The sequence below is a fragment of the Gordionus sp. m RMFG-2023 genome, chromosome 5 (assembly GCF_954871325.1).
Source record: "Gordionus sp. m RMFG-2023 chromosome 5, tfGorSpeb1-WG-v2, whole genome shotgun sequence".
NCBI classification, from domain to species: Eukaryota; Metazoa; Nematomorpha; class Gordioida; order Chordodea; family Parachordodidae; genus Gordionus; species Gordionus sp. m RMFG-2023.
Window position 1 is genome coordinate 19,638,719 of NC_088779.1, and position 60,948 is coordinate 19,699,666.

The 60,948-nt window shown below is 27.2% G+C and overlaps 2 protein-coding genes and 1 long non-coding RNA gene across 4 annotated transcripts in view; 2 read left to right on the forward strand and 1 right to left on the reverse strand.

Moving 5' to 3' along the window:
* LOC135929301 (homeobox protein 3-like) overlaps positions 1 to 9,772 on the forward strand; it is a 10,395-nt gene extending 623 nt beyond the window's left edge. The window contains exons 1-2 of the mRNA XM_065465824.1: positions 1 to 760; positions 8,255 to 9,772. The exon at positions 1 to 760 is cut by the window's left edge and continues 623 nt beyond it. Of these exons, the coding sequence (XP_065321896.1) occupies positions 1 to 760; positions 8,255 to 9,639 (2,145 nt within the window). The 3' untranslated portion in view covers positions 9,640 to 9,772. The remainder of the gene's footprint in view (positions 761 to 8,254) is intronic.
* Positions 9,773 to 22,611: 12,839 nt separating this feature from the next.
* LOC135929987 (uncharacterized) lies at positions 22,612 to 42,179 on the reverse strand. Of its 2 annotated transcripts, XR_010572693.1 has the most exons (5): positions 41,973 to 42,179; positions 33,762 to 33,796; positions 32,249 to 32,363; positions 29,520 to 29,615; positions 22,612 to 22,893 (listed from the first exon to the last, which is right to left on the reverse strand). It is a non-coding gene; the product is annotated as an uncharacterized LOC135929987 (long non-coding RNA). The 2 variants fall into 2 exon arrangements; XR_010572694.1 differs by lacking the exon at positions 33,762 to 33,796.
* Positions 42,180 to 42,353: 174 nt separating this feature from the next.
* LOC135929741 (V-type proton ATPase subunit F 1-like) lies at positions 42,354 to 43,067 on the forward strand. Its single transcript, XM_065466443.1, has 5 exons — positions 42,354 to 42,473; positions 42,514 to 42,595; positions 42,638 to 42,720; positions 42,762 to 42,884; positions 42,928 to 43,067. The coding sequence occupies exons 1-5, from the start codon at positions 42,420 to 42,422 to the stop codon at positions 42,949 to 42,951; spliced, it is 366 nt and encodes a 121-aa protein (XP_065322515.1). The 5' UTR covers positions 42,354 to 42,419; the 3' UTR covers positions 42,952 to 43,067.
* Positions 43,068 to 60,948: the final 17,881 nt, after the last annotated feature.

The following is a 60,948-nucleotide window of genomic DNA, read 5'->3' on the forward strand; positions in this document are numbered from 1 at the left end:
AACGAGATTCCATACATTCCCAACCCCGAATGTCAAATTAATAATAATAATTCTGTTAATGGCCCATCGAGTCTACATCATTTTGACTCATTAAATTCTCTTCTTTACCGTTATCCTGACCTTAATCACAATTCTAATAAAAAAAGTAACTCTGAGGAAGGTGAAATTAATATCGATGTTAACCATCCTACAACTTTTGATGTTTACAAAATTTCCAACGAACTTAATGACGATGCTGTGGATAATGATCGATTGAATAAACCTCTGGGCAATTCGGGACTTCACTCTGAGAACAAAATCTATGATTTCGATCACAAATCCTCTATCCCGGATATTATGCCCTACAATTTTTACAAAAAGAGAAAAGTGAAGATTGAATGGGGAAATGATGAATGTTTTGCGAAGACTGATGATTTAAATCAAAACACTATTTTGAATAACGAACCAGAGTATAGAAAATATTTCGAATCCGTCGCGAATAGCAAATATTCGACATTTGGCAGATTTAAAAAGTCGAGAAACAAAAATATTGAAAACCCCGAAACCCAATGCCACTATAATAGCCACCATGACAAAAATCCAATGTATATCGATGAAGAGAAAACTGAAGTTAAAAAAGACTACACTCAACCTCAATTATATTGCAATCAAAACCCATCGCCTACAAACACTGGGTGTTACAAATGGATGCAAATTAAAAGGAATAATGGGAATTTAAATAACAATTCTTCTTTCAAGCCGTTTGCCGCCCCTGATTTAAGTATATATAATCTCACTTTTTTTTAAAAAAAGTTGTATAAAATAATTATTTAAGACTAGGATGCTTTAAATATCGATTAGTTTAGATGAGTCACACTAAATGAAATAATTCTAAAAAAATTTACTATACTTCTATATAAGTTTAATAATTTTAATAACTTTGGTTCAAACAGTTACAAAAATCAATTATTGCTTCTAATCTAACTTATTTTAAATTTTATAAATTTCATTTTTTAACCTATCACAATCAATAGCATCACTGGGTGGAGGGCACAAGGGCTCAAGCCTCCTTAAGAATTTGAAAAGCCCCTGAGAATTTTTAAAAACTTAAAAAAGTCATTTTTAAAATGCTAGCCAAAAAATACGGTCATTTTCAAAAATAGCAGGGAAAAAAATCAGAAATATAAGAAAAATAATTTTCGAGCCCCCTGAGATTATAAAGGCTAATGACGACACTGATTACAATTATCTATATATAATATACTCTGAAGAAATATTATCGGATATGATATAAGGCGAATTGTGCCAAAAATATGATAAATTATTATCTATGGGTTTCCCTACATCGTTCACAATAAAGATAATTTGAATTTTTGATTTTTAAAGATTTTTTATTTATTTTCATTCCTATACTTTTAAAAACCTTAAAAAAAATTATCATGTGAGTTCACCTCAATAAAATAACTTTACTTAAGGTCTATTTTTTTCTTCCCATTTCCCTGTATCACCTAATCACGTCAAAAATAGAGCTGATATATAATATACAGCTGTTATTATAATGTGTAGTACTATAATTATTTTATTATATAATGGTAAAATTTACTCCACTAAAAAAATTTTGAACATTTCTCTCAAAATATATTTTTCAAAGCGTTATTATAATGTGTTTAATTCAAATATTATTATAATATTCGAAAATAATATATATTCACTTAATATACATTTTGTATAGGTGGATTATGAATGAGATTTAAATATATTGAAAAAAAAATTCTTTTATCGATTGATAGATTTATATAAACTTATATTTTGTTGAGTTTAGGGTTGATTTCTTAAAATTCTACTGATATTTACATAGCTTCAAAAAATCTCTATATACTACAAAATTGATCTAAATAGTTAGAACTCTATAATAATTTAGCGACCATTTTAATTTAGATTTATAGTAAAAAAAATAAGGGTGAATTCTTATATTCTTTCATAATCACATTCTCTTTGCAAATACCATTATTTTTTTTAAAGATTATTATTTTAAAATCTCCAATATACAAAAACGATTCCAGATACTTATATATAATATCCCTTATAATCGGATTATAATATTGTTATAAAAAATTTTTTAAATGTCAAAAATTGGGAAAAAAACTTTTTTTGTTATTATAGGTTATTAGAAACTCTTCTAAATAATTTATTATCTAGAAATGCATTTTATCTTGTGTAAAAAGCCGTTACGAATTTCAGAATTAATGGGACCCCCCCCCCCCCATATAAATTAGTAATACATAAAAGTTGTTAAGGAAAATTGTATGAAATTTATAACTCTTAACTGTAAGTCAGCTCTGTTGTTGACCGGGCCAAAAAAGTTTTCGGGTTAGGCCGGATAACTTGTGTAAAATATATTTATGGGTTGGGTATGAATTTCGCAGGTTTTTTTAAAAGCTCAGTTATGCAAATATCCTTTTCCTTCATAAAAAAATGATTGCGGTCTGGAAAATTTATACAAAATTATTTTATGGGCTGAGCCAAAACGAGAAGATGGGGCCGGCCCGCCAAATCGACCTCTACTCTACTCATACTGGAATGCATTTCTGGTCTATCACATTTTTCAAATTTATAAATCACCTTCAGTAAATGATTTAAAATTGATATTCCGTCTCCATTGATTCCATATCCTAATACGACATGTGTAACTATAAAATGGAATATTCCGCTGCATATATACTTTTTCTTTTTAGTATATTTCAATATATATTATAGACATTATACCTAAGGCTTTAGACATGGTGGTGATGAGTAAGTATTATTAATTTATAACTCTTTTACCCCGTAAGGTTGAAATGTAATGCGTATTTTATATTTAAAAAAACCTTAAATAATGAAAATATTTTACATTATTTCAAAACCACCCCAAACTTTGTGTCTAAGTCTATAATGCAATAAATTATAATCAAAAGATATCAAACATTTTCACCTGTCTTTTTCAAAATCTTACGTAAATATCTCTATCCTTATTTATAATTATAATATTGTTATAGGTTTTTTCAGTCTCGACCAATTTTTTTTATGAAATATGAAATATTTGTTGGATATTTAAAATTATCAATATATTTTTTTTGTATTTGAATACATCTTCGCTATTTTTTCCCTAAATAAATATTCGATGGTTTATTGTGCATGTGTTAACTTAAAAATATTAATCGAAATTACAATTAAATTTTAATTCATGAATTGACCATTTTAAATGCTAATACAAGGGGAAAATTGAATAATCATTAAGAAATGTTTCTAAAATTGATTTAAGAAGATATAATATTTACCTATAAATATATCGTCGCTTGAGTATTGGATCAAATTAACTGACATTTAATGTTGTTAAATGGTTAAATTTTTAAAAACGGTTAACCTAAGATTTTATTAAAAAATATTACGAGAGCCTAGGGATTTTTCTTATAGGTGGTAGAAAGGTTTGGACTTCTATTAACGAAATCTAGAGGCCTGCATAATATTTTTTGGCTAAAATATTGCGTTCGCCGTTTTTAAAACGAGCCGTTTAACAACACTACTGACAATTGAGATAAGGGATTTGATTAAGACTACTTATGATTATTCTTGTGTATATAAAAATAAAGGAAAAATATTGCGTCGAATCTACCGATGTTGGAAAATATAAATTGGGAATTTTATAAAATTTTAAATTAACAATTAAATATTATTTTATTTCAATAATAAAAATGATCTCCGCTACTAGTTACTTTATAACCCGAAATATTTATATCGGAGGCATCTGCAGCAGAATTAATATCGAAGCTCTGCCTGTGAAAGACCTAGCTTCTTGGTGTTGATCTTAAAAGGATATTATTTAATAATAGCCAGTTCAAATAACACATTATGAGCATCATATGCATCTCATATTCTAGATCTTCCTATTAAATCATTGGAATATAACCAAAATGATAAATCACTAAAATTTTTACCGATTTCAGTACCTAAAATAACCAAATTCTATAAACTCGGGCTAGATCATAAACTATATCTTAATTCGAGCAGAGCTGAACTCAAAAATTTATAACCCTTAAATTAATCATAAGCATTCAAATTTTTTAAAATAACGACTATAATTCAAATTTTTTTAAAAAAAGAATTTTTATAAAATAAAGTGAAGCTTAAAAATTAAGATATAACATAGCCAAAGATCTACAATAAGTGGACATAAAGACATCCAATAAAAGTTTATGATGGAACCAGCCTAATAGTGCTTTACCCACTCCTCCTATAGAAAAATCGGATGGCCTATGCTTAATTAAGATACAAAATTTTATAGTAGTGTATAGATAGAATCATAGGTAGGACTTTGGTATGGAAGGAGTGCCCCACCCCCATAAATTTTATAGGTACATCTATTGCAGGTCTTTGACTGGGTTATATTTAAAAAATATTAATTTTTCTTTTTTTATTTATTAATAAAATGTTTTTATTTTTCTTTTAAATTTATTAATTATTTATTGTGACATTTGTATTTGGTGGAGGGGAGAAGGGGTGACGTAGGTGAAGCTTAAAATGATATTTACTAAAACAGACAAATTTCTGAGAAGGGAACGTTCCCACCTCCCCTCTTTGTCTATGATATAATGGATTGTAAGTTTCCTAGAAATGACTTCAGAATTATCATATAAGGATTCGGAATCTCTCAAAAAGTTTATCTATGAGATAGATTTTTAAATATTAAAAATCGATTTTACCAAGAATGTATTTTAGCGTATAAGTTGTTAAAAGCTATTTTTTAAATGTATCTAGATAAAGATACAAGGCTGAAAAATGTGTGAAATATCATTTTTCCAAGATGACATATTTTTTTTATAAACATACAAGCCCATACTAACAGGAGGAGAATCTGCCTCCCACCGAAAAGTTTTGTTTCTCGTGGAGAACAAATTTATTTTTAAAATAATTATTTTCAGCTACTCGCCCTAAGTTTCAACAGTAAAGTTATCTTTTAAAAAAATCCAAATTTATCATTTTTAACGAAATTAGCCTTAACTACTTATAGTCAAATAAATAAATGACTAAAATTGGCAAAAATAAATTTTCGTTTAATTAAAGATTTGAAATATAATTCATTTTGAACAAGACCCATTAAGGTAAAATTGCATTAATTTCGTATATGCCAAACCAGAAAAAAAATCTAAGAATTGTTTAATTATTTTTAAAAAAATGTTATGTTTAGGCCATATCTTGTTAAAACACAAAATTTGGTTCATTTTAGTTATTTAAAAATTTTAATTAAAAATTCTTTATTAGTATAAATAGGTAAAAAAAAATATATATAAATTTATAAAAAAAGATCTTCTTTTATTATATAGATATTGTGGTAAATGTTATTATTTTTTAAAACTATATTTTATCATTGGAATGGACTTATTTACTCAGAGAAGTCCTGTTTTTGAAATAGCCTATAAGGCATTTTTTTTGGATATTATGATTAGTTTACCTGATAAAAATATTTACACCATGGAGTTTTCATATTCATAGACATTTTTGGGTATACTTTAAATTATCCCATCTAAACAGCTAATATTTCATTCAATATTTAGGATAGACTATTATTTTTTTCAATTATATTATATACTAGTTTTCATATAAAAAAATAACAAACGATAAATAAAAAAATACTACCGTTTTTTAATTAACTAAATTGTTGGGACGCGACAAATAATCTTTTATTTCAGAGGCTATCTGCTCTGCAGAAGAAAAAACAAATATGATTCAGGTGCTTAGGAGCCAAAAGGAAAGTAAAGAAAAGCGAGATTTACTAATTTTCAAAAAGGCACATCACGCGGCACATTTGAAAAGCAGAAATACTCTATATGGATTATGATTGCAATGATATTCCTATGGCTAATTCCCGAAAATCCCTAAATACAGAATAGTTAACATTAGTTCCTCTAAAAATTTCGTTAACTGGTACTATAAGAATATGATGTTGTGAATAACTGGTAATCTGCAAATGTTTTTAGAAGAAAAAGATCCTCAATGAATCGAGAATTTTAATTTCCCACAAAACCAAAATAGTAAACATCTTTCTGCTTCGTTCCACTTGCGACAACTAAGCAATTAGTCTATCGTCGTTGGTTTGTGTATTCGATAGAAAGAAGAAATTTGTTTTGTTGTAAACTCTTTTCAAATTCGAAACAAAAATTTTCAAACGAAGGCTGCAATGACTAGAAATCAAATCGCGTAAATGATCATGAATCCTTTTAAAAATATGTTGTTAGTATGCGGATCAAGCTAGAAAATCACATTGGCAAAAAGCAAACCATGGATGTAGAACACATGCCACAATTATAAAAATTCTTTAGCTTTGTCCAACGAATAAATATTCTCTTTTCTGCTCCAACTCAGCGATGGCAATTTTAGAGTGAATAATTTTACATTAAAACCGTTATCTGAGACGCGATTAGAGTGTAGGTGGAAAAGTGTAAAGGCGATCAGATATCAAGCTTGTGATATTTGTGATCACTAATAAATGAATATCCAACATATCTAATGATTCCAAATACAGAAGCAATTTCATTAAAGTCTCTTTTTAAGAAAAATGACTGGATTATTATGTTACTCGATCGAACGAGGATTTCGGACAAAAGTATTTAGGATCACTTTTCAAGTATAATTTTTGGTTTTGATTCGATATACCTGCAATTGGTAAATACGTTTAAAGGAAATAAAAAACTTGCAATTGATTAAATATTTTATAACCGATCATAGTTTTTTGAAAAGCGATATAAATACGCTCTGAATTAAAAATTTTAATAAATATATTGTGCAAAGTGACCATAGCCCTTTAAAAATTTTGAGCTATATTTACACTAATAGGATATTTTTCATCGAAAAATTTATTAAATTGGTTATTATTACCACTAAATTTATATTTTTGTCATCCAATGCATAAAATAAAACTTGTCTTAAATTGAAAAGAAATAAACTTAGGCAGATATTAATAAATTCAATATAAAAAATAGGATTAAATTTATACAGTAAAATTTATCTATTAAATTAAATACTGCTAAGATCTAGATAAGATACAGATACAATATTATTTTAACAACTCTGATAACTTATACACTTTTAATTTCAGATATCTCTTTCAAAAAAATTAAAAATTTGCCAAGGAGGAGGAACGGCTTCGTTACGCCCCCTCCCCCGGCTACGCCTATAAAATTGTTATTTTTTGATTGAACTGATTGACAAAACAAAGTTAACAAAATATAAGGTTGATGAAAATACGATAGTATTTTTTTCAAAAAAGCATTCGATATAAATATTTGAGGAACCCATCTTTTCTTTATATTACACCCTTATACCCTGAAGAATTAATTATTTTTTATTATTTTTCTTTAAAAAAAATTTATATTATGGTATTATAAATATTGTAAAATTTATATATATAATATACATATAATTTTCGTGTTCAACTGTTTATAATAATTTGTTTTCAAATTAATTTATTCCAAGATTTATATGTAGCTTCTTTAAAAATAAAATAAAATATCTTTTCATTGTCAAAAATGATAGAATTTTTTTTTATAATAAAAAAAATAAATAAAAAACAGGTATATTTAATTTTTTATTTTTTTAAAAAAGTTTTTTTAAAATATATTTTGACGAATTGAATAAATTAGCATATATAATTTATTCGCTGGTATGGTATTAGAGCAATTCAAAGTTTTCATAAATCGTTAAAAAAATAGTTTTATAGGAGCATGTTTTTATAAAAAACGAAACTATCAGAAGAATATAAATAAATGTCAAATTTTTTTACAACTGTATTTCAAAAAAAACCACTATTGGTATTAATTATAAAGCCACAGTATAAAATTGCCAATTTATTATTTTTTCCTTATTAAATATTTTCCAAGATAGGGAAAGTTATCAATATTTTTATTAGTAATATAATAAGGGAATGTGTTAATATATAGTAAAATTGATTATTCATTATAGTATTATATATATTTTGATTTTTTAAATAATAGCCAACACACTTTCATATTTGATTATAATACCCTTTTTTCATATTCAATCAAAATTATATAATAATTATGACATTTCCTTTATTTTTATTTTTCCTCTTGGCAGTTATGTTATATTTTTTTATAAATGATTAATAAAATCATGAGGTCAGTTTTAATTAGACATAATCGGATGTAAATTTTGAAATATTTTTGATTGCTAAATTATATTTATTAAATTTTTATTTTTAATGTATACACAATTAATTAAGGTTCGAAACAAACTTTCCCAAAAACTGGAAATAGCTTTCACAATATAGACAATAATTTTAATCAGCAAAGACATATTATCATGGAGGGTTCTGATATTTTTTCTAAAATGAGAGAAGAAGACCATTACTTGCCAGATTCATTTATCGGGGAAATTAAAAATCCTGATCAAAACCTAAAACGAGTTTATACAAGTCATCATGCCACTATTCCGCAGAAAGATTTCAACAATATAGAGCAAAAATACACTAATTCGCAGACCGATAAACAATTCGAAAGCAATCTTGTATCAATTACACCCAGAACCATTAACTCTAATTGCCAAGGAAATGACATTAACTTGGTTAATAATGTTAACACTGGTCGGACAAACTTTACCAACAAGCAGTTGACGGAACTGGAAAAAGAATTTCATTTTAATAATTACCTCACTAGATCTCGCAGGTTAGAAATTGCGGCTTCCTTAGATTTGAACGAGAATCAAGTAAAAATTTGGTTTCAAAACAGGAGAATGAAACAGAAAAAGCGTATTAAGGAGGGAACCATACTCGTAACGTCTAAACCTTCTATGACTAACACCTACCTCAATCAACATCATATCTATAATTATAATAATTGTTCCAATAATTGCAGTACAAACAACACCACTTGCCTATTAACTGAACCATCAAAAACGCTGAACATCGATATCGTGTCGTCACACTCAATTCTGAATTCTCGTGACTATAATAATGGCACCCATCATATTAACACTCATTTGTCACAATTGTCAAAATTTTCAGAAATATTGGAGCCCAATTATATAAACGAAGATCATGTCAAGAAATGGGATAATGAAAATTATAGAAAGAATGACCTGAATCTCATTTACACGAATTATGAAATATCGTCTCCAAACAATAATAATTCAATTGAATTCAACAAAAATGTTTCCCAACCAAAAGGATTTAACATGGGCCAAATGTTAACTGGAAACATAACCAGCTCTACTCCACCTTATTACATACAACGGATCATGACTAAAAAATCAAATACGGATGAAATTTCGGGTTTGGTATACCCTACTAATTCGTATTTAACCCCAATGAAGGATGTTTCTGATGTTAGTTTCGAGGAAAATTATAAATACACACAATCCCTGCCTTATATTGATAACAATCACTCTTCGGTCAATGTCATTCTGACTAAGTCTTTCGATACTAATTCTAATGGTAGTGAATTGACAGAATGCTTGGTAAATCATTCATCAAATTTTGAAAATGTAGGATTAATCAATAATGATAAGATATCAACTGCCAGGGATTTTCAAATTTTTTCACTCTACGAAAATAATTCTGCATCAACATTCTATTCACCTCCATCTATATCATCATCAGAGTGTCATTGAATTTCAATTATGATAGTGGATATTTTTAATTTTTTTTATAAAATAAAAATCCCTATTTCAATTTTAATTAAATTATAAATTTTATCAATGGTGTATATTATCCGTTAAGGAAAATAATATCTATTATACATGAATATCAAACAATACTCTCATAAAAAAAATTATTTTATGTCTATTTAAATTCAAAAATATATTTATTATAATATTTTATTTTTAAAAATTTTAAATAAAAAGCGTTTTAAATTAAATTGTCGAAAAAGGTGTAAAATGTAGTATAAAAAAATTTATTTTTCATAGTTATTACTTTTTAAATATGGGATACCATTTTAAACATAAAAGATTTTTTTTTATAGGTCATGTCATGAATAAAGTAGGATAGGTATTATTTTAATATAATTAAACTTAATAACGAATTTCTTCCTTGGTTTAGTGTAGTCTTTTTAATTAACCGCATCCACTTTACCCGACTTGTTTAGATAATTTATTTGCAAATATCCAGCCTGGCTCTTAGTACAATTAATAACGAAATTCGAATAAATGATTTTTATTATTCCAATCAAGCCTAGATTGATTTTTACTATTAAATCCTCCAAATACGTTAGGCCGGTTGAAACCACCTGGATAATTAATTTATCAAATCTTAAGTTTAGTCAAATTTGATTAATTGATAATTTTAACGAGAAAATAATTTATATCAATAACAAGGTGAGAGAAGCTAAAAAAAAAGAGGGGGGGGGGGTTTCAAGAAATGTTCCAAATGCAGAAATTTATGGGGTTTCAACATGAAACTTAATAAGTAAGAAATAATAAAGCGATAATCAAAAAAATCCGATACATATTTTGGAGATATCCATTAGTTTCTATGGAGTAGAGATAATTAATGAGCAAAAACTTATATATTAAAAAAAAGAGCACAATGTATAAGACCAGATGATATTCTTATAAAAGACTTTAGTCGGTCAATATATACCCCTGAGTTACTGTTGCAAAATATCTCCTAAAGACGCAATATTCATCTCAATGAAGCTGTCATTCTTTAAAAGTTAGGGGAGACCAAAGTCATATGAGTAATTTTTATGTTTGCGATAAGAAGAATTGTCCTAAGACTTAGACTAAAAATAATATATAGCTATAAAATAAAAGATTCTAGGAGCTTGATCTTTTAAAGTTTATGAGTTAGTCCTAAATAGTGAGATAGATTATTCGATTTACCCCATCAGTGGTAAGTTAGTATATACTCCCAATCAAACGCTTCTAGATAAACTAGAAATTTTGGCTTATTTTAATATGTAATATAGCCAATATAGAATATCTCATAAAAAATTTGAAATTTTTATTTTGAAGAAATACTCAAATAATTCGAAGAAAAAGGATAAAGTAACGGTCTTTTGCCTATATCGCTTGATTGCATAGCTCCCAATTCTAGTTAAATATATGGGAAATACTAGAAAGATATACCATCTGACCAAATTTGAGTTATTTCGTTAAAATAGTTAAAGGAGTTATAGCGTGTTTTGTAACCCTTACCTGAGTTCCCTACCTAAAATCAACACCCTCTCAATGAATTAATTTCATAAAACACACCATCTGGTTAATTCAATTTTTGGTTGCACATGAAATAAAAAAAATTCATTTACAAAAATATTCGATTTTTAATTTACTTCCCAGGTTTTTTATTTTTTAATATATCGCCGATCTAAAATTAGAGGGATCCACTTGCAAAATTGTTGAAACTGGGATAAAAATTTTAGATTCAAATATAAGAATATAGATTAATATAAGTAAAAAAAACTGAGAGGTAATTCATAATATATTCCAAATGATAGCCTAAAATTCAAAAATTTTTTGTGAGGATCTTATTTGATAAAATCAAAATGTAAGTGGAGCAAAATAAACCAATTTTTGTTCCAAATGCTCCATTTAAATTTCATTCATGATAATTTATTAAATTAAATCAATATAAACAGGGAATCATCAAATGATAAATATAGACATAAATCTTTATGTAATTCTAATTTATTCATGTAAATAATTAGCTGAATAAAAAAATACGCCAATATTTAATCGTTAATTTTTCCCATGCATATTTTATCGTAATTTTATCTATAAAACTTAAAGTGCACAATAGGTGATAATAAAATATGATAATATCATACTATATATATATATCAAAAATTACGAAAATAGCCCAAAATTGATAGTGTTATATCTGTATATTTATTGAATTAATTAAAATTCACTCAAAAATTTTAAAATATCAATTAGAGCATTTCAATTTTCGACAGACGATATGATATGTATAAAATAAAGTAGATTTTACTTCCCAATGCTTTTAACTTACTAATGATTTTAAATACCTCTAGAAAAAATTAATCCAAAGATATTTAAATTTTATTTTATCAAAGCTAATCAAGCAATGATATAAATATGATATTAAAAATCAGTTTGCCAATCAGAAAAACCATTGATGAACTAATAATCTATTCTTCATATCCTACTCGAAACCATTTCTTTATGTTGTTGTCACCCATGATGTCTTATTACCATTACTTAAACAGAACATATCTTCATCCAATTATCTTTGGCTTTACGTTCAATATGTCTAAACAATTCCAGCTTGCTCTTCTCATAACATCCTAATCGCTTTTATTCCAAGTTTTTTATGCGCTTCTCAATGTTCATCTTTTTCTTTCAGAGATATTTCATAGATCCAATCTATTTTATTTTTCTCATCCACGTTCTTTCCACTTTGGTTTAATGCGGCACCTTTGTTTGTCATGTTTTACCACCTTACATAGCACAAATTTTAACATAGCAGTCAACGAATATTTTTAATCTTTAAAATTATTAATGACACTTCTCTGAACTCTTTCCACGAAAACGTCGAGCCAACCTTCCCATCTGTGCTTATTATGGTTATCACTAAAGTATATAAACTTCCCCACCTTGTCCAAATTCTCATTTTCAATATTCAATTCAACCTTATCTAAGTCATCTCACGCACTTTTGTAAATATATGTCATTTATGTGTGCACTAGTTCTTCTTTTTACCGAATGCCTCCTTTATAAACACATTTCCGATAATAACATTTTTTTACCACATACACCAGAGGGGCAAATATCGGTTTCTTCCAGCTTATTTATCCTTCTCTAATCATTATCTTAATTATTTCTACATTCATTTCAAGTTTTATTACTTATAAGTCGTCTCCATTAGAAATTTTATTCCTCAATTCCGTTTTAATGTTTACCATCAATAGAAGATCATCAGTGTGAAAGAGTTCCATGGAAATTTTTGGCATATCTTTCTAGCTACTACCTCTTATGACAATTACTATCGGAACTCAAGAAGGATCGGTGTCGTCATGAGAATAAATAAATTGGAGGTAATACCCCTAGATTTAGTTGCTTGCGAAAAATATTCCAATTCTTTACACTCTTATGATCCTATCTATTACCTACTGAAAGATATATGGTGGCAATGAACCCCTCCCCCAGTCATATAGATACTGTTACTATAAAATATACATAATATTAATCAGTCATCCTAACCGAAGTTTGCACACCTCATACATTGCTAATATACGTCAATATCAGAGCTTGACTTTCTTAAAATCCACTATCATAAGCCCACTGCAAGTTTACGAATTCTTTGATATATTTTATGTTATTTTGACACAAAATTTTGTTTGTAATATCTTTCTCAATGAAGCCGAACTGCTTATCGTCGATTTTCATTTTATCCCTTATCTACTTCTTCTCGAAGACGTTTATTGCCAGCGTCTACATGACAGGACTGGAACCAAACTACCCTCAAAAACCTATATCTAAAAAAAAAATTTGCCACCTTCGGCGCCAATATTCTAACATGAGTAATTACATTTTTTTCTTCATTTATTTTAAAAAGAAACTTAAATTATCAATATTCTACTATCCGCTATCGAAAAGTAAATATAAAAGATTATTATTCAAACATGAATAATTAAAAGACCCCTCATTTACAATAAATTCATTATTATATATATTGTTTGGCATGAATATGAGTTTGCTGATAGAATGTCTAACCCTTTTAAATTACAAAAGCAGAAAATTATCTAGAAATTAGTTTTATTTGAAAAATAAATATGATTATATGTAATATATAAATTTGGTTGATGTTTAGCAATATCATTTACAGCAATATATTTTGACCTATTTCATCTAAAAATGTAATAGATAACCTGACTATAAATGTATCCTCCCAGCCTACCGTAAATGTCTGCCCCTACCCCCTTCCTTTAATCGAAGCAAACCGCACCTAATCCTCTCCCTTTATGAAGACGCTCTTCATTTCCTGTTTCTAAGGCATAATAACTCTATATAACCTGCAATTTGAAAGATCGTATTTCCCTTTGTATAATGGGATCATATATTCACATTATCCTTTTATATCGCAACTTTAATAACAATCCAATTACAAAGAGCTGTAACAATATACCTCAAGATCTTAAAAACCTTAAATATTTCTATCACCACGTTGGACCTGTTGCTTTATTGTTCCCACCTACTCCAAGCTTTCTTCCCTTTTTCTTTGCCCAAAATATAGCTAGGTCCTTCTACCTTTTCGCAATTTAACACCTATTTATTTACTTTATTCAATAATTTTTCAATGTACATTTTCCAATATTTTTAACGTTGGAATCGATCATCACCTTTCCAAAAAATTTTAAACCTTTTACATTTCGTATTTTACAACTTTTTGCAAAATTTTATATTTTTACTTTTTTATTGTTGTTTGAGACTGTTGTTAGAATTTCGATTTGTTGCCTTATATATATCTATTCCACCATCTTCCATAACTTTATTACATCATTTGTAACACCTGTTTTCCATCGCCTTGCTTCATTGCCTTCAAGCAGCTTTTCTACTTAGCTCTCCATTCATTTCTGCTACTTAGAAAACATCAGTGACTCGTGAGGCAAATTTGTTTCTTTCTCCATCAGTTTTCAAACTTATAGACATGACAAAAAGATTTTTTAAAACTAAACGATGTTAATCGACAACTTTCTTCACCTTGTTAACAATTTTTGCTATGCTTATATCATATCACATCACGAAAAAATCCATCTTAATAAATCCTTATTTATCATGTTACACACATCCATTTCCATCGGTAACCAAAGTCGTATATAGATACCAAAATTTCCCCCATCCGCTCATAATCTTTAATTCATTGCAGTATGTTGATTCAGATCACTGCTCAAATTAATTTTTTTATAACTAACTTGTAACTTTATTTACAACAAAGCATGAGGTCGAAGGCATAGTTATCAAATTTAGACAAAAATTGGGTTAATTGTTAAGTAATTAATTTATATTATAATATAAAGGGGTTATCTTGTTCTACATCACTAACTGTCATTTATACTATCATAATTATTTTCGTTTCAATATTATTTATAGATAAAAATATAGAGGTAAAATGAACTGCAGGTAATTTGCTTTATTTTGCGATAAAAAAAAATTCTGAATCATGAGATAAATAACAATTATGTAAGCCATCAATCTGCTAAATAAAAATCTTTAAAATTTCTACCTATCATAATATAGGACCTGGCTCTAAATTTGTTAGAGGTAAAAAATTTGCCTACCCCATGTAAGTTATCCTCAGGGAAGATCAAATAATTAACAAAAATGTAGAAAAATAAAGTTAACTATTATTTGTAAAAAACGAATATGAACCGAACCTGACCTGTTAAATGATTTTCTATCCGAACTTAAACGAAACCGCTATAGTGCCTTGAACCGTTTCGAGCCTCATGATTTTGTGCTTATAAAATTATGTGAAAGTTATTATTAGTATGTATACTGATAACATTCTAATTTAATTTTTATAACCATTAGTATATCACACTTTTACAACATTTAAATTTTAAGCTTAGGTCGTGTCCTGGGTCGACTTAATTTTAATACTTAATTGCTTAGTCTAGGATAAATAGCTTTTGAACTGGAACACTCTATTTTTAATTTGTTTTAAGTATTTGGTGGCATTGTTATTTTCGTATTTTTTTTCTCGTTTTTTTTGTTTTTTCTTTTTTTTTATGCTTAGAAATTAATCGAATAAAATATATTAAATAAATATCAAAATGTATTACTGATTAACAACTATAAAGGGAAACCGGGAGCAAATCTTGAGCATTACATAAAAAGAAACCCCTCTAGAACTCAATAAATTTCACAAAATATCACAAATAAAATATATAAATCGAATGTAGGTTTATATGCAAAAGTGTTCAAACCCTTTTTTCTAGGTTCAAACCAAACTTATACTTTTTTCGAACTCAACCTGAACCTTGAACCTTTATTTATCCGAACCTGAACCTGAACCGAACCGATATTCGTTTCGGTTCAGATCCCTGATCAAGGTAGTAGAAATCATTGGTACAAAGCGGATCATTCATATGCATAAATGAAGCTGGGGGGGGGAGCAAAGAAAAATCCCCTTCTGAAATTTGCCAATTCTCGTAAATATCATATAAAGCTAATCCCCCACCCCCACCTTTCTCTCCTTCAAAAATTTAACAAGGAAATACATTTTTATTTAAAAAAATGAAAAACCAAAATTATTTATATAAAAATCTAATATAGCCATAGGCCGACTGTTAACCTAAAGACCTCCAATAAAATTTATGCGGGGTAACCCCACTTAATAGTGCCTCCACCCTTCCCGCCCTCTCCAAAATCCTGGATACACCTATGCATATTAATTTGTACCATTTCTACTCAAATATACAAATCTCATGTGACGTCATACATAAATACTAATTGTATAAATCTGATTATATATTTTTTTAAATTTAGCTAATATAAAACATTTAGGAAAATATGTCTATAAATATAAAATATTATTTTTGGACATCCTATTATACTCAAATATATTACGCTCCATTACTCAAGATATCATTTATATTTGGCGAGATCGATATTGAAAAACAATTTTTGTGCATCAATTTTAATGCGTTTTATAGTAGATTGTAATTCATGCAAACAATTCCCTATTAATGTCTTGTAATTAGCTTCCTGTTTCATATATTATGGATATATTTTTTTTAAAAACTATGGTTATGTTTAGTATATAGAGTTAAAATTAAAAATTTATAATAAAAAAAAATTCATACAAAATTATTGATTATCTTTTAATTATAATGATCAAATTTTTTTATCAAGTTTCTATCCTTTCATTTATGATTGAAAATACAAAATATTATATTAACGCTAGCGTCTACATGACACCTTCACAGGATGCAAACCCCCCTCAAAAACCTATACCTAGCCGAATGATATATTGACCTACCCCCTAAAAATATTTTCGCCGCCTTCTGCGCCGATATACCTACATTTTGAATTACGCTATTTTAATTATAATGGCACTCCCTTCATATATTTTTAAATTATCAATATCTATACCAACTATAAAAAAAAGTAAATGTAAAAGTTATTCTTTAGAACATGAATAATTAAGTACCCTCTTATCTACAATGAATGCAATGCATTATTATAGTATATTGTTTGCAATGAATATGAGCTTGCTGATAGAATGTATAATCCTATAAAATTACATTTGAAAAGATAGCAGAAAATTATCCATAAATAAGTTTTATTTGAAAAATAATGACTATGATTGTATACATTGATAAATTTGGTCATTGTTTAGCAATATCATTGTATTATTATAATAGATCTATAATAAAAATATTAAATAAAATTTTACAGCAATATATTTTGCCCTATTTTATTTATAAATTTAATATATAAAAAACCCCAATAAATTTAGCTTACCTCTAGCCTACCCCCCTTAAATGCCTATCCCTACCCCCCTTCAAAAAATGGGAAGCAAACTGTTCCTACCAACCCCGCTCAGGTAAATGCTGACTATCGCTAATAAACTAAATTTGGTGATTTTCAAAATGAGTTAAGGAAAAGAAACAATGCATTAAAATCAGTGGCGTAGCCAGGATTTTATCATGGGGGGGGGGGGGGGTTAAAAATTTTTCTAAACCTCCTTTTTTGAACACTTAATTGCTTATATTTTTGGATTTGTTAAAATTGTTTTATATTTTCATATAACAAAATTTTAGGCTATTTTATTATATATTTTACATTCCTTTATTTAATCATATATATATTTTTATTAATTAAAATATTTCAAAATATTTTATATAATACATATTTTAATATTAAAAATTATAATGTATAAAGACTCTATTTTAAAAAAAGTAATTTTTTATAATTATATAAAATATGTGTAATTCTTATGCAAATAATGGTATTTAAAAAAATATGATGATATTATCTTATAAATAATACTTTTTTTACAAAAAAAAAGTTGATTATATATTAAAACTAATAAAATCTTATTGCTATTTTTTGATTTGAATTTAAAAAGAGAGATCTACTTTTCTCAGAGATTTTGCTAATTTATCTAGAATCAAATTTTTACCTAAAATAATCTCCTAAACGTTTTTCACCGGTTGTGTTTCCTAAATAGGTTTTTAACCTTTTTAAAGTTGAAAAAGACCTTTCATTAATGCAGGTACTAATTGGCAAGGTCGTTAAAATTAATAATGTTTTGATATTAGGCAGGGAATCTAAAATGCAATTACACATGGAAAGGGCCTACAGAGCATTTTTTGGTCTCAAAGAATACCCTATTCTGTCAAGATTTTTATACCAAAATTTGACATCACAAAGTAACTTATCATATGAACCTACTAAATCATCAGCATAAAACTCTGAGATTTTTTTAATATCCTCTCGTGTTTCAAGTGTAATCAACAGTTTAGACTCAACCGGCAAAAGAAAATAAAAGCTTTGAAAATATAATTATGACTAATAAATCTTTCTTTTAATTGAAATAAAAATGTATCAATAAGGGGAATAAAAATGTTTATTTTATAAAAATCCTCAATCGTGGGTGCATCAATATTTGATCGATTGGATTGTCTAGAGACTACTCTAGGTTTAAAAATTTCAATTGCAAAGATATTAGCAATCTCCTTTACTTTTTCATATATTTCATAAAATTTTTCATCATCATTCTCTCTGATATTTGTTGATATTTCAACAATATCTTTGCTCTATTGATAATCTCCCTTAAATCCAAATCAATTTTTTGTAGCATTTTGCTAAAATCATATGTATAATTAAATAAAAAATAAACATATTGAATTGAAATTAAAAACTGTGGCTTAATAATAGCCTGCAAAAGATTTTCGGCATCTGCTGAATCTTTTTCCTTGCTTGATATATAAAATTCTAGTGCTGCAAAGACAACATCGTATATTTCAATAAAGAGTTTCACCAACTCTTGTCTTTCGATGAATCTGGTCGTACAAAATCTTTAGTTTTTTTTTTGATTTTTTAAGTCAATATCATGATACGTTTGAATAAATAACTTCCTTTTTTTGTGTGGTGTGAAATAACTGCAAACCAATAAATATAAAAATAATCAAATGTGTATATCTATTATTAATTATAATAAATTTAAAACATACAAATCAAGCGTTTATTAAGAATTTATTAAATTAAAATTAAAAAATTTTAAAAAATAAATTAAAAAAATAAAATTAATTTTTCATGGGGGGGGGGGGGGGGGTTGAACCCCCCCCCTTCATGCCTACGCCACTGATTAAAATTATATAACAAATTAAAATAAAATGTGATGACCAAACGATGTATTTATAATAATATATGTCATTATAAAGAATCGTTATAAATTTTATGATTTGTGACGAATCTTCTTGCTTGATCACTTTATAGATATGGAGTATGCTTTTTAATTATAATGACATTAATAAATCTTCTGTGCAGCTAAGTCATCAATCGCCAATCTCTTATAGTTTTTCCGTGAACGATGAACTATACTATATTCAGGTACATATGTCAGCGTCATCTGGCATTTTTTCAACTACAAATCATTTCTTGAGAACGCTTTATTAAATTTAAAAATCCGATTTTACCAGAAATGCATTCCAGTATATTTAGAATACCTACCCTGAATTTCAGACATGCCATGGACCTTGATTTTTAATATTAGTTTTTCCATAGATTTTTTATATAAATTATAAATGTCTCAAAGGTTAAGCATATGAGCCTACTAAATCATAAGCATAAAACTCTGAGATTTTCTTTAGACTCAATCGGCAAAAGAAAATAAAAGATTTTTAAAATCAAGTTATGACAAATAAATCTTTCCTTTATTGGAATAAAAATGTATTAAGGGGAATAAAAATGTTTATTTTATAAAAATCCTTAATCGTAGAGATGCATCAATATTTGAGCGATTGGATTCTCTATAAACTACTCTAGGTTTAAACATTTCAATCCCAACCATATTAGCAATCTCCTTTACTTTCTCATATATTTTATGAAATTTTTTATCCATATTCTCTATGATATTTGTAAATATTTCAACAATATCCTTTGCTCTATTTATAACCTCCCTTAAATCCAAATCAATTTTTTGTAGCATTTTGCTAAAATCATATGTATAATTAAATAAAAAATAAACACATTGAATTGTTATTAAAAATTCTGGCTTAATAATAGCCTGTAAAAGATTCTCAACATCTGCTTAATCTATTTATTTATTTTTAATTTTCAACTCCCCCCCCCCTCCCCCTCATGCCTACGCTACTGGGATAATAGCATATTTGTCCACAATTCATAAGATAGGTATTCTCAACATAATGGAATATATTCTGGTAAAATTAGATTTTTAAAAAACGACTCAAAAATTGATTTAAAGTTGAAAACATAACACATTGCCGCTAAAATATTAACTGAAAGTAAATATCTTTAAATTTTATAAAGATATATGCGTCAATCAGAGCCTTATAAGTTCAAATTTCAAAATTATATATTGTAGTTTCTGAATCTCATATTTTTTAATTATAATGAGAATGCATAAAATGTTTTAATAAAAATTTACCTTATTAAAAAGATAAAAAGAGGTTTAATAAAGTATGGCTCTTATTTCATCGATCAGAGTGCAACTGAATCTCTAAAAAAAATTCATTAAATAAGCATTCATAAGAAATATTGATCTCTCAGAATTATTACTTAACGTTCAAATAACAAACTGAATTTCTAAAATGATATGCTCAAACCCAAAAAATTTTTACATTTTCATTTGTACAAAACAAGCATGCCCTTCTAATACATTTGCATGTCCAAAAATAGGCTAAGCCCTAAAAAGAATAAAACATCTGCAATTTTATATTTCTTTTGAGGAAATTCAAAGATATAAATCAGGAGAAAATCAAAATTTTTCTATATTTTAAGGAGGGACCCTGATTAAACGCACATTACATCCCCGTTCAGTTCCAGTTCCGGGTTCCGTTCCACGTTTAGGAATGTTCCAAAACGTGTTCTAAGAAAACATATAACTTTTTTTCAAAAAATATTTTCAATTAATTTTTTTCGTTTTGGGGAGGGGGGTTGTCCCATATGTTTTATATTATAGTACTAATTTTATAACAGATAAAATATATATAAATTAAATGAACAATATTTAAAATTTAATTCTTTTCATTATATTCAAAAATATAATAGTAAAATATTATTAAAGACATTATAACACTATTTGAACTAATATATATTTTAAAAAGTATAAAAAACTAGAAAGAAATAATTGTCAAAAAAAGCTTATAAAAAACTAGAAAGTGTTAATTTTTTAAAAAAAACTTATAATCTCGAGATATATTTAATTTTAGCTACATCCTTGGCTCTGCAATATATCCTTATCCCCTCCCCTGTTTATTAATATTTCAATTTATAATATATATTTCTTAACATATATTTATTATTCTCTTAAAAAAGTTCTTCCATATAAGTATTGATATATTTTAAATATATATTTTTTAAGCGTTTTGAATATTTGAAATTGAAATATTATTAAATTTGCTTTATTGATATGGCTAACCTTTGTCAAATTTCTCCCAATTATTGATCTTTTAACCCATGTGATTAAAGATGAAATCTTTGTTCTCGGGTCACTAATAATAGGATCTATAGGCATCCAAACATTTTTGGAACACAATCTGATTAATCTATATTTAAAAGAAAATATTCTTAAGCATTTGACTTTCTAATATTCCCAAAATACAATTCTACGTCAGATCATTAGGCGCATATTTAAGAGAGATCGGGACTATACGACAGGTGTTTTGCGCTTTTATGATAAAGTTTTAATTTTGTTTTGGTGGTTGTATCATTGAGTAGTCATATCATTGGGTAGCCACATCATTAGACTACAAAATAAAAAAAACGGGGTTTTCTACCTATTATACTATAAACTATCTAAGGTTAAGTAAAAGTAGATCTTTTTACTATTCACCTACGACAATCCTAGGTGAGATGGGGAGACCATTTGGGTAAACTAGTAAATAAAGATTCAAAACAAATTTTCAATATTTGTTGTCGGATAGTTGGAAAAGCTTCTTGGGGTTCTATGGTTATGGTTAGTTTACAGATTTGGGAGTATAGATTTTTAAAGAAAGATAGGTGGTAGATATGATTGGTATGAAAATCTGATCATCGGAAATTTCTGAATATTTCGCAATTTTCTTCTATTTAGTTCAAAATATTAAAGGTTTGGTTTGAAGGAGCCAGCGGATCAATACAATAATAGTCTCATACAAGATATTAGCCCCTCTTCCATGATTGAGTAATCCGATCGGGTACCTTCTTCAAAAAAAAATCAAGATGTTCTATTATTGAAGATATGCAATGATTTCAAGGTTCCTTAGATAATAGAGTTACATGGATACTTCTAATGAATCTGCTATTGCATGATCGGTGTAGTCTATGTTTTTTGCTTTGTGTCTACAACTAAGTTTCAGCCTGAGCAAGTATGGGGATGTGTGATAGCATAGTTGTCGAATCCTATGGCATACGTTAATTGTTGGAGAGTTGTATTTGCAGATTGACTTATGAAATGCATGAGGTCCAGTGCATTGATCGAGGAAGTGAATAGGATGCTGTCGGTAGATTGCAAACTGGATAAGAGCGTTTTGACGCAGCGACATACTACAGGCAGATCCCAATCCTTCTGTCTATTGATTGTGGACTACTGAAAATCAGTTTTGATTGAACCGAGTTTTCCACAACTGTATGGCCTTAATAAAGGAAGGGTTTTACATGAGATGCGTGGGGATTAGTTAATCTGTTTAGATGAAAGGCTGATGAAGGATGTTATAACTAGGTCGATATTATCTTAAATTTTATTATAATTTTTTTTTAAATAATCTTAAAACATAATAATATACGTAATAAAAAGTATTATATATAGAAACTGGAATTTAAAAAAAGAAAAATGAATATTTAAAATTTTACATATTTCTAGTTCTGATAACGTTCCATTATTTTTCCTAAGCTCCGTTCCCTGAATGTGGGAACTTCCGTTCAAATATCTGATTTTAATTTTAACCATCTTCTATAGATTTAGATTGTTTAAAAAGTCAAATGAAAAAAGCCTCCCCCCTTTGAATGATCATGAATAAGCTTGATTTTTATTCATTTAGTACCTATAATGTTACAAGAAAAATTATTTTACCTTTATAGAAAAGACATTATATTGAAAGAATAATTCATAATGGGTTTAGACTGTATATATAATAAGATTTGGTTAGTCTAAAAAAAAAATTTCTCCCATGAAGTAATGGAAATTAGCGCTTATTTCAAACTACTTCTAAAGTTTTGCAATACATCTTCTTATTCGGTCCAGTCCCAAGTTGAATTATTTTCTAGTGGAGTAAAGAAAATTGCACTATCAATTTTAAACTGTCCCACATAGTTTTGATATTGTTCTCTACAAATTTTACCAGGTCCAAAACCAAGTTGTCTAAAATCTTCGCATTTTCCCTTTGTGGAGAAGATGGGCACGATTTTTCTTAAACGATTCCCAAAGAGTTTGTAATACTGTTCTATTACCAAAGCTTTTTATCCAGTCAAAAATGTTTAAAAATGTTTAACATTTTAAAAGCACTTTAGCGCCAACTTCCGTTGAAAAATGTTAATGCAACTAAAATTAACCATATTACATATTATTTTTTGGATATAATCTAAAACGTCAATCGAATTTATACAAATAATTTTTAAACAAAGATGATAACATATTACTAATAAAAATTATTAATCTTTCTTAATATATTTTTATAATATTAAATTAAGAACCATTCATATAATAAAACATTTTTTCGATAAACCTATAATCATTTTTGGTGATAAATTCATAGACATTATACTTAAGACCAAAAACATCAAAAAATTTAATTCGGAAACTTTTAAAACTTTATTGACGGGAAAATAAAAATGTGTATAAAACATTTTTTTTTTAAAGTTTTGTAAAAATAATTACATAACAGCTTACTATTTCTTTAATAAATTTTTTTTTAAACTCATTCCTTTTTTAGAGAATATTTGTATTATATGTACACATCATTCTCATTATTATTTCAGGGATCCGGAAAAAGAGCATTTTTGCAATCTTATTCTATTCCGGGGAAAAAATAGGTTTTATTCTCTTCCAGTTCCATATTTCGAAACGTTCCGGAACGCGTTTCTATATTTATACTTTATTATATATTAATACCAATTAATTAAAACATTTTCTAAAAAAATTACTTTTTTATATTTATGTTGTGGTGTTAATATAAATTTGATTGTCAAAAAACACCTTCTAAGTCTCAAATTAACTAGATAACAATATATTCATTGAAATTTAAAGATTTTATTATACTATTCAAATATTAATTAATAATAATAAAACATTTATTATAATTAGTTCAATTATGATTTAAAAAATTTTATTTTATAATCTTAATTCCTACAATCATATAATAATACTATTATGTGATGAAGTAAATTGGAATTAAGAAAACAAGAATATAATATTTATAAATGAGCCCTCATATATAATTATGTAATAAATTTAATTTTTAATATTCTATTTAGGAACGTTCTCAAAAGTGTCCGGAGTCCCTAAATTATACAATATTTGGCTATTTTTTACCTGAGATATATAAATAAAATTACATTAGAGATCTGCAGGCCTAAATTATTTTAAAAATTCAGGCCCGGCCAGATGGTTTAAATTTTGAAATAAAATTGATATATTTTTAAATTTTTTCCAGAAACAAAGCACCAATATTTTTTTTTATTTGTTTATAAAATGATTAAAAACTCGATTACTTCAATGTAAAAATGTATGTTAGGGGCAATGTGTTTTTTCGGGCAATGTGTTATTTTTTTAACTTTAAATTATTTTTTGAGGCCACTTTGCAAATTTAAAATCGGATTCTACTGAAAATGTATTTCATCATGTTTGGAATACCCACCTTTAAATTTAAATAATTTGCCAAGAACCTCTAAACTTAATATAATTTAAAATATTCGTTTTCCATAAATTTTTCATATAAATTATAAATTACTCAAAACTTAACAGTAAATCTATCTATGATTCATAAGACAGGTATTCGAAGCATGTTGGAATACATTTCCGGTAAAATCCAATTTTAGAATTTAAAAAAAAAGTGCTCAAGAAATGATTTAAAGTTGAAAAAATGACACATTGCCGGAAAAAACACATAGCCTTTACATAAAAAATTACTATATTTAGATAAAATTTGTCCAGGCCTGGCAGGCGAATAATTTTTTATCTTATTTCGGGTCAGGCTTTTCGGGGCAAATAAAAATTCGAAGCTGAAAAATTAGGTCCGCTGATGACTAATGTAAATTAAAAATCTTTATAAATTAAAATTTTTTTTGTTATCCTTAAACTTTCAAAACTTTTGAAACAAATTTTGCATAGGACACCTACCAGAACGGAGGCGCAACAAGTTATTTTTATCCGGGGAGTTAATAAAATTTAAATCAATTTATTTTATTGAAACGTATTTGATACCAGTAAATGTGGTGTTGCCAAATTTCTTCAATTCAACCCCCTCCCCAATACTAAGTTTATGCATCATAAAAATTTATATCTGTATAAGAGATAAGAGTCCATTAGTAATAGCATTATCTAAGGGGCAGAGTCCTTGAATTTAAATTAACTTTTTTGCTCATTACACAAGTCATCGTTTTCGTGATAAAATTTATATTTAAAAAAAGGGTTATCTTGAAGATGCTAGAGAAACTGCTAAAGAAACCTCTTCCCATAACAATTATCATATTTTATTTAATTAGGGGGGGGGGGTATTCGTTATCTTGACTTAGTCATTCCTAAGTCCATATATAACTAGGATATATTATTAGAAATATTAATATCGCTTAACTATTGTGATAGAAATAGTATGATAGTTTCTAAAATGGTTAATAATAATTAAATGATGTTTCTAATCAATTGACTATAAATATGTAAATAATAATTATACTATATACCATGTCATATTAATTATGATTGATTTATTATATAAAACATCTCATCATTTATCTTTTCCGCAAATGGCACAAAGATTTCATTTTTCGTTAAATTAACTTTTTTTTACTGTTAGTTTATATATTTTTTAAATAAAAAGTTAGTTCCGTTCTATAATTTTTTTTGAAAAATAAATGCCAGAACACCTAACCTTAACCAAATATAATCATCATAAAAACTTATGTAACTATATAGGATAATAAAAAAATTTCTGTCGGAAACGTATGGTTAATTATTATTTATATTTTATATATTTATTGTATTATTTAAAATAAAATATCAGTTAATAGGTTTCAAGTTCAAAATCAATGATGGTTCAAATGTTTTATATATTATATAAATTTGATAATATTTTTTCAGCATTACTAAAGTATGCATAATCAAGCAAAATAATATAAAATGACTCAAAAAATTATTAAACTAAAAATGGAAAATGGAAAAAAAATAGAGAAAAGCACACAAAATAACGGAAAATCAGGTAAACAAAAAAAAATAATGTAAAATTATAGAAAAAGCAAAATGACGGTATATTGAAGCCAAACAGGCAAAATAATGCAAAATTAAGGAAAGGTACACAAAATAACACTGAAAGTATATAAAATTTCAGAAAAGCAGACAAAATATAGAAAATTTTTAGTTTAAATGTCTTTTTGATTTGAATTAAAACTTTCAGCACTTTTATTAATTTTTCATTTATTCGCTTTATTATTCATTTTACTTAATTTTTTTTCCTTTTTCCATTTTCCATTTTTTTCAATTTTAATTAAATATTTTTCTAAATTTTTGAGATTTCTTTCCTTTTTACCTCATTTAATTAACCTTTTTGGATTTTCATTCATTTGAACTTGATTTTTAAGTATTTTTATCATTCTTTTCTCCCTATGAAAATAGGTAATTAAAAAAGAGTTTTTAAAATAATTCTATTAATAAAATCCACTCCTTAATTTTCTATTTCATTAAAATCTTCTCCAAAATTTCTTCTCTATTTAAAAAATTGCGTGAAAAAATTGTAACAATCTAAGAATTAGAGGTGGGCGCGGGCCGTGAAATTACGCGTGACCCATCGTGTCACGGTGGATCACGGCGTAATTGTGAATAAATTTTAAATTATTAGGCGTGACGGGCCTTCCCAATATTTTTGATCGGACGTGAACATAAATTTCCCTTGAATCACGGAAATTTTAATCTTTTAGTTTTTTATAAATATAAATTTGCAATTTTATAATTATAATACATATTTTCTAATTTAATTTAGTTCTTTTTTAAAAAAGAAAAATTTTATGAAAACAAAAAATATTCCGGCATTTAATAAACAACATCTGGTGTCACGCTCCTAATTCTATTTTCTTTTTATGTTTAGGTGTTTTGTCGCGAGATTTTTTACTTATTTATTCTCAAGCACTCAAAGTAGGCTTAATTCTAGATCCTAATTTCAAAAGCCTTAAGTTTTTAATAGACGAAGAAAAGGAAGATATTTGCAAAACAATTTTAAAATGTGAAATGATATAAAAGTAGTTGATATGCATAAGTCAATGCCAGCTGTCATTTATAACTTTCCTAATTAATCCTACATTCATAAAAAGCCATATATTCTAAACGCATATTTTTTTTTCCGGTCATGGGTTACTTTATTTGAATATTTACTGGTATGATGTCAAAATGTATTAGCAAATAATTAATTTTTTAAAAAGGTAAAATATAAAGGTGAAAAATTGTAGAAATAGAATTTACGGGAAGGATAGGGGATAAAGAAAAGGAAGCTTGGGAAATGGAAGGTTATTCAATGGAAGAGATGAAGCTTAGATAGTTAGAACGAATGATGGCGGTAGCAAGTCTTTGGCGTAAGAAAAAGGATTCCTTAGGCTGGTCGGTTTTTTCGCGGATCGGTTTGCCTAAATCTTTGAAAAAACGTTGAGCTTTGCTACCGAAGGTGGTGAGAATGGTGCAGGCGATTAGATGATTCTGATGAAGCTTCAACATCTACCGATGAAAGCTGTCTGAATTTAAAAGATTCATCCCATAAAACAAATAACAATGACAATATTTTGAAGTTTTGGAAGCAGGAAAATTTATTTCCTTTTTTGAGAAAATTAGAGAATAAAATTTTGTCAGCCCTGGCAAATTCAGTTTCTAGTGATATTTTCTGTAGCCACTCGCCTATTAGAGGAAAGGCGTACACAATCGAAATAAAAAAAAATAGACATTCTTCTTTTTCTAAGTAAAAATTTGGATTTATAATATGTATTTATTTTTTGTTATTATGGATTATACAATTAAAGAAATAAATATAATAAATAAAAGTGTAAAAAATTATAGCATTAAAGTTTTGAAAAATTTAAACACCGTGAATTTTCGGGCGTGAATCAAAATATTGCCGAGCGGGCGGGTCGGGTTGAAATTTTTTTAGTGATAAGCGTGAATGGGCTTGAATATTTTTTATTGCCACCGTGAGCGGGCGGGACGGGAATAAGAAATTAGGCCCGCGCCCACCTCTACTACGAATAAACAATATTATAAATGGGGACTTTAATATTTTTAATTTTTTATTATTATTTATATTAAAAAATATAAAAATAGGCCGCTTCCCGGCGCTATAAGTATTACTTTACTAAACAATCGCCTTAGTTATTAAAGGTAATCAAATAATATATTGTAATTGTTTTCAATTTCCTCGTAACCAATCCATCTTATTTGACGTGTGACGTTATAGTGTTCATTTTATAACTTGGTTTTTTTTATGGTTCGCAAACTGATTGAGGAATTAATGAATAATAGCCAGACTTGAAAGAGAGCCAAATGGCCAAAAAATTTTATATAATCCCTACTTTGATAAATCCTGGCTACTTAATTGAAATTATATTAGAATCTAGATTTAGACAACATAGTTGATAAATTAATATGATTCATTAGGAATTTTGGCAAATTGACAGCACCTATCATATTTAATGTAATATTTTCAGATTTGTTAAAGTATTTGAATATAGAAATATGGTATTGGTATCTGATGTACCTTTATAAAAAGTATCTCTATCTAGATACAGATCGGAGGTATCTGTTGGTATTTTTAGATAATTTTAGATACATTTTGATATATTTTACTTTCTTATATTTAGATTAATGATATTCATTTAATAAATCCGAGTTTATTTAATTTCATTACAAAAATAAACCTGACAAATTTTATATTATACACTGACGACAACGTGATAAGTATTATATTAAAATTAATTTTAATTTTAAATATATATCATAATTTTAAATCAATATTTCTAGATAATATCTGAAAAGAAATGCAATAATTTAATATTCGATTTTTTGGGCACCTTTTAGATGATATAAATAATGATATAAGTTTTGACAATCATCAAATTTTAAATATTTTTTTTAAAGAGAGTATCGGGATTTATATATATTTAATGATTACCAATATGTTATTATTCGTAAAACAATCACTCTGCCAACAAGTGCCTAGGAAGAAAGAGTTTAGTGTGGCTAAAAATGCCCAGATAAACGGGAGTGCCTTAATAATAAAAATACAAATCTATCAATTTAAGCATTTATTATATATTTTGTATATCAAATATTAAAACTATCTTTATTTTAACCCGCTCAATCAATAAATTAAGTAATACACATCTTCTATAGGTATAAAAACAATTGAAATATCTTTATCTAGATACTATTTAAATGTATTGGTATCTAGATCCATTTAACAACTATTTTTAACAACTATGAAAATTTTAAATAACTTTTTCATAATATAAGTCTATATGAATATATTTTTGTGGTAGTTAAATTTAATAAAACTGTCAATTTGATCAAATGCCACTTTGCATATATATTAATTTGATTGACATTAATTTTCCTACTTATCCTAGTCCAATGTGCCCCCAGCTTTTACGTTGACAACGGATGAAATAAGAATACAATGAAACTCACATTGATAATAAAGGGTTTAAGATTTCATTTGTATTATTATATATGGTGTTTAATCTTATAAACTAAACAAAACATCAGGGCCGTAGCCACGGGGGGGGGCCCAAAAAAAATTTGAAATTTTTTTTAGAATTGATTATTTTTATATTTTTAATATAAATTTTGAATATTTATTCAAAAATATTCAAAAAACATGTCTATTTAGAATTGATTATTTTTATATTTTTAAAATAAATTTTGAATATTTATTCTACAAACATGTCTAGTTTGTAAATTTTTTTCTATCCAGTTTTATTTTTATTTTTACCCAATATTAAATTATCGTTCATTCATTTTTTTTTCCATTTGTTTTTGTTGTGTATAACATTCTCTATAGGTATCACATTTATATTATAATATATAACCAGTTATTTTATTTTACAGCGTTTATTTTAAAATTATGAAGAAACAATCAGTTATTAACTCTTATTTTAAGTTAAAGTTAAACAAATGTCAAGCAACATCACTTCTACAAACTACTAGTAATACTACATCAGAAATTTCAGAAACTGATTAGACCGATTTACAGAAGATGATTTTAATCTTTTTTCATCTTTTAATACATTGCCCCCCCCCCCTTGACCCTGATTATTTTTTATCAGATAAAATGGCTCCATTGGAAACACTGCATCATGAAATGAAGATAGCAAAAGGATTGCTAGCTTCGGAAGCTAAAGAAAATATAATTTTGAAAATATCTTACATATTATGTATAAAAAAAAATATAATCATGCATTTAAAGAATTATATAAATGCTACTCAGCAGCAATAAACGGGAGGCCTCGTTCTCTACATTAAAGAGAGTTTTATCGAGCAGTAGAGAGTCTATGAAGGATAAACGTAAACAAAATTTAGTATTAATGGCGTATGAAAAAAGAATAACGCAGAATTTATCTTTTAGTTCATTTATATTAAAATTTAAAAATAAAAATCGCCGTATTCTATTAAAGTAATATTTTGTTTTGTATATGCATATTATAGTATTATTTTGTTTTGTATATTCATATTATAGTATTATTTTGTTATTAAATTTTTTAAAAAAATAGGAAAAAATTTCTATGAATGCGTAATTATTTGTTTGATTTTAAAAAAAATAGTGCCCCCCCCCCCTCCAAGTAAGCACTTGGCCCTCCTAAGTGAAAATTCCTGGCTACGGCCCTGCAAAACATAAAACTTTAATGCTGGCTTAAGTCAAATATATATTGTCAAAAGTGTTTATAATTAGGTGTATATCATAATTATCTATCATAGGAATGAATTTCAAACCTTAGATTTAATTAGTTTGGCTGCTTATGCAGTAAATTTAGGCAATTACTATGTTTTCAAGCCGTTTAAACCAATTTTTAGCTGGCGAAATAATCGACTAAACATAAATAAATGTAAATTAAAATATATATGAGATAAGAGGTAGGAATCAGTGATATTTTTTAAAAAAAATTTTAGCCAGCATCTGAATTTTTTCGCTTTAGCTGCGAACACTCCTACCAACTATGAAAATGTATCAGAATAAATGTCTAAAGGCTCGATGATAATTAAAATGAAAATATAATTTATGGAAACTTGAGATATATATTTCTTGCTAATCATTTTTTACCCAACTTACATTTTAATTATATTAAAATTATTTATTATGATTTTTATATGCAATATGCTATACTTTTTTTTAAAATCAATCCCCTTCTTTTTACTCATTATACATTTTATTAACCTGTGCAATTTATATTTGTCGCGATATTTAAACATTTTACTACTTAGAAATAAAGTCACAATATTAATTAGTGCTAATAAAAATAACGAGATTTTAAATAAAACTCAATATTAAATAAATTTATAATTTTTATTGAATCATTGTGAATTATTTGCATATTAATTAATAAATATTTGATATAATTATTAAAATAAAGTTCGAAATAAAATTTTAAGCCAAAAAAGCTGCCGCAATTTTTTTTTAAACTTTGGCCGCCTCCCACTAAAAAAAATGTTGGTTATGCCATATGAGTCAGACATATCAATTCGCAGTCCGAAAAATCGAATGCGTTCTGGGTTTTTCATAGTGTTTGGCTACTATCCTTTATATTTATAAAGCCAGCCCATGCTATTCATGGGGGGGGGGGGTACATCATAAAAAAATTCCAAGGAGTCATCATAACTTGGACAAATTAATTAAGAATTTTTTACCAGGCCTTCTCACATTTATCCATGGAGACAACTGTTGCCTTATCTCTTCAACGAGGACATCAATTATCGTTTATCTATCCCGGCATCTTTAATATTGATCAGTCCAGGCGGGTATCTATTATTATTTTTTTGATCTGTTGAATTAACCCTAAAAAATTATTCTTAATTACAAATGTTCCTAGAATGCGATGTTTAGTTTGAGTGAAATAATAAATTCGAGCTCATAATAAAACAACTATTTATTTGCATTGTATCTATGGCTTTTTAAGCTGACGGGAGCACAAACCCATTACATCATTATATCTCACGGGGGTATTTCATTTGGCACCCTCTTAACAAACATACATAATCAGAATTCATTCTATAAATCAATTATATATTTTAGACATCAGAGAGGCTTGGCATTATTGACTTAGGGGGGGTCTAGAGAGGTCTTACAACTGCTAAAACTTCCTAAACTTAAATATACCAGAGGCCAAATGATAAGCACATTTCTTGCATAATATATAATATAATTTTGATATTTAATATATTATCATCTTCACATATTGTACGTATTCATTTCGCTCAAACACCATCATAATAATTTTCCAGACACCCTGTCATAAATTTATTAAAACAACAAAATGAAGTTTCCGTTTTTCCCGAACCTCTAGTAACGTCCTTTAACAGTTCCTACTCTAATCCCTTATTGGTTATATCGGATTTCCATTATCTCTCCTAATCTCCTTATCACACTTTTCCACACTCTCATCACACGAATTAATAACTTAACTCCTCTTTAGTTATTAAAATCAATCGCATCATGCAACAGATAAGTATTTTTCTCTATTAAAATTTAATATCGGTCCAACCGCTTTATCATACGGTGTTCTCCGCATTGCTTCTCTTACTCCTTGCTTCTTTTAAAATTTTAATAGCAAATTTCTGTCTTTATAATGGTTACAGCGCTTACCTACCCTTTAATTCTCCATTTATAAATTCCTTACCTATTAAATAATTTTTTCTGTTAAAAATTTAGGCTAAAACATACGAGTATGTTCAATGTAAGCTTTTGATATGTAGTTTAGGTGTATGTAAATCCACTTTCCATTAGTATTATTAAAGAAAATATTTTATAAATATATTTTATCTTTCAATTCAACTCTGGGATAAGTCAAAATATTTGATTAAATAGAATCGAATTAGGAAAGAATGCTAAAATCTTATATACTCTTTTATTCTCTTAATAACCTTTCAAGAAGAAAAAAAGTTTATGAGAAAGTAGATGCCAGAAAAAATAAATTGATCATTTAAAACAATGATTTCAAATTATTTTAAGAGTTGGTTTTTTTTTAAAATAAAATAATCGTCTTATTTTTATTTTGCAGGAAATAAAAAAATTTTTTATTGATAAGTTATGAATTATGAATTTGATAACTTTAATATTGCATTTTTTTTATGTATATAGTCTTAATTAACGACTCAAGAAAAAAAATAGAAATAATGATTCAAAATAATAATGTTATTATACCATCCTAAGGTGATTCCGATATCAACCGACGAGTTCTAATATAAAAAAAAAATTTGGAAGATATGAAAAATAATCTGTGATCTATTATAATAATAAAATATTTTTTGAAAAAATGGTCAACGACTCACTATAAAAAAAAACTTCCTAAATTTTTTTTTAGATAAAAAGGTAAAAAAATTGTTACTATAGAAATTCTAGAATCTAAATGGAATATTACAATTATAAGCAAATATTACAAATTCAAAAAACACCTCATATATTATGATTAAGATTATGAATAAAAGTATAATTTTCGTTTTTTTGTGTTTTTTTTTCTTCAAATTACAGATGCTTATCGATAATGCTCGGAAATATAAAGATAACAAATACAATAATCAATCTAATAAGAGATTGCGAACAGCTTACACTAACCTCCAACTTATCGAATTGGAAAAAGAATTTAGATTTAACAAATACCTGTGCAGACCAAGAAGGGTAGAGATTGCTAGTTCACTCTTATTGAGCGAAAGACAAGTTAAGGTTTGGTTCCAAAATCGAAGAATGAAATACAAACGAGAAATGGAAGGTATATATGATTTTAAATTTGTAATTAATATTTCTTTATTATAAATAGAAAATAAGGATGGAGATATATTACCTTTAACTAATCAATGCAACGAAAGTTGCCATAGACATAAACCGATCGATTACAGTTTTGATGATATAGTAGTTAAATCTCCGGATAGTAGTAGTAAAACATATAATAATAAATCAGAGAATTATACGGCCAACGATGCCATAAACAACTTGACACATCTATTAAATAAGGACGACGAATACAAAGAGTATGAAGAGGCTTTAAACACAAATGAATCATCCCTGGAGAACAATTTCTTTAATTCCACTGGCTATTCGTTGATACCGTCGCAGCCATTAACTCCTACCAATTTGAATACTAAAATTGAAAATCTAAACCCTCAACTAACCGATCAAGTTGATAAAATATTTCCTCTTAATTTCACCTATTATATGAAGGAGAATGAAAACGATAATAATAATAGTAATATTCCTGAAAATATTGATTTTACCACTTTAAGATGCAAAAATTACAGTCTAGGCTATAATGACTCACTGGTGTCTTTAATAAGCCTAGATTCTACTCCAACTACTAACTATAATATATGTCCAGATCAGACATGCACAAATAATTCATATTCATGCTTTAACAATTCCAAAGCTCCTCTAGCCTATTCGAATGCCTTAACACAATCATCCGCTTCTATATTTAACTCCAATTTTCACATTTTCGAATTTGATCCAAAATACGAAAAAACATCGCCACATATTAATTCACTATTAAATTATCCTTTAAATAAAGTGATGACTGATTCCTATAGCGATAAAAATTTTAACTTTGAAAGTTCAGAAGTCGCTTTTGCGGAATTCAATAAAAATTATCCCCATAATACCGATTATAGCCATGCAATGGATGGTGGAGAATTTTATTTTCATTCTAATCAACATAGACGTAACTTCAATGATGAGCATTATAATAATCATATTAAGAATGAGAATACGGCTTTTTTTAAGGAACTTAATAAATCATACATGACTTCTGTGAATGACAATAGCGTAAATTTGGCCATGCCTTCTCTAAACGATTCTTCTGACTTAATATTACCAAGTTTTAGCGAATTAATTAATTATAATCATTAAAGCGGTTTTAAAAATATTCGGTATTTTATTAAATTATTAGATTTATTTTATTAAAACTACCAAAGATGCAAACATTTTTAATGCAATTTTATTTTTTATAATATATATATGTTTATATTCGTCAAATATTAGATTTTTAAATTTATCACGATAACATTGATGACTTCACCTCTAATATACCGAATAAATTTATTATATTACATGTATGAAGGTCATCAATCCCAATTACTAATTTAACTCATTTAGATCAATTTTAAATTATAAAAAATTATACATAACTTAAACCCATCATAATTATTGAGAATTTTTAATAAATTTAAAAAAAATGGATATATTTATAAATATAAATGGTATAAATAATATTAAATATTGAGAATAGAAATAGAATGTTAAATGTCTCTCAAATTTTACTCTGGTTTATGAAATTCATAAAATATTTAATTTAGGGAAGGCACTTAAATGAACAGTAAACTGTGCTCAAATTAGACATAATTGATCATTTAAAATATAATTCTAGAGAATTTCATTCGGGTGAAAAAATTTTGATTGCTATTTCAGATTTGATAGATTTTACCTGTATTTTTTTACATAATTTTAACTAAAACAAAAGCAACTCTGAGAATTAATATATTTTTTAAAAAAAATTATTTCGGATAATAATAAAGAAGTACAAAATATATATAATTTTTTTCTAAATCAATGACCTTAAATAGTTTTTGTATTTTCATTTTGTTGATATAGTATTTATATATATAAATCCCATCTTTCTTTTACGCCAAAGCTGAATTAGAAATGAAAGTAAAATTTTTACGAATTTTTATCAAATATTTAAATATATCCCTCTAAAACATTTATATTTTCTAAATAATCTTCTTTTTAAAAAAAAAATTGCTTGCAAAAAAATATAAAAAGTGTGAAAAGGGGAGATTATTGATCTTTCGAGGAAATGTCATCAACATACATAATTTTATTTTTTATAATATTGACAAATATCATCAAAAAATAGCTAAATATTACTTTAAAAATAAATACATAAAACAATTCCTTGTTAAATATTCATTTTGAGTGAAGATAGTTTTTTAAAAAAAAAGGAGGTTTCATTTATTTAATTTGATCATCATTCGAATTAAAATATTGCATAAATTTTTTAGAATTTTTCTAGGTGGGGATGTGGGAGTTTAGGTGAGTTTTGTTCACTTATTTAAGGGCTTTATGCCACATCTAATGTAGGTCTTAGCCGAATCACATTTAAAAAATAAATAATTTAACTTATTTTTTTAAATTAATTTGTAAAGATCAATCCTATTTTTCGGTTTGGACCGGGCCTTGGCGGTTTTATCTTGATTCCGTTGTTCTGCTCGCTAGTTACTAGTAATGTAAACAATTATTTTCCAAATGAGGTAACTTCTTAGTTTAAAATTTTTGGCTCAGTCGTTTTTTTAAATTGGTTTAATCGAGTTTTAGATCTTATGGAACCGATAATAGCCCACTTCGGTTTTTATATTGTGGTCGTCTCTACGGTTCGGTATATACATCAGGCGCGTAGCCAGCGTGGGAGGGGGGTGATTCTCCCCGTAGCCTAAAAAATATATATAGAGAGAGCTCAGGCGCGTAGCTAGCGGGAGGGGTAGGAGATGTAATAATACTTTAAGCATATAAAATAATCTATTTGGGACCACGTATTATATGATGTACGAAAGCAAGTAAAATCTCTTTAGAGCCTGAGTGTTTAAAAATAGTATTCCCAATACGTAGGTCAAGGTTCCGACAAATACCCAGGAGTGGATCTCCCCCCCCCAGCATCCGAGTTATTATTTAAAGCTCCAGAATCTTCGTAATTTTTTAAACCTTCAACTTTAAAATTCTTAGAGTTTTGGAAATTTTTCAAGTACTCTGACATGACTAGCTTGAGAAGAAATGCCCTCTTTCTAGATAATTAGCTTGAGCTAAACGTTTACAATGTTGATAAAGTTACATTTTCATTTGAATTTAATATTATATATTCTACTATCAAAAGTTTCAAAATTTGAAGATTATCTATTCAGATCGTTATTAATGACTAAACACACACTCAATTTTGTCTGTCTGGACGAAAAATAATTGATTTCCATTGTAGTAAATCTTACAGAATTTAGTCAGTGTGTCTTTTAAATACAGTTATTTCAACATTCAAGATATAAAGGAGGACTGACCAAACTTTTTGCGACCTTGCGTTTAGCGAAATTATCTCAAGATTTCCACGCCCCCCCCATACCCCCCAATTTGCGGGCCTTCGAACGATGTGTTTACTACGTTGTTTATTTAGGATTCGACGTGAATAATAAAATAACAAACTCAAATGAAAAGGATATATGGTAAGTCACTGAAACTCGAGTAAATTTTTAATTTTTTTTATTAATTTTTTTTTTATTAAAAAATAATAAATATGCGATAGTTTGAATATTGGTGGAAATTTTTTTGTGAAAATTTTAACAATTCTATAATTTTACATTAAAAATGGAGTATATTGTTTAAAAATAAAAAGGCATGTGCTATATTGGATGCTGCTAAATTAGGACTATAATACTAGATAATCAAGCAATTTATTTGAATAAACACAATATGTAAACAATGATAATATAGATATATACAATTCAGGCGCGTATGCAGGAATTTGATCGGGGGGGGGGGGGGAGGTAATAAAATTTTTTAAGAAGCATAAATTTATTAAGACTAATAACTATTTCTAATACACAATTTTAAATTAATGTGAATTATAAAAAAATTATATGTAAAGAATCACTTAAATGACCCAAAAGAGAAATTTGAATTTTTTGAGCTTTAAAATTTATATATAAAGTATAAAAATTTTAAATGTTAGAAATATAAATTAATACACAAAAAGCTAAGCTTAGGGAATAATTGTATTTTGTATGTTATATATTTACAATGTAAAATCCAAGGGATTGAGCTAATTTTTCAATTATCTCATCCTTGCTTGTTGTCAAATGCCTATGAATATTCAAAAGATCCAAACCTTTCAATCTACTTTCAAAAGTTGTACTTCTTGGTATGTTTTTCAGACATGCAGGCCCGGCCCCCGGGCCGGACCGTATGGCCGGGCCCAAAATTTTTTTAAAAAAACACCCGGGCTGAGCTGAATTTTTAAAAAAACATCTAGGCCGGGCCTGAAATTTTTTTTAAAAAAATATCCGGGCCGGACTGTATATTTTAAAACAGCCTATATTTGAAATCGTTATTAGTAGCTATAAAAATAAAAAATAAATAAAATTTATTTTAAAAAAATCCGGGTCGGGCCTGAAAATTTTATTTTAAAAAAGGCCGGGCCGGGCCTGAAATTTGAGCTTAGCAGTAAAAATCTTTAAAAAAATCCGGGTCGTGCCCTGCAAATGATGCCTCTGCAGGGCTCTGTTGTTCTTCTTAAAAAAGAGAATGTTCTCTCATTAGTTTACTATTGGGAAGAGTTGCTAATATATATAAACCCTTTTAATACATTGGGAATATAATCTAAAATGTGTTTGAAATAATGCAGAGCATCCATAGCATTTTTTGGGACTGTATCAACCATAGTTAATCTTATAAACATAGTTATTCAGCTAATAAGGCATCATAAGATACTTTAACATCTTCATGATAAAAATCCAACAAATATTTTTGCTATCACCATCTGAAAAAGGTTGGGAAGGCTTTTATGGAAATAATATTTGCAGATTGATAAATCCTGCATAATGAATTAAAAACCATTCATTTATTTGGTTTATAAATGTATTTGTATCTAAGATATACTCTTCTACTGATCCTATATTAATGTTTTAACTATGAGTTGCCTTGCTGCAAGTCGAGTGAGACAAATATTAAACACATATAGCTCTGCTTTTGACTTAACAATAACATATAAAATATGAAATTCTTCATAAACATTAGCCCTAATTTCCTTGAATTCTAATAAAATGCTCTCCGCTATTCTCATCTTCTTAATCAAGTCATCATGTTTTTGAAAAGTAATACATAAAATAGTTGACATTCTAATGAGAAAAAAATTTTGGAATAAGCATTGAATTCAATAATTTTCTTGCTTTTAAGGAAAAATTTCTTTCAGGCCATTGTGATATGTCAGTAATAGCAAATAATCGGCTCTTCTAACTCCATAAAAGCTGTTACTGCTTGATGGCGGAGACTATCTCGTAGGACAAGATTGCAATTTCTTTCTCCCTGTTGGACAATTTCAGAATAATTATTATTTGACTAGAAATTTAAAAATGGTAGATAAATATTACGCCACTAAAAATTTGAAAATAATAAGATAATTGTTAATTGTGTTCAATTAACATAATTTATTGTATAGTTAATTTAAATTTGTGATCAGTTGAAATAATTTATTTTAATGTTAATTGAGTATTAATTTGAATATTTATTGAAATGTTTCATTATATATATACCAGTTGATTGTTATACATATTATTATTATTTGATTTTTTAAAAGTAGAAATAAAATTAATTTAAAACTCAAAATATAACTTGTTTCCTTCAATAATATTACGCCGAAAAACTTGAAATCGAAATTAATTGATAAACTTGGCGATGAATGTGATAATAAATGTAATTAAATATATATTTAATATGAGATAGGAATAAATATTAACAAATATAAATTAATATAGTACTGTGTAAATTTAATTCAAAACATTTCCATATTTATTAATTTATTTGAAAATAAAATTATTTGTTGTAAAAAGTTGTCAAAATAACATATTTATATATTCTTATCAATTTTTACAAGTTAAAATTTTTATTTACAAACGAATTAAAAAATATGGATATGTTTTAAAAAATCTGCACAACACTCTAAACAAAAATATTTTTGAAAAATATATCCGGCATCTGCATTTTTTGGCTTTGGGGGGGGGTGGATTTGTCCCCTTGCCCCCCCCCCCGCTGCGTACGCCAATGATACAATTTTAAGGAAAAGCAAAAATATTTCTTATGATTTAAAAACTTATTTAATTTATCTAAATTTAACATCTTTTTAATATTAAGAAAATAATAATATACACATATAATAGAGGAAGATTTTCTTCCAGTTCTGGGGATGCTCGACTTAAAATCCCTCCATAAACGCTCAATACGTTGATTATGGGCCGATCATTTGGGTCTATAAAGTTTCTGTTGTGATTGACCGAATAATGATCATATCCATTTTTATTAAGATTGTTATAACTTGAAAAAATATTAAATTCAAAAAATTTCCACCAATATCCACGCATATTAAAAATTTCCACGAGTTTCACTGACTTACCGATATATTTATAAAAAAGTAGATAAAGTGGACGAGAAAGATAAATATTGTCATTTATATGAATTTTTGAAGCAGATCAATACTATTCTTATGCAATTATTTCGTTAAATTTTATTTTAAATATACAAAAAATTGCTCCTATTTTTGGTCATCTTTCTAATATAAAATAAACTAGGGCGTCACCCTAGCTCGGTCTTCGGCCATGGAGAGTGTAGCGTGGGAATCACAAATGGCACCAGAAACAGCCATGAATCACAAATAGGGGTGAGTAAAATAGCGAAGGTACGGGATAGAATAGATAAATTTAAAAAAAAACTAATGTATTGCCATAATACTAATGAGTGTTTATCAATAGCCTCTTTATTGAGCAGGAAAAATGAAAAATAAAAATTATATAAATATTTATTAATATTTTTCAAAATAGTAAGTATATTGCGAACAAAGACGAATATTGTAAAAACCAATTCTCAAGTTATTTTTATAAGGTAAGTTTAAAATAAAATATTATTCGGAGAGACCAATTAGCAAACTTAAAAAAAAATAGGATCCATGTGAATAGATTAATGTTGTTAAACGATCAATTTAAGGCCTTTAAAAACGGCTAACTCAATATTTTATCTCGAATATTATTATGCAAGCCTAAAAATTTTGCTCATAGATACATAGGATTGAACATCTATTGGCAAAATCTCGATGCTTAGGCAATATTTTCCTGGCTATAATGTTGAGTAAGCCGTTTTAAAAATCGGCTCAAATTGAGCCGTTTAACAACACTAGAATAGATATAGAATAATTTAATTTAAATAATATCATTATCGTACCATGTTTTTTTGGAATAAATGTAAAATTCTATTTAAATAATAAAAATAAAAAAACACGTATCGTCTTTTTTATTGAGTTCTACAAAAAAAATTAGCAGAAATAAAAAGGAGTATTGTTAATAAAGCTAGGATCCTTAAGAATAGATATATAATTTTAATTAAATAAAAAAAATAGTAATATATATATCGTCTTTTTGGAATAGATATAACATCCTATTAAATATTATTTAAATAATAAAAATAATGTACTATGTATATTTTTTTGTGAGTTATACAAAATATTCATCAGAGATAAAAGGGCATATTGTTATGCCCGACAAAATGGATTTGCTTTAAAAATAAGTAGGATGCCTAAAATAGATATATAAGTTTATTTAAATTATAAAAAAAATATCATACTAAGTATTGTTCTTTCGTATTCGTATAAACCGGGATTAATCGGATTTAACCTCACGATACACCACATTGGTTGTAGTTCTTGTTTTATCATTTGTCATAATCTTTAGTTTATGAATTCAAATTTATATTATTTATACTATATATACTTAAAAATTTATTCTGAATCATAATGTAAAAATAATTTATATTTTAATAAAATATTCTTAATCTTAGCTTGCCATCATGTGTTTCCATCAAAAATATTTATTATTATTTGCTACCTTTGCATATTAAAAACTCAACCAAATAAAACTAAATTATTAAATAAATAATTGACTCTATTCTTTAATTTTCTATTTATCAGAAATGTAACTTGTATTTTATACATTATTAATGTTTTAAATTTAATCATATTGATTTTATTCATATATCCATCAGCTGATATCTAAAGGCATCATTTACCCTTAAATGTCCAATATAGCTGCAGCAAAATCTAAACTTATAGCTATTATAGGAGATGAAGTTGTAACTTTTATTAAAATATATTTAAATATATATTTAGGATACTTGTGTAGGATTCTTATTAGGTGGTATTGGTGAAATAAACAAGAGTCGTCAGACCAATTTTTTGGTTGTAAATAAAAGTAATTTAAATCTTTATAATCGTTTCTAAAATGTCATTTAAGATACAGCAATATCTGAATTGGAAGAAAATTTTAAATCATTTACAGCTCGTGAGGATATAGCTATTATATTAATTAGTCAAAATGTAATAATAAAATTAATATAATTATTTATTTTTCCTTCAAGATTGCAGAAATGATTAGGCATTTACTTGATAAGTATGATAAGATCATCCCTGTTGTTCTAGAAATACCATCAAAAGATATTCCATATGATCCAAACAAAGATTCAATTTTAAAAAGGGCAAGAGTAAATATAAAAATGTATATTCTGGTATTATGAAAATTTTTAGGGCTTTTTAGGAGGAGAAAAATAACAAACCCATTAAACTATATAAAATATATATGTATGTATTTTTTTTAAATTATATAAAGTATATATACAATTTAAAATTATAAATATAATGTATATATTTAAATATGTATATAAAATTATATTTATCCTTTATTTGTTAATTTATTTTATGAAATAAATTTTATATATAAGTTTTGAAAAAAGGAAAAGATAAAGTATATTCTTATCAATGATATTTTGAACAACAATTTTACATATTAATTAATTACTATGTAAATTTTTTTTAATTAAAATCATAAAATTTAATATATTAGCTCTCATTTATCAAATAAAAAAAAATTATTTAGACATTCCATTTAGAGCCAAACCCATATTCAAAAATATTTACTTTACATAAACATAGACTTGACCCATTTTATTGGGAGCTCACTTTAACTGTGAAAAGGCCCTTTCTCAGATAATTATCTGAGTTTTTTTACAAGGATGTCAACAAACAAAAGTGAATTAACCATGGTGTGGCTCTAAGAACTATTTATATAGATTGGTAATTTATAATTAATAATGGTAAATATTTATTCTTTAAATAAAATAGAAATTATTTATATTTCATTAATAATGGTAGATAATTATTTATTCTTAAAAATAAAATAGAAATTATTTATATTTCTTTAATAATGGTAGATATTTATTTTTCAAAATAAAATAGAAATTATTTATATTTCTTTAATAATGGTAGATATTTATTTTTCAAAATAAAATAGAAATTATTTATGTATATTGAGTTAAAATTTAACAAGCTTTGTATAAGAAATATATATTTATTTTGTTATATAAGAATTATGGATATAAAAAAATATTTTTCAAAAAGAAAAAAAATTTTTAAAAGAGCTGATTAAATAATATGATTTTGATAAATTTATTTCTTTTCCAATATCTTTAAATATTGAAATACTTTTACATTTTATAAAAGGGGGATTAGCTCATATGGTAGAGCGCTCGCTTAGCATGCGAGAGGTAAGGGGATCGATGCCCCTATCCTCCACATATTTTTTAAAATTTTTTGGATTTAGAAGAACATCAATTATATTTTTAAATTACCTTATATAAAAAATAAAAAAGAACAAAACATGAATATTTGAACTGCATTATTGTAGCTGTATAACGCCATCTAGCGAGATAATATACATAACATTATATTTGCATAGTTTTTTTTAATAAATGTATTGAAATTCAATTATATTCTTCGCTATAATGACCATCCCAATTATTCTATTTAAGCATTTATTTAATATTTAAGAACTTTTTAATTATGAAATAAAAAATTGATTCGGATTTTTAAATATATTGGCCAAATTTGAAGACTCTTCACACGACAACAAGATTATGTAATATATATTTTTTAATTCCTTCTACATTCACACTACTAATATCAAGATCATGTAAAATTATTATCTCAGTATTTCCAACCAACAGAATTTTTTATTTAATGTAGATATATAGGAATTTAAGATTAAAATCAGCGCTTCCCTTACCCTATAAAATAATTAAATATAATGCATATGCCCAATCCCTTTTTAATCAGCCCACGATAATACTTTTAGGATTATTATGCGTACAAGTACGTGCGTACCCACAAATGGATAAAGGGCTCCTCACCCCTTTTTACATTCAGTTTGATGGAAATGAGGAATACCTAGTATAGTACAACGAATTATAGAACGATGCTATCATGTATCTTACCACTCTAATCCAGGTTTAAACAATTTTCTAAACAGAAATATAATATATTAACGAAATTCGTGTCATTATTATGGATTGTCAATAGAATTTATCGCAACAGATCTTATACTTTCAAAAAACTATATAATAGATCAGGCGTTATAATTATCAGAGACCTTACGAGCCGAGCCGTATTAATTTTTAAAAAATAAACCAGGGCTCAGTGGCGTAGCTACGGGGGGGGAGAGTAGTTCGGGTTTGGATCCCCCCCCAGAGCAAATTTTTTTTTTAGATGTTCAAAAGACTCAAAGGTGACTTTGAATATTTATATTTTTCTGGTTTTGATGTTTGTGGAAGGATATTATAATACTATTGAAATTATTCTGGATAGTATTATTATAAAAATTTAGGCAATATAATATTTATAATTAAAGCAATATAATATTTATATTTTAAATAATCGCTTTTTATTTGTAAATTGATTTCTATAAAAGTATAAAAAATTGAAACGTATATCTAAAAGTTATGTCGAATGTGTTATTTTATTTTAAATTAGTGTTGTTAATGGCTCAATTTGAGCCGATATGGCTAACTCAATATATTAGCCTGAAAATTTTGCTCATGGATGATACAAAGGTTTGGACATTATTTCTGAATTCTCTAGGCTTAAGCAATATTTTTTGTCTAAAATATTGAGTTAGCTGTTTATAAAAATCGGCTCAAATCGAACTGTTTAATAACACTAATTAAAATGATCAATAATTCTAAGACTTTTATATTATAAGAAAAACAAATATGATTTTTAGATAAACCCGGCCAAAGGCCGAGCAAAAGGGCAGAAGGCCCGTTAAAGGGGGGTTTGGGGGCGAAGCTCCCCAAGCTTTTATATGTATGGAATTCCTTTAAGGAAAATTCCTAACTACGCCACTGGCTGGGCCAATGATAAAAAAATATTATATTTTTATAAATTTGGCGCAGAATAATATATCAAATTCTTTCACTCATTGTATTTCATATTTTCTATATTTCAAAGCTAATTATATCTCGTGTGTTGAATATGTTGATCGATGTTATTTTATTATTTATTTTGGCAATTGATTTATTTTATATTATATCAATTTATATTTAAATTTAATCGGTGATTTTATATTAACATTTTTATATACATCAATTTGTATTAGTTATTTTTTTTATTATTGTTTAAAAAAAAGATATATAAAGAGATAAAAAAATGTAATTTATTGAGGAAAATAAAAATGTTATATATCATATAATAAAATTTAAATTATGATTAAAAATAAAATGATAATCAAAAAAAAATGTGAAATATCTATCAAATAATAAATGTCAATCTACGTCTGAACTCGGGGTAAGTATTATCTAATTTGATCTTGATTTTGCAATGTACATTTATTCTATTTTATGCCTTTATCGATTATAATTCTCTTACGATGGATGCTTTGAACAATTCCACATATATGACTGAATTTGTCAAGCTGGATTTCCCCAAATTTAGTAGCGATGACAGCGCCTACATAGGGAAATTGCAGAATTTCTTCAACACCAGCAAGATCTCCAACGGAGAAAAGGCTGCTTTATTTCTCCGAAATCATCCTGATGACGAATTCAATAATATTGGGCCAATTAGCAATGAGGCAGACTTTCAGGACCCAATCGCCCTGCTTGGCAAATTCAAGTTACAACATCCATCGAAGACTGAGAACGCTAAACTTCTTTATTTTATGCTGCAACTCAAGGCAAAGATGAGACATTCTCGTCTTGGGTCAATCGTGTAGCACGACTCAATAAAGAATGTAAATTCGATGAATTATTGAGAAAGTGAGAGTATCTTCGAATTTCAAAGATGTCAGGAAAGCGGTCAAGAACTCTATGACCATAGAAGACATTTACAATCTAGGTCTAAAGGAAGACACCGCGGAGCCAAGTGGCATCAAGGTCGAGATGAAATTGTTTCATTTGAATGAATCACCTGGCGTACAAGAGGTTAATCACATGGGCAGAGTCAAAAATAGTTACGTAACATCAAAACCCATTCAGGACTCTCACGCACATGGTATATCTCTTATCAAGCAACCCCATTTCATCAATGACAATCGCCCCTCACAGCATTTCGATGAACGTTACGATTTACGCTGCGACTATTGCCACGACAAACGATTCAACGGACGCTATGACAACGTCCGTAAAACAAACGATTCAGACAACGACCGCGACGAACGATTCAACGGATGGCACAGCAAATTCCACGACAATCGTTTTGATCAAAGCCACGATAATTGTCACTATAACCGCAACCGTATCGATAATCGCAACAATAACTACGACGACGATCGATCCAACAATATCGGGTACAACGTCCATGGCAATCGCCACGACTCTCATTGTGACCATCATCAAAGCCCTGATCGACGGGATGACTGCTATAGAGGTGATAGCCGAACCAATTATTTCCGTCGGGGTCAGCACAGTCACAACCCTCAAAATATTAATGGTTTTCCGAAAAAGTCGTCGAGGCCCAACCAGTATAAAAATGACAATAATACTCACAATAGATCTTCTGATTACAAAGATCGTGATTGTCAATTGAATACGAACCAAGCTATGAACATCGAAGTAATTGATGATGACGACGACTCAAACACAGACCTTAAAGAATATAATCTGCAGAATTTGGAAGTGTACAATCTGGGGATCAAGGATACCATATATGATGCGTACAACATGACTGAGCATCAACAACATACCCACGTTGATGCAAGTTGACACCGGTACTAGGTACAGTATACTTCCGAAGCTGACAGCTTAGACTGTTGGCATAATAGCGATACGTAAGACGGATATTAAACTCAATGGTTATAACGCTAGCGCTATCAAGATATTAGGTCTTGCCAATGTGAACGTTAAGTATGAAGGAAACTCACATACACTGGAAGCCATTGTAGTGGATTGTGATAAGATCCTCCTGCTAGGGCGTATGTGGCTCCATACCTTCAACAACATTTTAAAAACGTTCATAGTGGATAATGTAGAGAATGATCTCGAGAAGATAATCTCGCCAACAAAAAAAAACCTCGAATCAACTTACTCCTACAAACCCAAAATAGTCAGACAAGAGAAAGTTCACTTGAAGCCCGATGCTGTACCTAAGATCATACCTCTAAGTAGAATTCCGTGCGCCAAGATCGATGCAACGACTCAGAAATTGGATTGCTGGCTGAAACACGACAAAATAAACCTTGCTCGAAAGGAATCTAGATGTCCGATGCCATGAGCGATCCGGTTTGGAAATTAGCTAGGGTTGTCTTTAATTTATCAAGCCATCGTTCGGTTTGAAAAGAAGACTGCACCATGAACATGGGTGGCGTATTGCGTGGTGATTATGAATGTCAATGACATTATCACTTAACTTATCCAAGGAAATCATAAGCCGAATTTCTTTGGAGGGTGGAATGTTGAATATGTTCATCGATGTTATTTTATTATTTATTTTATATTATATTAATTTACATTTAAATTTAATCGGTGAAAATTTTATATTAACATTTTTATTTATACATCAATTTGTATTAGTTATTTTTTTTTATAATTGTTTAAAAAAATTTAAAAAAAAGATATATAGAGATAAAAAAAATGTAATTTATTGAGGAAAATAAAAATGTAATATATCATATAATAAAATTTAAATTATGATTAAAAATAAAATGATAATCAAATAAAAATATGAAATATCTATCAAATAATAAATGTTAATAATTCAATTCCAACATCGTGCACAAAATACTCAACTAGTTTATGTTTATATAAGAAAAGTATAAATATTTTATATTATTATTATAACTTTTATTTTTAGTCAAATCATATAACTTTAATTTGTCCTCATATACTATATTAGGTAAATAAAATAGTTATTAATTTAGAAGACTAATTTATAATTTTTATTTTTAGTCAAATTATGTAATTTTAATTTATTATATTATACCAGGTAAATAAATAGTTATTAATTAGACTAATTTATAATTTTTATTTTTAGTCAAATGATGTAATTTTAATTCATTATACTATACCAGGTAAATAAATAGTTATTAATCTATCTCTGCAGGTCTCTGATAATTATCAAGAGGATATTAAGTTACAATGCATTAGGGAAAAGTAATTGTGGCAAATAAAAAACAACCCATTCTCATGATATATCATTTGCCTAGTATCCTTTTTCAGACATATCAAATAATTAGTTATATTTTTTATTTTAAAATAATATTCTTTATACGAAATAAATATTCCCATAATACATAAAACGGCACTCATCATACCATATAAAATTGTCCTAACAATGGGAGTCATGTGATTTAAAAAACTCTAAACTATATCCACGAAGTTAAATTTACGGACAAACGTTCATAAATGTCAATTAAAACTGACATATAAAACATGCTTCTTTTTCTTTAGAAAACCATACAAAACAGTTTTAAAAAATATATAAATAAATTCAATAAATTGTTTAATATATTTTTGTTGTTGTTGGTGTTCTTTTTTTGCACGACGTTGTCTGTCATAGCATCTTTGGTAGTTAGTTATAGCATTTTTAATAGTCGGTTTTAGCATAATTAATCTTGATCATTCTATCTCATGCTTGTTACCATTAATTCAGTTTCATTGTGGTTAATTAGGCATAATATTTAAGTATGCCAGTCAAATATGTTATCATTTCAAATTCTATATTAATGTATTATTTTTAAACATCATGCTAAGATCACTTTTCCCTTATCAATCATTTTAATCCAAAACTTTTAAAAATCGTAACCAACTGAACAATATACATTTATTCAAAAATAACAACCGAAAATTTTGAACTAAGAACCGAAATTAAATCTTTATCCTATTGGTTGGACACTCTGTTAACCGCTAAATCATAAATGATTCTTACCCTTCCCCTGGGTAGGTCCATATAAACGAAGGAGCTGGTGGGGCAGTTTACCGAGATGCTAAATTTTGTTTCTTGGGACAATTTTTACCCTAAATTAATTATATTATTAATATCCTCTCTAAAAAGATCTTCAAAATTGTTAGGCCTTCGAAGTCAAACATTGTCAAAAGAAACAAGCAAAAAAGTATTTTGATTTTTTTAAAAAATTAATATATAATATTTTAGATTTGTTTAATTTTAGAATTATTTTAGATTAGTTTAATCTTAGGATTATTTATAGTAATCTCTAAGTTAAGATTTCTTAACCAAAGATTAATCATTATTAAGGTTTTAATAATTGTCAGGAATATTTATAATTATTTCCAAGACAAGGTTCTTTATTTATTCAAATGATTATTTTAGTTTATATATATATATATTATAACAGACGGTTGTTCGTTGAATTGTGGTCAAGAGAAATAATATCAACTAAATATGTTGATTTTTGCTAAGATGCATTTAATAATAAAAATTTATGGAATATATGTAATATTTAAATAAAACATCAAAAAATTAAAAATACAATCATGCTATTTTTTAATAATTAGGTGATGTCTCAAAAGAGTGGCAAGAAAATTTGGAGAATTGGGATTCTCCAGAGAGGTCGGAAAATAATTTGAGGTGAAATTAATGATAAATACGTTTACCGTTTAAAAATATCTGTAACTAGAACGTATATTATTTTTAAATCTTATAATAATTGATCAATATTAGAGCTATTAATTATAAAAATAAAATTATATATCAAGAATTTATAATTGTAAACAAAGGTATTAATTTGATAAGTAGAATTTAATTAAAAAATTACATTTGATAATAAACAATTTTGAGAATCAATATTATACAATTAATGAGGTTTGGAGGGATAATATTGAACAAGATTTTTCATCCTTATTTATAAAGTAATTAAGTTTATTGAAGGATTTTAAAGCAAGTTTAACCGTACCCAACCCTAACTTTTAATATCTTAAAAGCGACTGATACCATTTGCGTGGAAGACAAAATACCCAGAATTAATGAATTATTAGACACACTAGGTAATGGATCAAAATATATGCTATTAGATTTATCAGAAGGGTATTTTCAAAAAAGCTCTGAATGTGGAGATGAAAAGGATGTTAGTGATCAATACGCCAAGTAAATTGTATCGTTTCACGCGACTTCCGTTTGGAATAGCTTTAGAGTCAGCCATTTTTCAACAATGAATTTTTTAAAAGGACTACCCGGGGTAGCTGTATATTTTGACGATATAATAATTAATGGGGAATCAATCAAGATTCATAAAAGACCTAATAAATGTATTAAAAACGTTAGAAACAAACGGTATGAAATTAAATAAAAAAAAATGCATTTTTTTAAAGAAACGATTGAATTCTTAGGTCATACAATTTGTGAAGAGGAATCATAACAACAAATGTCAATGCAATTTTAGATGCTTCGTTTCCTAAAAACATCAAAGAATTTCAAGCTTTTATAATTATATTAATTATCAAAAATTTATAAACAATTTTTCCATTATCTCCGCTCCTTTATATATGCTTTTAAGGAAAAATGTGCCATGAATGAAACAAAAGTAATTAATAAATTTAGAAAATTAATTATAGAAGCACCTATTTTAATCCATTATAATCCTAAAATGACGATAATTCTAGCTGCTGACGCGTCTCAACATGGAATAGGATCAGTATCATCTCATATCATTAACAACAAGGAACTTGGCTTCACTTCTCGAATATTAAATGCCTTCGAATGAAATTATAGTCAGATAGAGCGTGAGGGTTTAGTTATATAATTGGTAATCATTTTACTATAGTCACTCATAAGCTATTTATATCGTTACTTAACCCGCATAAATGAATAACAGATTATCAAGATTAGTAAGATAGCCCTTACAACTAGCAAATTATAATGATGAATTACAACATCGAGGAACGCAAAAGAATAGCATTTCGGATATGCTTTCCCGTTTCCCAATTGACGGGAAACCATCTGTTTGGTAAGAATTAGATATTAATTTAATAGTAGCGGATGCTCCAAAATTCATTTCAACTCTAGATATAAGATCACACACAAAAAATGACCTAGTACAAAGTTTTACGTTGCATCACAAATGGTTGGCCGACGAAAACCGTTTTTCCAGCACCGAAATGAACTTACATCGAGGCAAAGTTTATATTATAGGAATTAAGAACCATCCGAAAAATATACAAGTAAATATTTTATCCTTTTTTCATATGGGCCACCAGGGTTACACTAAAACAAAATTATTGGTTTAAGAGAACATTTGGTGACCTAATATTAATATCGAATAACAGTAAGAATTGTGAATTATGTCAAACACATATACTAGTGGTAAAATGATCATAGGAAAATGGCCCTTCGCAAATAAACCATGTTCACCGGACTAATTAACGGAGATATATATTTAGTAATAATAGATAGTTTTAGTCCTGAGATACAAAAACTTAAGACATATAATTTTACGGGAGTAGGAAAAGTATTGTTAAGACATTTCGCTATATTTGGTTACCTCAATACTATTGTTACTGATAAGGAGTCCCCATTAGAATTCAGTATATTTTGCAAACAATTACTAATTAGAATTGTACATAGTGCCCATTCCACCCACGATCCAACAGAGAGGCGGGGTGCTTAGTACAAACTAAGAGTTTTAAGAAAAAACTTAATGATTATAACAAAATACAAGATTTTCTTTAATTATCGATGCTCCACAAATAACCACAAAACAATAACGCAGTCTCATTCTAATGTTGACAAATATAATGAAAAAGATTGTAAAATCAATGTTTACTTATTGAAGTATATTTAGTTTTTCGACAGATATTTTTGTTTTACCGTTAACATACTAGTAATTTAGCCAAATAATATATTTCTTTATCATATTTTTTCATAAGATTCCATTCTTTTTGTGTATGCAAATTCACAATAATGCAAAAATGATAAAAATAAACATTTTACAAAAATAATAAAACAAACAATTTAATACAACACTTTTACATATGGATTTTCAATTTATATACTCAATTTTATATATAATTTATATCAACGTTTTTTTAAATTATTTATATACTTTATTGAATATGTTCTGATTTTTTTTCAATATAAATAAGTAATTTTTTAATTACTAAGCACATTTTATAATAAAGTTATATAAAATAGTAATTATATTTCATTCAATCTATTAATAAATAGTTTACATTTATCTTAATTAATTTTTTTTGACGAATAGATCATTTATTAAATGAAGAAAAATTCAAAATTTAGGTTTGGTCGGTGGGGCTTAATGACCCATGTAAGATATAAAGTTGTATCGACAAATCTCGTTCTTTGTCGTAGGTAGAAGCCTTCTTTTGGATCGTAATTAAACGTAACCTTTGCTCTATTATTTTAAATAATTTTATAGCTTGGGATCTGATCCACAGGTTTCTGAGACTACCGGAACAAACAAAAGATTATTAAGGTGGCTATATTTTCTTTTGTATTTTCAGCTTTCATGAAGGAGTTGAGAGAAACGATCTACACATGTATAATCCCAAGAGAGGGGTAAACCTTGGTTCCAAGGGACTAGCGTCATTCCATCCGGTCTGGTTTGATTATCAGCGCTGAGGCCAGAGGCCAGCGTAGAAGGAATATTTGTGGATTTCAAGATTCTATGGATCGAATTGTTGGCATAGTGCCTGGGTTATCTATCTTTTGAAAAACGACAGTGTATGGGATGGTGTACAAGGCTATCGATATGAGTTTCACATATGACACATGATTTCGGCGTTACGATTTCACAGCCTAAACAAAGACCTATTATATTCTAAGTTCTTCATTGGTTAGTAACAAGCCTAAATTAGAACTAGGTATAGTTTCTAACCATTCGTAACCAAGGTAGCATATAGCTGAGGCTGGAATTATTTGATCCGGCAAAAGAGTCGTATTGTGGTCATTAGGTATCTCGGGGTTGGGTTTAGGTGGAGAAAGAGCGATGGAGATTTTCTTAACAGCTTTGAAGTGTAAGTATTGGAAGCAATGCTATATCAATGGTAAATTCCAGTAGTCTCCTTGTTTTATAGAATTTAGACATGAGAGGCTTGGAGCATTTTTGTTCCAGAGGTCTAATGCTGCCGTATGATGTGGATCGATAGTATCAAGTCTCCAAGTGTGTATCAAAATTTAGCAACTGTAAAAAGGCTGAAATGCTTAGGATATGGGAGAATGGATACTACCACCTAGCTTTGGTGGAAGGGCTGCATCTAGGAGAGTGATAAAAATTTGATATTTAAAATAGATTAGGGGGTATTAAATGAACTTCAAGTATTCAAAATAACTCGGATAAGAAAATAGGAAATAAATAATATCTGTTTCACAAGTTATCGTATTTATTTGTTGAGTTTAAGAGTTAAGGTTGAATTGTTATTGCTAGGATTTAAAAGACACGCCAGATATGGGTTAGTAATACATATTTTTAAGAAGAGATATAGAAATATTTGACTAAACAACTAGCCAAACAACAATACAAAAGTAGTAACGACTTATATGATATTAATTTTACAATAAAATTTATTATAATAAACTAGGCAAGGTAGCAATGGTGTCTTGCTGTTTTCTACAATGGGGGGGGGGGGGGGATTGCTAATAGATGCTGGTATACTTTTAAAAAAATTTATAATTTTTTTTACTCTAAGTGCTAATTATTCAAAATTTTGAAATAGGGTGCTAATCCCTATTTTAAAAGTGGTGCTATTTGAAAAGGGATGCTTTTGCACCCAAAACACTTAGCTAGCGATGTCCCTGCAAGGTAGATATTAATTGAACAATTATGATAATTGGGGTGATTATAATGAATTTAATTTATTTAATACCGAAAGTCTAACCTTTTTAAATTATTTTATTTTGAATGATAATATTAAAACACAATGAAGGTCACCTTGCAGATTTAATATTATATTTATTTATTTCTATTATTTTTTTTATTTGATAAAATTTATATTTTTCCTTTTTAAAATTACAAAATAAGAACAATAATTGGACTCTTCTCCAGGGCGTTACCCGAAGGTTCTATTTTGGAGTTTGTGCTGCTTTTAAGGCTCGTTGAATGATTGGGTCATAGTGTGTACCAGATGAATCGACTATTACAGGAACGACAATTTAAATTGTGTGGTCAGTAGATTCCAAACTAGATAAGAGTATTTGAACGCAGCGAGCAACTACAGAAGCTTCCAATCATTCTGTCTATGGGTTGTGGGAAGATGAGAATTAGCATTGATCCCTGTTTTCCACAAATTTATGGGCTCGATTAAAGAAGAGTCTTTTTTTAGAATGATGGGCTATGGTTATTTGCTTTGTTCAAGTAATTTTATTTTAATAACTTGCTTATTTTATAAAATAAGAATGTAGTGTATATAAATAATTTATATGTACAACATTGTAGTTTACATAGGCATTGACAGTTTACCTTTGCATTTGTTGTAGGGATTTGCAGTTTAGTCAGAGACCCAATTATAAATTGATAAATATTTTATTTTTTATTTAAACTATATTATATTATTTTTTTATAACTGTATTTTATTTTATTATCAAATAAACCTGTTTACTTTTAAGGGTTCCGTTTTATTTTTGGTGATCAGTTTGCCTTTGAAAGAGAAAACTGCACATGCATTGCAATAATTTATATGAAATGTTATGCGTTACTTAAATTTGTGATTATAATTTAATAAATTATCATATTAGAAACTTACTTCTTTTGACAGTGCCAAAAAAATATAAAAATAAGCATATTTTTTTAATTTTAAAGGGTTCGAACCGAATTTATTTTTGCCCTGGACTGCCAAAAGTCTTGGCTCGGCGCTGCTCCTGGGAGTCTATAATTTTGATTCAACCATTCTTACTATTTATTTTTATTATAAGGAATTCATCAAGATTCTTTATCATTTATTCAATTCAAGTTTTAGATTATGTTTGGAAAATAAAAACAGGAACGATTCCAATATAACCGTTCACTATATTTTTAACATTATAATAGGAATAGAAAAATTACCTGACTTTAAACTCGTTTCTCAGTAGCTCATTTTCAATGTATCTAGATCCACAATAACTAGGCTAAAAATTAAATTGGGTGAAAAATACTTAACAGATATTATAGATAACTAGTATTGGTGATAAAATATCTGACAAAATAATTTAAAAAAATATTTTAAAATATTCTATATGTCCTATAAAAAGATAAATAACAAATTGTTTTATTTTGGCATTCAAAATAAATTAATATAACTCAAAAGATTGTTAAAGAGGATTCACCTTATAATATAAAAATAATAATAATCTTTAATAAAAAAAATTGTCTTGTTAAACCATAAATTTCTTAGAAAACAACCAATATACAAATTTCTAAGCTTTTGAAAAGAAATTATTACAATTTCCTGTACCTCTCTTTTATGAAACAAAACACACACCCCCCTCCCTCCCCCCCCAATAAATAAAGTAGCAATATTTTTAATGTTAACCTTCCACCCTTATTTTTTCTCCCCTTTTATTATTTAATAAAATTTAAGAAAGCGTCTTTATTGCACAATTTAAAATATAACTATGATTTTTAGCTAGAAAAATTCAAAAAATATAATTTTTTATAATATTTTATAAAAATACCTACTTTTATTATTTAATATGTTTCAAACAAATTAATACATTTAAAATGGTACAAAAAAATATTAAAAAATTAGTGTTAAACGGCTCGATTTGAGCCGATTTTTAAAAACGGCTAAGTCAACATTATAGCCAGGAAAATATTGCCTAATTTTCGAGATTTCGCCAATAGATGTTCAATCCTATGTGCCATTTATGAACAAAATCTTTAGGCTTGCATAATATTTTTCTGGATAAAATATTGAGTTAGCCGTTTTTAAAAATCGGCTCAAATTAAGCCGTTAAAAAATATGATACAAATATTTTTAAAAAGAAATGAAAAACTGCCAGATGTAATTAAAATTGTAAGAAAAAGATATGAAGTGGTCTTCTAACAAAAGAATTAAACTAATCATTTAGATAAATTAAGGGAAGAAAGAAAAAGCAAACATATTTTATAATTACTATATAAAGTTTTCAATATCTAATTCTATGAATGAGGTTTTTTCCATATAACAATTCTTAAATTATCTGAAATATTTTTTTATCGTGATTTGATTTTGCTCATTAATCATTTTTTTCATTAAACTATTCTTTTTATAAATTAAAAAAAATTACTTTGATATAGGTCGATACAATTAGTTCGAATGTATGTATTACCCAGTTGCTTCGTACCCTCCCCATTATAGAGGATACGGGTTTAGTGAATACCTAATTTTTACTATTAAATAATAACCATCATAAAACCGTTATAAATATAAAGAGAGCTTATTTCTTTTCCTTCTATTTCTTACTTTTACAATTTAGATTCGGAATTAACATTATGAGAATAAACTTACAAGTAAATTATGATTGCAAGCTTCATTAAAATTAAAATTTAAAAGTATATATGGATAATTTAAAATCGAAAAATATTCTTGTGGAAATGAAGACTGGGAAAAATCTTATACTATTTTTTTCAAATTTTAAAATAAACTTAAGTTTTATTTAGATTATTTTATATTTTTTAAAAAAATTCGTATCGGTGTCACAATAAAAGTTGTGTAGGTGCATCTCTGATATATAGTAATAAAGTTCGAAAATAACGCGATATTGCTCTTCAAAGAGTTTTTGTCTAATTTTAAATCTCTCTCAGCCACGAAGGTTATTTTCCGTTTATTATAAATGTGGCATTAAGCTTTAAATAAAAATTATATATAAAAAAAATAAGTCTATTTTATAATAATATAAAACGCCCTCTGGTGATAAAATATTTAAATATGTTAACATTTTATCTAAATTTTAAAAAAAAATTGGCCTTTTAAGTAAATATTTTTGAGATTAAATTTAACAGTGTATTCAAATGCTTTAAAAACTTCTGCTTTTACAAAATAAAACTTTTTTTAATTTAAAAAATAAATGTACGGTTATTTAAACTAGCTTTAAATTAGGAATAGTAAAATTTCTATAACTTGGTTTTTAAAAAAATAAATAAAGCAAAGGTTCAACCAAAAAAGGAATATTACCAGGGTTAGAGAACTGCACGGGCTGTCCGTAGCCCGACCCGACCCGACCCGACTCGGCCCGGCCCGACCCTCGGGCTCGGGTCGGGTTCGGACATCAAAAAAAAAATTCTCGGGTTCGGGCTCGGGTCGGGTTGTAAAAGCTGTCCGACCCGAAAACCCGACCCGACCTGAAAATATATATAATAATATTAATATCTTAAATAGTTAATATAATTTATAATATTAATTATAATTTATAATATTAATTATAATTTATAATATTAATTATAATTTATAATATTAATTATAAAATCATACTATTTAATATTTATCACATTTTAGGATTAAAATGTCAATCATATTAACATGTCATGTCATTATTAATTATTATTTTATAAACCTAACAACCGGATACCAAACTATTTTATTACTAAATTGTGTTTCTCGTAAATTACAAGATAAGACATATTTTATGTAAGTTTTATTTATTATTTAACTAGCCTATACATTGTCTTTTTTAACATTTGTTTTAACCCTTCACTACAAAGGTAGAAAAAACTCCCTTAACTACAAAGGTGGGGTCTATTTTACCCCAAATTTTGATTAGATATATCTCAAAACATATTAAAAATTGAGATCTAAAATTTTGAGTTTATATTTAAAAAATATTGGAGATAATAACAAAATCTTAGATTAATATTTACTTCCAAAAAAAAGTTAGACAAATTTTCCTAAAATTACTGAAATAAAATTTTCTTTTTCAGTACTTCCTTTAATTATTTTATTATCACTAAATAAAATTCAAAAAATTAAAATTTTATTAAATCAATGTTGAATAATGATAATTACATAAATTTTATAAAAAAATATCATATATCAAAAAAAATATTAACCATCAAATATGTAAAATTATTAAAAAATAATAATGTAAATATATATCTTAATATTATTATTGAATATTTTTTTCTTAAGAATACAGCTGGTAGATACGTTTTTGGACTTCTCTCTATGGGAGGCTGACAATGCGTATTCTGATGCTAGCGCCGAAGTTGACGAGCTAAAAAAATATCTAGATCCGAAATTATGTGTTGATGACGATAATATTTTAAAATGGTGGAAAACAAACCATTATGAGTTTCCAAATTTAAGTATTTTAGCTCTTAAATTCCTGGCTATCCCTGCTTCGTCGGCTAGCAGTGAAAGGGCGTTTTCAGCTGCTGGTAGGGCCTTTGAGGAGAGAAGGACTCGTTTAAAGCCAGATAAACTGGACGCCTCTTTATTTATATATCATAATTATTCACTTTGTGATATTTTGATAATGATATTGATGAGGTCAATATATAATATAATATGTTCATTATATTTTTTATATATTTATTAACTTTTACATCATATCTATATTCGCATAAATGATGCTTATTATATAATCGTTATAATTTTTAAATTCGCTTGTATATTAATCGTTTTATAATATTTTTTACAAATTTTAAAAATGCAACTTAATATATATCTTGAATAGATTATGGCCGTCAAATAAACTTTTATTTAAGGTGGCTGAACTGAATAAATACACATAATTTTTTTTTTGGTTATTATAATATTAAAACTTAAATTGCAAAATTTTATTCGGGTCGGGCTCGGGTCGGGTCGGGTTGGATTAAAAAATGTGTGCTCGGGCTCGGGTCGGGCTCGGACAAAAAAAAATTTTAAATTCGGGCTCGGGTCGGGCTCGGGTTGCGAAAAAATTACTTTGCAGTTCTCTAACCAGGGTTACCAGATTCTTTCAAACAAAAAATGGAATTAATAAACCATAATTCCAATAATTATTTATTAAATTTTTACATAAGAAATATGCGCATAAAATAAATCATCAAGGTTCTGATAAAGCATAGATTCAATATCCTTCGATTTATTCAAGTCTCTTGAAATATCTTTAGAAATTTACTTAAAATTTTCTTTATTAAAATAACACTGTATAATTGGGAATATTTTGGTATTTCCATTATTTGAGGCATCCGTTAATAAAGAAAATGGATAATATTCCTTCGAATCCTTATGTTTCTCTTGCAAGACTTATGTGATATTCAAAACGATTTAGTATTTTGTTCTTCTACATTATATGTTTTTTACTATTTTTGAATATGGAAAGAATAGACAAGTTTGCAAAAAAACTAAACGATTTTATCGTGTGATTTACAAAATTCCTAAATTAAATATATATTTTTGCCTTTTTTAATGTTTTTCACATCATGGACTATCAGTTCTAGGCATTCGATATTGCGTAGTTATTTTATGTATCTTTTTTTAGATCTTCTTAATTTTTATATAATTTGATTAATGGAATAAAAATAGAAACATAGATAAGTATTAAATTAGGAGGAAATTTTATTTAACTAATCAAAAATTATTTTTAAATAATATTAAAAATTGTAGAATTGCTTTAAATTTATAATAGCATTAAATATAGATTGGAATTTAAAAATCTTATCAAACTCTTATTTAACATTCACATAAAAATCATTTTCATTCTCAGAATAAGTGGATTTACTATATTTCTTTTTAAAATTATATAATAAATATTTTGTTTTTTCTTTTCTAAAAATGAAAAGGAACAAGATGTTTATTTTAATGTGTAATCGAACTAAAATAAAAAAAAATGGTAGTGTAAATGTCTGATTAACTAATTTTAAGTATTTTGTTAAATTTCTCCAAATTTATTTTATAAAAATAAGGAGAAAGCGCATAATAGACGGCGTATCTCGGCGAGAACAAGGGTAAAAAATAGTAAAGTCTGGCACCAAAATAATATTTTTTTGTTGTTTACATTCCATAAACCATTTCTTAAAGAATAAAACATTTAAAATGAACCTCCTAATTTCAGCTCTGAAGTTCTAGCTCTGCCAAAATATCGATATATCCATTTATCATGATTATCAACAGATCTCTAAAGATATTTGAGTTAACTATTTTTCTTCTTAATACTTTTTACCGTTAGGTTAAACGGTAATGAGCGTAACCTTTTGAATCTGAAAGACTTCAAATAATATCCTCAACGACTTTCTATGTCTTTTCGGGCATTTTCTAGGTTTAGCATCATCTGTCCTTTTGCGAAGCTTAACCTAATAATCAGCTTTTCGCTCGACATGACCAAAACATCTGTCTGTCACTCCTTAAAACCTAGCTGATATCGTTATCCAGCATA

What these genes read in the sequence shown, in the direction of transcription:
- LOC135929741 (XM_065466443.1), top strand. Translation starts at nt 42,420, where the DNA reads ATGTCCAATATAGCTGCAGCAAAATCTAAACTTATAGCTATTATAGGA. An exon ending in TTATATTAATTAGTCAAAAT is followed by an intron (nt 42,721 to 42,761) that starts GTAATAATAAAA and finishes TTTTCCTTCAAG; the next exon opens with ATTGCAGAAATGATTAGGCA. An exon ending in CAATTTTAAAAAGGGCAAGA is followed by an intron (nt 42,885 to 42,927) that starts GTAAATATAAAA and finishes GAAAATTTTTAG; the next exon opens with GGCTTTTTAGGAGGAGAAAA.